Consider the following 72,089-nt stretch of genomic DNA (forward strand, 5'->3'; position numbering starts at 1 on the left):
AAAAATCATTTCATATCGAAAAATTCTTTATTCAATCGAACTAAATGGAATTCGTCATTAGTTCAAGTCCCTCGAATTCCGATATGGAATCCCACTCAAGCTCCGAAAGCAGTGTGACCGGAATGGATCAACCAATTAGCCATCATCTATTCTGGATGAATTGGGGATAGGTTCGTAGCCTCCTCAATAATTGGAGACAAGAAGAAGGTGATCCCTTCCATCCACCACATTGCCCTCTTGGCAATGAACCTGAAGCACTTACCGGCGAACCGGTCCGAAACACCATTTTCTCTCTCATTTTCAGAGTATCTCGTCACAATTATATACTACATCAAATTCTAGATTTTATTTATCCGCTCGTCCGAACCGACAATCACCCCGGTGTAATAGAAGAAGTCAACGAGCTTCGCGCTCGAGTAGTGGCTTTAGAGAATATGGTGCAAGGGTTACAAACACCAACAAATAACGAAGTATTAATTCATAATTTCAATTTTATTAAATAAATACTCCGTAAAAGTTATGTAATTTCTAAAGTCTTTAGGGATTATTCAGTTCTAGTTTCAACCGTAAATCAAATGAGTTTAATTTAATATTAACTCATTAAATCTATGTTACATCTGAAGAAAATATGCACATATATATTTTCATAAAGACTGTAATAAAATTCTGTTGTACAAAATATTAATTGTGAAAATTTTTTTTTAACGGGTAGGTAATACCCGAGAGATATATAAATTCATAATTAATATATTACATTTTTCGAATCTGATTAAGCAAATCATCAACTATACTCCCAAAATCTCACAACAATATACATTCTTGTATAGAAATCAAAACAACCATTCTCACCCAAATTTGATTACGCATTCTGATTTTGACAAATCAAAATCCAAGTCATGATTTAACAGAAGACATCACTCTTAGATTCCTACATCTTTCAAAGCTATACTTTGACTTCAAAACCGTGTTAGAACATCATATGTATATTAACGATTACAAACTGTATTCAAACTCTCCGAAGTTTTCGAAGACACTTCAAACAATGAACAATCGAGATGATGATCCAACCACATATTACCCACATTTATGTACCTAAAAAGCTCTCGAAGCCAAAGTCATAGTTCGACGCGTATCCATGTCAGACCCTTTGGCATTTATTAGTTAAAATGACTTTTCAATTCCTTTTCAAAGTAGATAGTTTTGTCACAGCTCCAGCAAGTCAACTTCGACTTTTCAGTCGAACTAGTCTTACTATAACCTCGATAGATACGTTGCCCTTTCGTCATCGTTACTGGGGACCTTTCATATCTCGCCACCTTAGCAATAAACTTACCAACAACTTCAATTATCTTTGACTTTTCGAAAAATCATTATATTTATTGAAATCACATCATTTACTCATTCGCATCTTGTAACGAGAATTGTCATACGAATCATCGAAAAACAGTAACCAGTATTTTGAAATCTCACAGCATGTCTACACCAACAGTTATATGTGTACGTAAAACGTCTATCTCCTGGACTTACATACTTTGAATGTGAAGTTCTGAAAAATATTTTGAACTGTAAACTAGTTCTTGAAATGCTGATGAAGCATCAAAAACTGTAAACGATCTTAACAGTAAAAAGTTTGATGACAAAGAATAGTAAGGTAGTAAAGCTGAGAAAAAGAGAAGGTTTGGAACTGGAAAACGGATTGAACAGACTATGAAGGAGGCTGTGGACAAATCACAAAGACTAAATCTGCCTTCAAAGAATCCAAATGATTCAGTGCCTGCTAAAGTCATTAACGAATACCTTACTCTTTATTCTAAACCTTTACAGACAAATCTTCATCATCATCCATCAATATTAGAAATTCTAAGATATTATCATATCTTTCATTATAAATATCCGCGATATTTCTGAAGATATTTTCACAACTAATCTTATCTGAAGTCATTTATCTCTTTGCGCTATCAGTGTTACATCATATAAGAAACTATTAGTTTCTATATTCTATAAACTTTCGAGTTTAAATTATGAATGTTTTGAAGTAGTGTTGGGAACTGAAGCATGAGTTAGTATAATATAATGACACTTGATCAATGTGATTATATTACAGTAAGTCATGCTGAGTTTCTAATGGGACATGACGATTCACAGACCATGCCGTCATCATGTTCCATGTTACACGACTCTTGTATTCTATTTAATCTCTAAAAATATCAAGAATATATTTTCTTGATGATTCGGTCTTTTCAGGGTATTCTGGTAAATTAACAAATCAAGATTGTGCCATTACCTTTTCCTTCTTAGAATATTAACTATGTTCATTCTGAAATTCATATCTGCGAATACTGGACCATTACAAACGTTGCTTAATCGCAAGGAGAAGAAACAAAAGGACAAAACTCCAAAATAGAAATTGGAGTATAAATCGCAGTAAATAGAAGGGAGCATTAACTGTGGATGTCAATGATTATAAAAGATAAAAGCAGGGGCTTTGAAATATAAGGGAAGATATAAAACCCAACCACCACCCAAAAATTATAAACCGTATATATCGATGCATATAGCAATATAAAGACACGGAAGAACTAAAAATACTATAAAACCGAGAGTATAGTAGAAGTAAATAGATTCTTCCGGAGGCAGATGAAAAAGAAGAACGACAGATATGAAAGTGAGGAGTATATCGAGAATCAGTACTGGATGAAGCATATTGACAAATACTTTAAAATATGAGTTGACGGAGAAAGAATAGAAGGTGTGAGTTGTAAGGAAACGAAGGAGGTGGATTTATAGTGAAATACCCGACGGAGAAATCAAGATGGATTATTGTATTAATTCAAAGAGAATCATAATCTCCTTAATCACCGAAGCATCAAATCCAACATAGATTACAAAGATTTTCTTTAAATTCGGAGATCAATTGTGATGACGTCAAAAGATATGACGAATCACTATAATCTTATTTCCTTCATTTACGATAACTTCCCTCATGCGCTTTGAGTAATCGAATTATTTTATCCATACTTCTTAGACATGATAAAACTTCATAATCGTCATAATAACATTCTCATTGTTAGCCATAACGACCTCTATCAAATTTCGGGGACGAAATTTCTTTAACGGGTAGGTACTGTGACGACCCGGAAATTTCCGACTAAATTTAAACTTTATCTTTATATTATTCTGACACGATAAGCAATGTTTGTTAAGTTAAATCTCAAGGATTTTAAACTATGTTTATACATTCATTTAAACCTCGACCAAATTCCAATGATTCACGAACCATTAAATGAACATATATGAATATGTATGTATATGTGTATATGTTATAAATTGAAAATGTCAACAAAGTATTTAAAAGTATAATGCTTTATATGAATGTATTTGTTTCAATATGATTATCGACGAAATTAAAAAAAAATATATATATTAAATGATTGAATTATCAGAAACATTGAATTATGATTACAAGTCTCTGTTGAGAGGTCCACTATGATTTGAAAAATCTATTCCTCTTAACGATATTCGAAATAATTTGTAAAGCTATTTATAAATAAAAATAAAAAGTGTCATTTACGAAAGTTAGACAAAAGCTAGTGGAGAATTGGTTTCCATAATATTCTATTAATCTATTTTCAAACGTACAAAAACGTTTTCAGTTTAAAAAGAACTTTATTATTAAAACGTATATAACTTTTATAAATATCTAGAATCACTTTTGACAACTCATTACTTAACCAGTATAATAAATATAACGATATTTATATTTTATTTCATTAAATATATATAACGATTTAAATTAATATTATATATATTTATACGCGTATTATACATACATAGTTTTTATACTTTTACTATACTTTAACTTTACCTTTACTTTACTTTTACTTTACTTTAACTTTAATAATTCACTTTAATAATTCATACTTTAATAATTCACTTTAATAATTCATACTTTAATAATTCACTTTAATAATTCATACTTTAATAATTCACTTTAATAATCCATACTTTAATAATTCACTTTAATAATTCAAAAATCTATTATAAATAGAATTCAATAGGTTTCATTATTTCATAGAAACTTAAAAATATATTTCTCTAAACTCTCTCAATCGATTTACATATATATATATATATTTGCTCTGTATTATTTCAAGATATTATTAGTATACATAAAATATTACGATGGAGTGATGTTCGAGTGATTTCAAAATAGTTTTTTGAATGAGTCGAAGCTAAGGAAATTATGGGTTATAGCTATGGAGGTGATGGGTATGGTTCATGGGTATGCTCGTGAGGTCAATATAGTGTTTATCATTTCCGTTGCGTCTACGTACTTTCCTGCAATATTGAATCTCAATATTGATACGTGAGCACTCATAACTTAACTTTTATATATCAATAGTGTATCCCTGACTAGTGCTTGAGTATATAGGATTATGCATGCTTGTACATTCGATATTGTCCTTAGATAGGTTTGTTGAATCCTGAATTAGATACATATGCTATTGAGATAGGGTATATGATATGCATGTCATTGGAAAGCTAGCGAAAAAAATTAAGAACTTTTCATTTAGATATCGAATGGTTTCGATGAACGGATTTGAAGTTATAGTCAACTGAATTTTAGTATTATTGTTAAAATGATTATTATTACTATCGTCGTTATTATTTTAATAGAAATATCATTGTTATTATAAAATATCATTATTACTATTATGTTAGTATTATCATTTTATCATAATAACATTTTTAGTAAATATAAATATTGTTATAGAATAATAATAATTATTATTACAAAATAATACAACTTTTACTTATTATTATTATGATCAATATTATTTTATCAAATAAATAGGGGATACAAAGATATTTTTCACCACGCATAATATAATTACATTAATAATACTTACCACTATAGTTTTAAGATATTAAGTGAACTTTATAAATTTTACTACTTAAGATATATAAAAGTATATTTTATCATATATAAACGTTAATATAAATTTTTATTAATAAATGACTTTTATTATTATAAAATCTAATAAATATATTTAAATATATAAAACGACTATAGTTAAGTTATATAATAAACACGTATAAATTTTAGAAGTCATTTTGGGTCAAGTTGACTTTTGCATATTAGTCTCGAGCATTAGGATTGTGGTACACTATGACTTGACCAAAAATTGTTAGACAAATATTGACCAACATATAAATATATATAATTAATATAGGTTCGTGAATCCGAGGTCAACCTTACACTTGTTAAATGACGTTATATGTATTTTTACTACGAAATACAGTATGGTGAGTTTCATTTGCTCCCTTTTATATATATTTTTGGGACTGAGAATACATGCGCTGTTTTTATAAATGTTTTACGAAATAGGCACAAGTACTAAAACTAATTCTACGTGAGTTTAAACCAGAAATATCCCCTTAGCTTGGTAACTATAACTACTGGTGTATGACTGGTAGGCGCGAATCCTAAAGATAGATCTATTGGGCCTGACAAACCCCATCCTGACTATGGGATGCTTTAGTACTTCGAGGTTATTTTAAACACACCTGATTTAGTGTACTTCAGAGGGTAAAACATGAACGTTAAGGCTTGTTACCGGGTGCCTACAACTTATAGAATACTTTTATACACTTGCGAGTGTACATATATTTATAAACGGAAATCTTGTGATCTATTAATATATTGAAATGATTGTTATGATAAACCTATGAACTCACCAACCTTTTGGTTGACACTTTAAAGCATGTTTATTCTCAGGTATTAAAGAAATCTTCCGCTGTGCATTAGCTCATTTTAAGGATATTACTTGGAGTCATTCATGGCATATTTTGAAAGACGTTGCATTCGAGTCATTGAGTTCATCAAGATTATTATTATGTCAATTATAGTTGGATGTATTATGAAATGGTGTGCATGCCGTCAACTTTCGTTGTAAAGAAAGTTTGTCTTTTAAAAACGAATGCAATATTTGTAAAATGTATCATATAGAGGTCAAAATACCTCGCGATGTAATCAACTAATGTGAATTGTTTATAATGTATATGAACGGGTCCTTTCAGTTGGTATCAGAGCGATGGTCTTAGCGAACCAGGTCTGTATTAGTGTGTCTAACTGATAGTCGTTAGGATGCATTAATGAGCCTGGACTTCGACCGTGTCTGCATGTCAAAAGTTTTGCTTATCATTTTTGTCGGAAATTGCCTGCTTATCATTCTTAGTCTAGACACGTCTTACTGCATTGATTGCATGAATAGTGTATAGACAAAATTCATATCTTAGCGTATCTGTTACTGTAAACTTTGCCTGACATATCCTGTAATTTCCTCCGTAATCTACGAAATCTTTTGCGCTATATATATATAGATATTCTATGTAATTAGAATACCACCCGATAGCCGAAAAATCATTTCATATCGAAAAATTCTTTATTCAATCGAACTAAATGGAATTCGTCATTAGTTCAAGTCCCTCGAATTCCGATATGGAATCCCACTCAAGCTCCGAAAGCAGTGTGACCGGAATGGATCAACCAATTAGCCATCATCTATTCTGGATGAATTGGGGATAGGTTCGTAGCCTCCTCAATAATTGGAGACAAGAAGAAGGTGATCCCTTCCATCCACCACATTGCCCTCTTGGCAATGAACCTGAAGCACTTACCGGCGAACCGGTCCGAAACACCATTTTCTCTCTCATTTTCAGAGTATCTCGTCACAATTATATACTACATCAAATTCTAGATTTTATTTATCCGCTCGTCCGAACCGACAATCACCCCGGTGTAATAGAAGAAGTCAACGAGCTTCGCGCTCGAGTAGTGGCTTTAGAGAATATGGTGCAAGGGTTACAAACACCAACAAATAACGAAGTATTAATTCATAATTTCAATTTTATTAAATAAATACTCCGTAAAAGTTATGTAATTTCTAAAGTCTTTAGGGATTATTCAGTTCTAGTTTCAACCGTAAATCAAATGAGTTTAATTTAATATTAACTCATTAAATCTATGTTACATCTGAAGAAAATATGCACATATATATTTTCATAAAGACTGTAATAAAATTCTGTTGTACAAAATATTAATTGTGAAAAATTTTTTTTAACGGGTAGGTAATACCCGAGAGATATATAAATTCATAATTAATATATTACATTTTTCGAATCTGATTAAGCAAATCATCAACTATACTCCCAAAATCTCACAACAATATACATTCTTGTATAGAAATCAAAACAACCATTCTCACCCAAATTTGATTACGCATTCTGATTTTGACAAATCAAAATCCAAGTCATGATTTAACAGAAGACATCACTCTTAGATTCCTACATCTTTCAAAGCTATACTTTGACTTCAAAACCGTGTTAGAACATCATATGTATATTAACGATTACAAACTGTGTTCAAACTCTCCGAAGTTTTCGAAGACACTTCAAACAATGAACAATCGAGATGATGATCCAACCACATATTACCCACATTTATGTACCTAAAAAGCTCTCGAAGCCAAAGTCATAGTTCGACGCGTATCCATGTCAGACCCTTTGGCATTTATTAGTTAAAATGACTTTTCAATTCCTTTTCAAAGTAGATAGTTTTGTCACAGCTCCAGCAAGTCAACTTCGACTTTTCAGTCGAACTAGTCTTACTATAACCTCGATAGATACGTTGCCCTTTCGTCATCGTTACTGGGGACCTTTCATATCTCGCCACCTTAGCAATAAACTTACCAACAACTTCAATTATCTTTGACTTTTCGAAAAATCATTATATTTATTGAAATCACATCATTTACTCATTCGCATCTTGTAACGAGAATTGTCATACGAATCATCGAAAAACAGTAACCAGTATTTTGAAATCTCACAGCATGTCTACACCAACAGTTATATGTGTACGTAAAACGTCTATCTCCTGGACTTACATACTTTGAATGTGAAGTTCTGAAAAATATTTTGAACTGTAAACTAGTTCTTGAAATGCTGATGAAGCATCAAAAACTGTAAACGATCTTAACAGTAAAAAGTTTGATGACAAAGAATAGTAAGGTAGTAAAGCTGAGAAAAAGAGAAGGTTTGGAACTGGAAAACGGATTGAACAGACTATGAAGGAGGCTGTGGACAAATCACAAAGACTAAATCTGCCTTCAAAGAATCCAAATGATTCAGTGCCTGCTAAAGTCATTAACGAATACCTTACTCTTTATTCTAAACCTTTACAGACAAATCTTCATCATCATCCATCAATATTAGAAATTCTAAGATATTATCATATCTTTCATTATAAATATCCGCGATATTTCTGAAGATATTTTCACAACTAATCTTATCTGAAGTCATTTATCTCTTTGCGCTATCAGTGTTACATCATATAAGAAACTATTAGTTTCTATATTCTATAAACTTTCGAGTTTAAATTATGAATGTTTTGAAGTAGTGTTGGGAACTGAAGCATGAGTTAGTATAATATAATGACACTTGATCAATGTGATTATATTACAGTAAGTCATGCTGAGTTTCTAATGGGACATGACGATTCACAGACCATGCCGTCATCATGTTCCATGTTACACGACTCTTGTATTCTATTTAATCTCTAAAAATATCAAGAATATATTTTCTTGATGATTCGGTCTTTTCAGGGTATTCTGGTAAATTAACAAATCAAGATTGTGCCATTACCTTTTCCTTCTTAGAATATTAACTATGTTCATTCTGAAATTCATATCTGCGAATACTGGACCATTACAAACGTTGCTTAATCGCAAGAAGAAGAAACAAAAGGACAAAACTCCAAAATAGAAATTGGAGTATAAATCGCAGTAAATAGAAGGGAGCATTAACTGTGGATGTCAATGATTATAAAAGATAAAAGCAGGGGCTTTGAAATATAAGGGAAGATATAAAACCCAACCACCACCCAAAAATTATAAACCGTATATATCGATGCATATAGCAATATAAAGACACGGAAGAACTAAAAATACTATAAAACCGAGAGTATAGTAGAAGTAAATAGATTCTTCCGGAGGCAGATGAAAAAGAAGAACGACAGATATGAAAGTGAGGAGTATATCGAGAATCAGTACTGGATGAAGCATATTGACAAATACTTTAAAATATGAGTTGACGGAGAAAGAATAGAAGGTGTGAGTTGTAAGGAAACGAAGGAGGTGGATTTATAGTGAAATACCCGACGGAGAAATCAAGATGGATTATTGTATTAATTCAAAGAGAATCATAATCTCCTTAATCACCGAAGCATCAAATCCAACATAGATTACAAAGATTTTCTTTAAATTCGGAGATCAATTGTGATGACGTCAAAAGATATGACGAATCACTATAATCTTATTTCCTTCATTTACGATAACTTCCCTCATGCGCTTTGAGTAATCGAATTATTTTATCCATACTTCTTAGACATGATAAAACTTCATAATCGTCATAATAACATTCTCATTGTTAGCCATAACGACCTCTATCAAATTTCGGGGACGAAATTTCTTTAACGGGTAGGTACTGTGACGACCCGGAAATTTCCGACTAAATTTAAACTTTATCTTTATATTATTCTGACACGATAAGCAATGTTTGTTAAGTTAAATCTCAAGGATTTTAAACTATGTTTATACATTCATTTAAACCTCGACCAAATTCCAATGATTCACGAACCATTAAATGAACATATATGAATATGTATGTATATGTGTATATGTTATAAATTGAAAATGTCAACAAAGTATTTAAAAGTATAATGCTTTATATGAATGTATTTGTTTCAATATGATTATCGACGAAATTAAAAAAAAAATATATATATTAAATGATTGAATTATCAGAAACATTGAATTATGATTACAAGTCTCTGTTGAGAGGTCCACTATGATTTGAAAAATCTATTCCTCTTAACGATATTCGAAATAATTTGTAAAGCTATTTATAAATAAAAATAAAAAGTGTCATTTACGAAAGTTAGACAAAAGCTAGTGGAGAATTGGTTTCCATAATATTCTATTAATCTATTTTCAAACGTACAAAAACGTTTTCAGTTTAAAAAGAACTTTATTATTAAAACGTATATAACTTTTATAAATATCTAGAATCACTTTTGACAACTCATTACTTAACCAGTATAATAAATATAACGATATTTATATTTTATTTCATTAAATATATATAACGATTTAAATTAATATTATATATATTTATACGCGTATTATACATACATAGTTTTTATACTTTTACTATACTTTAACTTTACCTTTACTTTACTTTTACTTTACTTTAACTTTAATAATTCACTTTAATAATTCATACTTTAATAATTCACTTTAATAATTCATACTTTAATAATTCACTTTAATAATCCATACTTTAATAATTCACTTTAATAATTCAAAAATCTATTATAAATAGAATTCAATAGGTTTCATTATTTCATAGAAACTTAAAAATATATTTCTCTAAACTCTCTCAATCGATTTACATATATATATATATATATTTGCTCTGTATTATTTCAAGATATTATTAGTATACATAAAATATTACGATGGAGTGATGTTCGAGTGATTTCAAAATAGTTTTTTGAATGAGTCGAAGCTAAGGAAATTATGGGTTATAGCTATGGAGGTGATGGGTATGGTTCATGGGTATGCTCGTGAGGTCAATATAGTGTTTATCATTTCCGTTGCGTCTACGTACTTTCCTGCAATATTGAATCTCAATATTGATACGTGAGCACTCATAACTTAACTTTTATATATCAATAGTGTATCCCTGACTAGTGCTTGAGTATATAGGATTATGCATGCTTGTACATTCGATATTGTCCTTAGATAGGTTTGTTGAATCCTGAATTAGATACATATGCTATTGAGATAGGGTATATGATATGCATGTCATTGGAAAGCTAGCGAAAAAAATTAAGAACTTTTCATTTAGATATCGAATGGTTTCGATGAACGGATTTGAAGTTATAGTCAACTGAATTTTAGTATTATTGTTAAAATGATTATTATTACTATCGTCGTTATTATTTTAATAGAAATATCATTGTTATTATAAAATATCATTATTACTATTATGTTAGTATTATCATTTTATCATAATAACATTTTTAGTAAATATAAATATTGTTATAGAATAATAATAATTATTATTACAAAATAATACAACTTTTACTTATTATTATTATGATCAATATTATTTTATCAAATAAATAGGGGATACAAAGATATTTTTCACCACGCATAATATAATTACATTAATAATACTTACCACTATAGTTTTAAGATATTAAGTGAACTTTATAAATTTTACTACTTAAGATATATAAAAGTATATTTTATCATATATAAACGTTAATATAAATTTTTATTAATAAATGACTTTTATTATTATAAAATCTAATAAATATATTTAAATATATAAAACGACTATAGTTAAGTTATATAATAAACACGTATAAATTTTAGAAGTCATTTTGGGTCAAGTTGACTTTTGCATATTAGTCTCGAGCATTAGGATTGTGGTACACTATGACTTGACCAAAAATTGTTAGACAAATATTGACCAACATATAAATATATATAATTAATATAGGTTCGTGAATCCGAGGTCAACCTTACACTTGTTAAATGACGTTATATGTATTTTTACTACGAAATACAGTATGGTGAGTTTCATTTGCTCCCTTTTATATATATTTTTGGGACTGAGAATACATGCGCTGTTTTTATAAATGTTTTACGAAATAGGCACAAGTACTAAAACTAATTCTACGTGGGTTTAAACCAGAAATATCCCCTTAGCTTGGTAACTATAACTACTGGTGTATGACTGGTAGGCGCGAATCCTAAAGATAGATCTATTGGGCCTGACAAACCCCATCCTGACTATGGGATGCTTTAGTACTTCGAGGTTATTTTAAACACACCTGATTTAGTGTACTTCAGAGGGTAAAACATGAACGTTAAGGCTTGTTACCGGGTGCCTACAACTTATAGAATACTTTTATACACTTGCGAGTGTACATATATTTATAAACGGAAATCTTGTGATCTATTAATATATTGAAATGATTGTTATGATAAACCTATGAACTCACCAACCTTTTGGTTGACACTTTAAAGCATGTTTATTCTCAGGTATTAAAGAAATCTTCCGCTGTGCATTAGCTCATTTTAAGGATATTACTTGGAGTCATTCATGGCATATTTTGAAAGACGTTGCATTCGAGTCATTGAGTTCATCAAGATTATTATTATGTCAATTATAGTTGGATGTATTATGAAATGGTGTGCATGCCGTCAACTTTCGTTGTAAAGAAAGTTTGTCTTTTAAAAACGAATGCAATATTTGTAAAATGTATCATATAGAGGTCAAAATACCTCGCGATGTAATCAACTAATGTGAATTGTTTATAATGTATATGAACGGGTCCTTTCAATAGATCATATAGAAACTGTTAGTTATATTCTGTAAACTTTCGAGCTTAAAATATGAATGTTATTGAAGTAATGTTGAGAACTGATGCATGAGTTAGTATAATATAATGACACTTGATCAACGTGATTATATTATAGTAAGTCATGCTGAGTTTCTAAATGGGACATGATGATTTACATATTATAACGTCATCACGTGCCATGTTACACGACTTTTACATTTTATCTGATATATAAACATATCAAGAACATATTTTCTTGATAGTTCTATCTTTCCCAGATATTCTAGTAATTTGACGAATCAAGATCGTGGTATTACCATTTCTTTCTTAGAACATTAACTATGTTCATTTCGAAATTCATATCTATGAATTCTGGATCATTATTCGATTGATTTAAAGTCGAGAAGAGAAAACAAAAGCATGGAGCTCCGAAATATAAAGGAGGATATAAAGTCCGATAACAACACGTAAATTACAAACCGTGTATGTCAATGTTTATTGCAACATAAAGACACGGGAGAATTAAAAACACTATAACCCCAAGTGCGAAATAGAAGAAAATAGATTCCCCCGGTGGAAGTTGGAAAGGGAGAATGATTGTTGTGATAGTCAGGATGAGAACAAGGATTAGAACTGGATTAAGCATTTACACAATCTTTTGGATGTTTGAATTAAGAGAGAAAGTATAGAAAATGGGAGTGATGGAAAATAATGAAAAGGAAAAAGTTTAATTTATAATGAAAATATCAAACAGAGTAATCGAGGCAGATCACCGTATTTAATTATAGAGATCTTAATTTCCTTACTCCCCGAAGAATCAAATCTTTTAAGATTTCAAAGATTTTCTTTAAATCCCTTGAATTCCGGAATTCAACGAAGACAACGTCAAGAGTCAAGATGCACCTTATTTTCTAAATTCAACCGTTACCACGTCAAAGCTAAGACGAATCTTTGATTCCTAATTTCACTCTTTGGTGATAACTTCATTCGTACTCTTCGAATACTCGAATTATTTTATCCTTATTACTCTATGGTAATAACACACTAGTTACCAACTCATAAGCGTCATGAAAGCATTCTTATTGTTAGCCATGACGACCACACTCAAATTTCGAGACGAAATTTCTTTAACGGGTAGGTACTGTGACGACCCGAAAATTTCTGACCAAATTTAAACTTAATCTTATTATAATTCTGACACGATAAGCAGAGTCTGTAATGTTGCGTCTCAAAATGTTTGAACTGTTTCATATATTCAATTGACCTTCGACTGCTCTCGACGATTCACGAATAATTAATTGTAAATAGATATGTGTGTATGTATGTATATATATATATATATATATATATATATATATATATATATATATATATTAATTCGAAATATAATTTGGAATATTATATTATTTAGTTCTTAGAATTAATTTTGTAAAATAAAATGATTTATGATATAATGAAATTTATTAGTAAAATGAATCTATATATAGATATAAAAGTTTATTGAATATATTGATTATCATATGAGATATTATAATATATCTAGTATTACATATATATATATATATATATATATATATATATATATATATATATATATATATGTATATATATATATATATATTAAGATCCACTACATATCATTATGTCAATCATTTTTACACTATATATTATTCCTCTTGTTGACAATCTCAACACACCAAACATACCACATGCATATACCTCTTTCTGTTTTAATATCACTATCACTTTATTATATATATATATATATATATATATATATATATATATATATATATATATATATATATATATATATATATATATATAATTTGAACCCGTGAATTTGAATAAGAGTGTACTATCTGCTATATGACAATGATATATGATAAATGGTATATGATAATATATATCTAAGTAAATATCTATGTGCATATATTATATATATAACCATATACATACTACCATCTCAAAAACCTTGAAGACACCAAAAACAAACTAATATAACTCAACCTTGTTTCCATCGTGAGCCATTTTCTTCGGCCATCACTTCCGATCACCATAAGCCACCATACACCACCATCACCCTATTTCCTCTCTTCCTATCTCTCCCTAGTGATCCTATTTAAAAACACATAACCAATCCATCCACACAACCGTCACCATTAAACCACCTTATATCGTTGAATGTTATATCGGTTCAGACCCATAAATCCATCCTACAAACATGCTCGAACTATTACGTAATTCTTGTGTTTCGATTTTGAAGACCATCAAGAACAACCACAAAAGAACTAAAGACTACTGCTTTCCTGTTTCGATTAATCCAAAGATCAAGAACACCACCTTCAACCTCTTTCACGTTCTGTTTAATTTGAATCGTAAAAGAACCACCAATTTCCCAACTCTCTCTCTCCTCCCCCACTCCTCATTTTGTCTTCCTTTTAATCGAAACCTACAACCTATTTGTTTTTCTGTTTACGGTTAGCTTCAAAACCGACACACCACCATCAAGCCTTCATGATCATCAAAACCACAACTACAGCCTGCTAACCCTACGTTGTTGCTGTACATTTTTTTTTTCTGTTCCTCGCTACTTCACATATCGAGTATCATCATCATTGTTATTTATATTTTTTTTCTTTTCATTCGAACGAGATCACCTATTAAACCACAAACCCAGATCGAAAACTTTGTTTAATGGTTACTTCTACTGTTGTCGAGTATCAAATATTTTTTTTGTGTTACGAAAAGAATTAAAAAAAAAAGATGACGGGGATAATGATAGAGATTGATGGTGAAAACGAGAATGAAGGGATGAAACAATGAAGATTTGCTGTTATGATTTTGTGGAAATTTTCCAGTCGATTAAATGGTGAATGAAGATTAGATGACGATAAAGAGGATGATGTATAGTGTGTGATAATGAAGATGTTGATACATATGTCTTTTGTTTTTGTCCAGTGAATAAAGTAATACTGCAACGGGTAGTAGATGGAATCCAAGGCCAGCGATTTAATTTTTTTTTCGATCGAATTAGTTAACGGGTCATAGTTGGGCCGAAAAGCTGATGGATTTAGATAATTTCATAATTGGGCCTAGATACAATAATATTTGTTGGGCCGTAATTGTGCTTGGGCCGTGACCCAACTCAGGTTCCTTGTTGGGCTGTAACAGTTCAGTTTAATTATTTAAAATTGCAAATTAGTATAAGTTATAGCAAAGTGGTTCAGTGGTTTAGGGGTGTTTGTGTTATACAAGAGGTCTTGGGTTCGAGCCCGGTGTAACACCCGCGTTTTGGGCCTAGATGAAATGACCATTGTACCCTTGGGTATGTGTAATTAGTGATTTTAATAATTATATATTTATAATTATTTGGTTGTTTAGTTGAGACCAGTTTGTGACAAGGGTCACATAACAAGTTCGTTTGTTGAATTTGGACTCCGTTAGGGCCTCATAACGAAGTACGAAAGATATCAGATAACTGATAAATATCCGTGTGTTATGGGGTATGGGTTTTAACCCATTTATAAGCCTGCTTCCAGACTTTTCTTGCATTTTCCCCAAATTAGAAATTATACTCCGTACCTAAACTCTTACTCCCTTGAAACCCTATTTGATTTATGCTTGAAATTGGATTGTGTGGCCTTAGAGATTGAATTCTAACATCATATTAATCACTATTCTCAGGTTTGTGCTTTGATTTCATGCTTTAATCTTGTCAAATTTGAGTTTTGGGTTTATGAGTTTAAAAGTGTGATTTTGGGCTTGAATCTTCATGAAATGTGTTTGTTATGCTTAATTGATGTTAGATTTATGTTATATAGTTGTTATATGATGTTTTTGAAGTGGTTTCATGATCAGATTGAGCAAAAATCATATTTTGGGGTCTAAAAACGCGAAAACAGCGAGCTGTAGGTGTTCATCAGCACCCACACTTTTAACAGGTCACTCGTACGAGTGACCACACTTTTGATGGGTCAACCGCGCGTGTGAGGGATCACTCGCACGAGTGAGGCCTCAGTCACACGTGTGACAGCTGGTCAGATTTTGTGGAAACTTGTTTTGGTCATAACTTTCAAACCGTAGATCCATTTTTGATGAATCAAGTATCGTTGGAATCGTAATGAAAAATCCTTTCCAATGGTAAACTTTTAAGAAACTGGATCAAACTTTATTTTGGTCAGAAAAATGGGTTTTAGGGTTTATGCCTTGTTTTGCACGCATTTGAGTGTCGTTATGGGCTGAAATTATAATGTGGACTTATCATATAGTGATTACATGTTGTAGGTGTTGATTTAGTGTATGTATTATTGTCTAATCTTTTGTTTTGGGTTGAAACCCATATAAATAGATGTTGCTACTGTTCTTCATCACTCGCACGAGTGAGCCTTCACTCGTACGGTTGAGGTAGTCAACCGTGTGGTGAACCGTATGGTGAACCGTGCCAGTGAGTGGTGATGGGAACTTATGTTTTGATTGTGATGATATGTACGGTTGAGATGTGACTCGTACGAGTCACTGGTCACTCGTGTAGTGAACCGTATAGATCAGGAGAGTCATTGTAGGATGTTTGGTCATAGATCAAACGTACGAGTGAGTTGTCACCGGCACGGTTGAGTGTTCTCAAATGTGCGTGTGATGGTGTTACTCGTACAGTTGACAGACCAGTTGTAAAGTGATTAAGTGTTGGTTTTAGTATTGTTGTGTTATTGTCTTGTTGTCGGGTTGTTATCAAGACATGATTACTGACTGTGTTATGTCTATTCTCAAGTGATAAGGACGAAGAGAAGGCTCAGTAAGATTAGAATTCTGAGTGCCTTCTGTTGCTGGTAATCGGTGAGTGAGATTATCTCCGGATGTAGTATAGAGTAGCAAGTTGTGCTACTATGTTATACTGTTTTAGTTTCTATGCTTAGTAGATATGTTGTAATAATGATCATTGTAGAGTTGCCATGCTAGTCGTAGGACAGTTGTTCGTAGTGGTAGTTGCTTAACGGTTGTGTGCACAAGTTGTAGTTGCCAGTTGGAACCTATTGTTGTTAGGTTCAGCTCAGAGAGGTCAACCTTGTTGTGGTTGGGTCCAGTTGGCTACTGTTTGTTGAGTATAGTGCTGAATGACGCATCACCTGCGTGTGGATTTACTATACTAGGGATTCGGTAGTAAGGACTTTCGGTAGACGCTAGACTGATCAGCTAGTGGTCGTGTGCTCGTACAAGCCGCCGAGTCTCTAGTTGGAGCATAGTTGCGAGTTGATAGTTGCCAGTTGATAGTTGCAAGTTGTTAGTTGTCGGTTGCCTGTTATTGATTGTTGTAGTTGCTGTAGTTGTACAAGTTGGTACTGTATGCTAGATCTGTTAGATGATTTCATTCACTTAGCCTCGTGCTAACCCCCTCACCTCCTCCCTTGCAGGTTTTGGATCTTAGTGCTGGTAGGGACGGGAGTCGGGTTGACGATATGTTTGACAAGACGAACTCTGATGTCTTAACTTTTATAAATATGTAACTAGTTGTTTAACGTAACACCGGTGGTTTATAATAAGTAACTAGCTAATGATTTATGATAATCATGTTTGTAATGAAGTAATTAACTAAGGGTATTTATGAGAATTAAGTCTTCCGCTGTGATTTAAAAAAAATAAAAAATAAATAAATATAGGGTGTTACAACTTGGTATCAGAGCATAGGTTTGGCCGCATGTACATTGTGTTGAATGTCATGTTCCCAAACCTTGTGTTGTGTCAAACATATCTGAGGGGACAGGTTAAGTGAATGTAGGGATTACATGCGTTAGTTGATAGGTACTAACCTGTTTTCCACTAAGAGTTTGTGTGAGTTGTTGTGGTAGTGCAGATATGGCAGATAATACAGGAAACGCAACTGGTCCGTCAGCCCTCGAAACATTCAGAGCCCCAGATGAAGACGGATATGTGTCAGAAGAGGATCCGCAGGAACAGATTCTAGATTTGGAAAGTCGGTTAAAGGAAGCACATGATCGAATAAGGGAATTAGAACAAAGTCAGGTAATAGTGAATCCAAGTGGTAGTGTACCGAATCAGATGATTAGTGGGTATCCGGTGCAGTCAAACATTTATCTGTAAACTGGAAGTGCTTTCCAACAACAGCAATGGTTACCACCTCAGTATCAGTTTCCTCAACAGTATCAGATGCCACCTCAGTTTAATCAACAGTTTCCAAATTAGATGTGGGGCCCTTATCAGATGCCGACGTTTCAACAACTGAAGAAATGTACCTTCAAATAGTTTCTGAATTGTAATCCACCAGAGTACTCAGGAAGTTCTAACCCAACGGTAACCCTTAACTGGTTAAGAGAGATAGAAAAGGTTTTTGAGGCATGTCAGTGCGAACCAGAATTGCAGGTTATTTATGCTAGTCGTATGCTGAAGAATAGGGCAATGGTTTGGTGGGATACAGTTATTTCTAGTATACCGAAAGAGCAAGTGAACATGATTACTTGGGAATAATTTTATAGTAAAGTTTGTGAGCAGTATTGTTCATCTTATGACCTCAATCGAATTAAGACGGAATTTCTGGCAATGAAAATGACACCTCAGATGACGATAGATGAGGTGATTGAGCAGTATATGGATAAATTAAGGTTTGTGCAACAGTGGGTTCCAGATGAGCAGTCCATAATTCAGCACTTTGTTAACATAATTTTACCAGAGTACAGAACAATGGTTAGGATGGCGACGACGTTATCGCAAGCATTTGTTATGGCCAAGATGGTAGAGGATGACGTCAGAGCAGCAAGGAATAGAATAGTAGGTTATGAAATGCCACAGCAAGATCAGGTGATGAGTCATTCGGACTCTAGGTCAAAGAAGTCGTTTAAGTTGAAACAGAAGAGTGGGTTATAACAGAGTGGGTCAGCATCAAGTCAGAATTCTTGGTGTTATAGTTGCAGATCATCTCATAGTGGTCCTTGTTCAGATTCCACTAAAAGATGTTTAAGATGTAGAATAGTGGGGCACGAGATTCGGATGTGTTCGTTTCAAGAGGATGTATGTTGGAGATGTCATCAAGTGGGGCATAGGTCAGCTCACTGTCCGTATGTAAGAGGATCAGGTTCTGGGGTGGGGCCAGGAGCGTAGTCGGGATCAATAGATGGATCTTCTGGTTCTCCAGTTGGGCAGAAAAGAAAGAATCCACCTACGGCAACAGCAAAAGCTTATCAGATAGTTGCAGATGCAGATGGTGAATATGATGTGAATACAAGTATGTTTCAAAATCCTCGTATTGTTTAGTTGTATATATGTATATGATTGTGTGTGTGTGTGTATATATATATATATATATATATATATATATATATATGTGTGTGTGTGTATGTTAGATTGGTAGATCTTGATAGTAGTGCGAGATTTATTTGTTGCATTATGTTGCTTATGTTTTGGTTGCGACCCTTGTGTGTTATGTGGGGTAAAGGGTGATCCTTAGGTTGACTTTTCGAGATTGAGAATCGTGACTTGGATAGAGATGCGTTGAGTATGTTTGTATAGTGGACTTTTGGATGACAGAAAGTTGTTGGATAGTGGCATGAGTATGATTGTTATGACGGTAGTGAACTACATTGACCATATATTTCCTATGCTTGTTGGATATGTAGTGATGTTGGTAGACTATATTTGAACATTCGATGGATAATGTTTTGAGTGACTGTGATTGGACAGATGGTGTAATCGATTAATCATAAAGTAGTTAAATTAATTACCGTTGCTTATTGAGGAAATTGATTGGACATAAGTTAGTGAATGAGACGGTAGAATTTTTCCATTTCGAGCAACTCAGATTGAAGGTATGATTTAGGATATTATGCTTGTGTCCGGCCAACAGAAGTATATTGTGATAAATCATACGGAATTTCTGGGAAGCTGAAGGAAAATTAGGTGGCCTGTGCTATATTGGATTGTGATGTGACTGAATATGAGACGAATAACCTGTGTAGTTCTGTTGACTTACGGGACAATTTCGTGGACATAGGTATAGATTTTAGCATGATGACTAATTCTATTGCCTAAGCTTTGGATAATTGGGAAAAGTGGACTGTATAAATAGTTGAATTGGATGACAGATCTTGAAATTTATGATACAGAATGGGGTAGAAACATGAATTTGACTCTGATTATTTGACTTGATCGTGTAATTTGTGGGCTTAAGTGGATTAACGGACGTTGATCGATGAAGATTGTGACAAGTTATTCTGTATCGGAAGTGTATTGAAGTCAAGAATCTCGTTTCCCTATGCAGTTGTGGTGGATATTGTCGGTATCGGGGATAAGATCGATAAAGTTAACCGTGTGTTTTGGCGGTTCGAGTAACAATTTTTGGGTTTGTTGACCATAGTTGACCCAATTCCGAGGACGAAATCTCTTTTAAGGAGGGTAGATTTGTAACACCCGCGTTTTGGGCCTAGATGAAATGACCATTGTACCCTTAGATATGTGTAATTAGTGATTTTAATAATTATATGTTTATAATTATTTGGTTGTTTAGTTGAGACCAGTTTGTGACAAGGGTCACATAACATGTTCGTTTGTTTAATTTGGACTCCGTTAGGGCCTCCTAACGAAGTACGAAAGATATCAGATAACTGATAAATACCCGTGTGTTATGGGGTATGGGTTTTAACCCATTTATAAGCCTGCTTCCAGACTTTTCTTGCATTTTCCCCAAATTAGAAATTACTCCGTACCTAAACTCTTACTCCCTAGAAACCCTATTTGATTTATGCTTGAAATTGGATTGTGTGGCCTTAGATATTGAATTCTAACATCATAGTAATCACTATTCTCATGTTTGTGCTTTGATTTCATGCTTTAATCTTGTCAAATTTGAGTTTTGGGTTTATGAGTTTAAAAGTGTGATTTTGGGCTTGAATCTTCATGAAATGTGTTTGTTATGCTTAATTGATGTTAGATATATGTTATATAGTTGTTATATGATGTTTTTGAAGTGGTTTCATGATCAGATTGAGCAAAAATCATGTTTTGGGGTCAAAAAACGCAAAAACAGCGAGCTGTAGGTGTTCATCAGCACCCACACTTTTGACAGGTCACTCGTATGAGTGACCACACTTTTGATGGGTCAACCGCGCGTGTGAGGGCTCACTCACACGAGCGAGGCCTCAGTCACACGTGTGACAGCTGGTCAGATTTTGTGGAAACTTGTTTTAGTCATAACTTTTAAACCGTATCTCCGTTTTTGATGAATCAAGTATCGTTGGAATTGTAATGAAAAATCCTTTCCAATGGTAAACTTTTAAGAAACTTGATCAAAATTTATTTTTGTCAGAAAAAGGGGTTTTAGGGTTTATGCCTTGTTTTGCACGCATTTGAGTGTCGTTATGGGCTGAAATTATAATGTGGACTTATCATATAGTGATTACATGTTGTAGGTGTTGATTTAGTGTATGTATTATTGTCTGATGTTGTGATTTTGGGTTGAAACCCATATAAATAGATGTTGCTACTGTTCTTCATCACTCGCACGAGTGAGCCTTCACTCGTACGGTTGAGGTAGTCAACCGTGTGGTGAACTGTGCGAGTGAGTGGTGATGGGAACTTATGTTTTGATTGTGATGATACGTACGGTGGAGATGTGACTCGTACGAGTCACTGGTCACTCGTGTAGTGAACCGTATGGATCAAGAGAGTCATTGTAGGATGTTTGGTCATAGATCAAACGTACGAGTGAGTTGTCACCCGCACGGTTGAGTGTTCTCAAACGTGCGTGTGATGGTGTTACTCATACAGTTGACAGACCAGTTGTAAAGTGATTAAGTATTGGTTTTAGTATTGTTGTGTTATTGTCTTGTTGTCGGGTTGTTATCAAGACATGATTACTGACTGTGTTATGTCTATTCTCAGGTGATAAGGATGAAGAGAAGGCTCAGTAAGATTAGAATTCTGAGTGCCTTCTATTGCTGGTAATCGGTTAGTGAGATTATCTCCGGATGTAGTATAGAGTAGCAAGTTGTGCTACTATGTTATACTGTTTTAGTTTCTATGCTTAGTAGATATGTTGTAATAATGATCATTGTAGAGTTGCCATGCTAGTCGTAGGACAGTTGTTCGTAGTGGTAGTTGCTTAACGGTTGTGTGCACAAGTTGTAGTTTCCAGTTGGAACCTATTGTTGTAAGGTTCAGCTCAGAGAGGTCAACCTTGTTGTGGTTGGGTCCAGTTGGCTACTGTTTGTTGAGTATAGTGCTGAATGACGCATCACCTGCGTGTGGATTTAGTATACTGGGGATTCGGTAGTAAGGACTTTCGGTAGACGCTAGACTGATCAGCTATTGGTCGTGTGCTCGTACAAGCCGCCGAGTCTCTAGTTGGAGCATAGTTGCGAGTTGATAGTTGCCAGTTGATAGTTGCAAGTTGTTAGTTGTCGGTTGCCTGTTATTGATTGTTGTAGTTGCTGTAGTTGTACAAGTTGGTACTGTATGCTAGATCTGTTAGATGATTTCATTCACTTAGCCTCGTGCTAACCCCCTCACCTCCTCCCTTGCAGGTTTTGGATCTTAGTGCTGGTAGGGACGGGAGTCGGGTTGACGATATGTTTGACAAGACGAACTCTGATGTCTTAACTTTTATAAATATGTAACTAGTTGTTTAACGTAACACCGGTGATTTGTAATAAGTAACTAGCTAATGATTTGTGATAATCATGTTTGTAATGAAGTAATTAACTAAGGGTATTTATGCCAATTAAGTCTTCCGCTGTGATTTAAAAAAAAAAAATCTAGGGTGTTACACCCGGCAAATGGCATATTTTTTTTTAGAAAAGCTTGTTGAAGGTAGTTTTCATTTCTAATATTAATATTATTATTATGATTATTATTATTATTATGAGTATTATTATTATTATCATTATGATTAGAATTATTATTATTATTATTATTATTATTATTATTATTATTATTATTATTATTATTATTATTATTATTATTATTATTATTATTATTACTATCATTAATATTAGCATTAGTATCATTTTATAAATTTTAGTATTATTACAATTATTATTTTGTAAACAGAAGATATTTATAGAAAACTATATTTATGTATACTAATATTACATAATATTATGTTTTAACTAATGTAAAATTATTTATATTGATATAACTTTAAGTAAATCATACATCAAATAAGTATTTTAATATATTATAAGTATTAATAAAATTATATATAAATATTAATCTTAATACATAACTAAATATATATAAAGTTGTTCGATTATCATTATGTGTATTAATAAATATCCAAATGATATAGGTTCGTGAATCCGAGGTCAACCCTGTCTTGTTCAATATCGTCATATATATTTTTACTACAAAATACATGATTGTGAGTTCATTTGCTCCCTTTTACTCTTTACATTTTTGGGACTGAGAATACATGTGCTGTTTTTACAACTGCTTTATTAAATGCTTTTGAAATATATTTTTGAACTGCGAATACATGACATGCTTTTATAAATGTTTGACGAGATAGACACAAGCAAAACATTCCTCGAATGAATTATTATGCAGACAGAAGTTCTGTGGATTATTATTGAATTATGTGGACTTGATAATTGCCACTAATTGTTGTGAATATTTTTTCCCTGATTATTATTGCTTGGTAACCTAAGAATTAGAATCGGGTATGGCCCTAGACGGAAGGGCTAGTGGGCGTGGTGTTTAGTACTTCGAAGTTTATATGATTATTATACAGACGAGATGTTCTGTTTTGGGGATATTATTATGCGCATTATATGTTAAGGTCGGTTACCAAGCCAAACTATGAAAGAAATGAAAAGTGAATGTTATGTATCGAAAGAATGATTTTATACACAGGTTATGTGTATGTTATTTTTGTGCACGAGATATGTGTACGGTTACTAAGATTTATGAAAGATGATTTCGTATACGAGAAAGGTGTACTGTATTTAAAAGATATTGCATGTACATTACAGGTGGGTATAGGATTCGGGCTCATTTGTACCATGTATCATCTAAATCTTGTGGTCTATCAAAATTACAGAATTTTATTGTTTTATGATAAATTTATGAACTCACCAACTTTTTGGTTGACACTTTAAAGCATGTTTATTCTCATGTTTGAAAGAAATCTTCCGCTGTGCATTTGCTCATATTACATGGAGTCGTTCATGGCATATAGAAGTCAGAACCTCGCAATGGGACCAACTACTGAAGACTTCGTCCAGATGGATTAGGACGGGTCCTTTCAGTTTCGAACACAATTGTAGCACAAAGTCTGATAGACATTTGATGTGACAGTTATTTCTAACGTGAGATTAATCACCACAGTTAATTGTCACTTCTTTTGAAGCATCGCGTGTACATAGCTCGGGTCATTGTCTGGAGACTGGACATCTAACCCTGGCCTAAAAATCGTTCCTTCAAATATAGTCTGTTTTGTTTGAGCCAATTGAAATGCTATGCTTCTGATTCTAGCCAAACTATTCTTTATGGTAAGTGTAGCAGGTAAATATTCTTGAAAACAAACCATAAATCAAATAGTCAACCAACATAACAGAAAAAAACTTAGCAGCACGCACCATGCACCAAAGCCACCATGCGTGGTGCGTTGTGAGTAACGAGCAAATAACGATTTCTCTTTTTTTGTATTCAGTGAAACGTCAAATATAAGGCTAAACAACATGAACAACAGATAACCACTACTTACCATACATATATATTACATACAACCAACGCATAATAACCTAGAACAGTTATACGCACACCAGGTGTTCGACGAAAAATCTATAACAAATAATGAAATAAAAACTTAGAATAGTGGTTTGACTAGAATGGTAGCCATTATAAAATGTTCTTCAATTGTCAAACTTGTTGATTACAAACTTTTATAACTCCGCTTCGAAGGATTTTGCTCAAAAATACGAGAACGTGGGTTTTATGGTGCGTGTTTTTTTGCTAACAGGGGTAACATGGTAGTATGTTGAATGTTAACTAAGATCGATAGTGCAACAACGAAAATAAATGAGGAACCGAACAAATTATGGAAAATCGCCCTTAGGTGCGTGGTTTAACTGTTTGTGTGCGTATGAATTTAAAATTGAAGTAGGCGCCTATATAACCGGCATACGCGCACCATGGGTGTATATGGTTGGTTAGTGCGTGGGCACGATGCGTGATGCACTTTAGGCAGTATAACTGGATAACAAGTAAGTATGCTCGTTAGGCTAGGTGTCCACGCATCACGCACGAGCATCCCCGCATGATGCATGCCGCGTGATGCATGGATAGGGGGCATAGGTTGCAATTTCTATTTTTTTGGCCATATTGTTAAACACCTCGAGGAATGAGGACATTTTCACCAATTTCTCAAATTTTATGTTAATTGCTCTGTAGTAGGGATGACAATGGATCGGGTGTCAATGGACCGGGTGCGTCTATATCCATATTCATATTCATTTAATTCATATCCATATCCGCAGTGGCGGATCTAGGATTGATAGTCACTGGTGTCACCGGTTAAAACCCCCAAAAAATTTCTACTAGATGTCTTATTTCAATGGTGTCACTCAAAAAAATGTACACTATCCAGTGGTGTCAATAGTTAAAAAAAAAAAAAAAAAATTCCACTACATCGCGTATTTTAGTGGTGTCCCGCACCACTGGGTACTATATAGATCCGCCCCTGCATATCCGTTGGATTAAGAGGGTAATCGGGTATCAATTTGATGTAACTTTTTCTTAAAATATTCATATTATGAAATGAAATCATCAAAATGTTTTTAAAATAGATGTGTAATATATGTAATATAAATGAGTTTAATATTAATCACATAGTTGTATCTTTACAATCTATATTTTTGATAACATTTTGATAGTTTATAATGTATATTTATAAGGATATTTAAATAATATGCATATATTTAAGTAAATATATATATTTATATGTATATAAGTATTTTAGGTGGTAAATTGATATATTAATGGATAATAAATTGTCATTCATATCTGATTCACTAATTTTTTACATCATCCATATCCATATTCATTTATCATCCCTTAGATTATATATATCTATTTAAATGAATTGAATCGAATGGATGATTGTCATCCATACTTTGTGGTCTGTATATGTCTTTCAAGCCCACGGCTTTATTTAAGCCGTTATGTTTATTCAAGCCCAAAACTACACATTTTTAGGGTTTCTTTCACTATAAATAAAGGTAAATAACTTCTCATTTTAAACTCATTTTGTATTTGTATTTATTTTCTTTATTTCCATTAGCTCTTGATCTTCTTTTAACATTTTTGGAGTAAAGTTGTTTGATTGACGAATGTCTAGTTTGTTTATTGTTTAGATCTACAGATCTGAAGTCTAATTGCAAAAGAATTCCGATCTCTTAATTTATAAAATTTTTAACCTTAAAATCCGTAAAATAATTTATTTTTCTAACATATATGCAAATAATTTCCAGATCTTTAATTTTCGTATACGAATTTAGTAAAAGGGTTATACTTGATGTCTCATTTTATTAAATTTCCTAATATTCAACGAAGCTTCAGATCTAATGTTTTATAAAGCGTCTCGTTCCCATTTTTATAAATATAGAAACCACTACAAATGCTCAAATTTTCATCCATTTTGTGTTTTTCTGAAGATAAAAATGCGATTTCGGCGGTTCTTAATGTTCACGAGCACGTTGTAACTAAACGGATCTGTTATGTTTATGATCTGTTAGACATAATGTGCTCTTGACTTTAAGTATTGCCCTCACTCGCAAACGATCTGTGTATCTTAACTCGTTTGAGTTACAATCGTGCTTTGGTTTTTCAGATTAGTGTTTTTGTGGTGTTTTTCTGTTTGGTTTTTTTGCATATTTTGATCTTATACTCTGTTTATATTTTCATCTTCAACGAGTAAAGAACTAATTACACATATTTTTACAGGATGCTCTAAATAAACAATTATTGCAACCTTTAATTCGAACTTGAACAATAATATTATGATGATTTGCTTGAAGTTTTGACATATTTACAAGTTTAATCTGGTGACAGTAACTTGTGATCTCTATATAAATTTTGCTAGAGTTTTAACTTTATTTCTCTCATTACAACCTAGATCATTTAGTATTAGAGTACTTGCAAATAATGAATGTAAATCTAAAAATGAATTTTAGTGTTTTATCACCGTAGTTGAGAATTTGATCAAAGGGAGATGAAGATTAAATTAAATTGTGTTTAGAGCTAGTTTTTAAAATTAAATTGTTTGTGCTCTGTAGAGGGTCACAAATTTGATACTCTGAGAAAAATTCTTTGGAGTTGGGAGAAAAAAGACTAGTCAAAATTCATTGTGTTTTACTAACTCGCTAGGCATCAAGTATTTGCTACTTTGTCTTAGAGTTAGTAAGAAAAATATTTATCACGAATTTTGAGATTTAGCGTTAAAAGATTATTTTTGTAATCATTATATTATATTATATTATACTTAACCTATATACTAAAAGTTGCCGGGATTTTTGTCGGTTGTTTTGAATTGTCATTTAAGTTTGCGTTCACACTACAAACAAACGGTCCCCAACTTTGTTATATTTACGCAACGGTCCTTCAAGTTTACACTTTTTCAAGGATAAAAGTGTAAATATATAATTTTATTAAAATAAAAAAACTAATTTATCCGAATTTATAACGGACTCTATCTTCTCGCTTGGTTCGAGTTAAATTTTTCGGAGATCACTATTCAACTCGAAAAAAATCTTACGAACTCAACGAGATTAACTATACGCGAAACGAACACTCCTCAAAAAACGATAAACACCTCGGGCTATCTTCAATACATATGCCTACACTTATGATAAACAACTCAAATCGATGATTATGTTTCTATTTTTATACAATCTTCGTGACGTTAAAAATGCATATGCCATTAGGTATATTAAAAACGCTTTGCTACGGGTGTTTTTGAATACACGTAGTTAGTACCTAATATACCTAATGGCATATGCATTCAAAAACACCCGTAGCAAAGCGTTTTTATTACCGTAAATACATAATGCTACGTTAACTATGATTATGTAATCCGAAAGGAACTGCGGCATCGCGCGGACCACTTTTGTAGTTTATACTATATGTGTAAAAAGGATAATTTTTGTTTATTGAAAAGATTATTATCTTAATCACTTTAAATATTATGAGAGTTATTGATTATTGATGGAGCCAATCAAACAAGTCTGCTGCACGTATTACTGCACAGTTTGTCAGCGCGTTGCGCAGTATGAGGTGGACTGGGACCAATAATTGATGGTTTTGCTTATGTTTGTTTTTAATTGTACTATACGCCGCACAAAATTTTAGAAAATTTTAGGGCGCCGCACAAATCAAACAAGTTTGCTGCACGTATTACTGCGCAGTTTGTCAGCGCGCCGCGCAGTATGAGGTGGACTGGGACCAATAATTGATGGTTTTGCTTATGTTTGTTTTTAATTGTACTATACGCCGCACAAAATTTTAGGGCGCCGCACAGTTCAACGGTGTTTGATGATGTCAGTCAGCATTACAACTAAAAACAAACTCACAGTGAATCTGACAAACGGTCGATGATATCTTTCTTTAGTGTTAAAACTTGCTTTAGGTCATTATTACTTCTTTTGATGTGTAATGAGTCGTGATGACCTAAGGAGCTTTACATTTGGTTAACTTTGTTTTAGACTACTTTAAAATTGAATGTATGTCGGTGATATCTTTGTTTATTGTTAAAACTTGTTTTGGGTCATTATTACTTCTTTTAATGTGTAACGGGTCGTGGAAGACCTAAGAAGCTTTACACTTGACAACTTTGTTTTAGACTACTTTAAAATTGAATGTATACCGGATGTAAACATGTCTACACTGATTTGGAAGTTGTTGGTTACAAAATACTAGTTTGGAAATGGGTTGAATTCGTCAAGTATTGTGGAGGAATGCTGCACGTGATAGATACTGCACGTCATGCAGTTTGTCAGCGTGCCATGCAGTATAAGGTGAGTTGGGACAATAGTTGAAGTTTTTGCCGATGTCTATTTTCAGTTGTACTGCGTCCCAATTTCGGGGCGCCGCACAGCTCAATAGGGTCTGATGTGATTTGAAAATATATTCTTTCATAACTACTGAGTGTTTATATATACATAGATGATCATTCATGAAAAACATATAATACGAAACCCAAAATACTCTTCTTGAAACGGGTTCTCGTTTTCTGTAAAAAAAAAAAAAAAAAAAAAAGACCATAAACTTTGTCTTATTCCAAAGTGATATTTGTGTAACCCGGACAGTAAGGGTCGAATAATTACTTTCGTATCTTATCATTGATTATTTTGGCAAACACGAAAAATTTAAAACCTCCAACAATTGAAAATAGTTATTTGTTATAATTGGTGGCGGCTACAATGAAGCACATGATGACGAATTTCTTCAAACTAGATAAGTTTGAAGGATTTAAAACCCATGAAAATTTCATTCTGCCATTTTCATAACGTCTCTTTTTTATTTTTTAAAATTTTTCCTACTTATAAGCCGGAGATCCTTTTGAAAGCAATCTCTCTATTCATAGAACATTGAGAGGAATGACTTTCTTTACTCTTGGGAGTGTTTCACTTCGAGTGGAGAAATGACTTGTCTTTATTTTAGGATAGGGGAATGATTGTCTACATCTTACCTCCCCCATACCTCGCATATGCGGGATTGAGTTTTGTTGTTGTTGTAGATAAGTTTGAAGGAATTGATTTTCGGAGATGGCAGAAGAAGATGCATTTTCTTTTGAGCAGCATGAGTGTGGTGTATGTTTTCAGCACACCAATTCCCAAAAATCATGGTGATGATGCTACTGTTGAACAGATTCAGCAAAAGAGCAAGTGGGATAACGATGACTACATCGCTCGAGGTTTAATCCTCATTAGTATGGCTTATTCCCTTTTCGAGATGTATCAGAATGTTGAATATGCTAAAGAACTATGAGACTGTTTGGAAACCAAGAATATGTCTGCGGATGCTTCTAGTTAACTTCTGAATGAAAAATACAGTATTTACTGAATAGGTTCTGAAAAAAATTTGTATATTGAGTTTTAATTTTAAATGTATTACATCTATCTGATTGAATCAATAGATTTTTGTAACAATTTTAAAATTTGATTGTTTTTTTTTTTTAATGATGAAAGGGGATCGAATTAATAGATGTATTGAATGTATATATGAATATGAATTATGTATATAATTCATGATAAGGACGATTGCTTAGTTAGGAAGTCGAATACGGTTGCTGCTGTTGTTTGTGGAGATTGTAACAATGGTCCTTCTGATCACGGGCTAAATGAGGTGGAGGATGTGGTTATGAATAATCACAATGGGTTGGATGTGTTCCAGTTAGGGAAGGTTTTTTTTTTTTTTAGGGTTTTGAAGTAGCCACCACTGTTAACCATCGTCCGTATCGTGCTCAATTTTCGGAGATAGACGTCGCTCTTAAGGGTCAAGGGTTTGGCAACAAAAAGAGAAAGATTAATGAGGTCGGAGAGGATTGTTTTGGTTCTGTTTCTGAACAGTTTAATGGTGAGAAGGCTGTTGATCATCAAGGTTCGTCTTCTTCTACCTTTGTTGTTGGTAAGAATGTGGGGCATGGAGTTTGTGTGTTCGAATGGTACCTGTCAGGGTGCTTGTCGTCATCGGGTCAATATCAACAAGAAGGGTCTGGCTCCGTTAAAGAAGTTTTTTCTTTAAATCGAGGTACAAATCTTGCCTTTAAAGAAAAAGTTAATAAGGACTTGCTTGATACGGAACCGGCTGTCGAATATGCTCAAGTGGACTGGTCTTCCAAGTGGTCGTGCGTGGGTTGGGGGTCGGGACGTTCGTTAGAAAAAGGGGTTTTTTCGATGAGTTTAGAAAAGGCGGTTTCAGTCCTCCTCCATCGGGTAATTTCACCGAGGTCGGGACAGGTAGCGGATTGACCTTTTCGTTCAAGGCTAGTGCAGGCAATGGCTTCGACATCAACAACACCGGCGACAAGGTCCCCTTGTCGTGTACCACTATTAGAGATGAGGATGACGATGCCGGTTAGTGGGGGTTGGCTTCGCTTGTTTGTTAGATGTTGGCTTCTTTTTAGACTGTTTGTTAGATTCGTTTAGACCCGTGTTATTTTTTGTTTGTTAGTTGTGTTGATCGTCGACTTACGGAGGGGCTTGAGTTTAGTTAGCGTTTCTTAGAACTCTGTTGTTTGTTTTCGAGCCCTGTCCGAGATTGTATCTTGTATTTCTTTTTCTCTTTTCGAGAAAAATATTTTGTTATTCAAAGTTTTTTCGTCAAATATATATATATATATATATATATATATATATATATATATATATATATATATATATATATAGGGGCAGGATCAATGGGGAAGTAACCAATCGGGGGGAAGCGGGGGGAAGCAAAATATTTTTTTTTTCGTTTTTTTTTGAATTTTTTTTTTCCGGCATCAAAATCACACAAAAATATGAACATTTAGAAGAGACACTTCGTGACGGATGTTATTATTTAGGCGGGAAAACGATCGACAAAACTAACATTCAAGATAATATTGTTCGTGAAGAATATGAACGTTTTTTTTTCATGTTTTGTGAAGTAAAATTTAGCCCGATTTAGAGTTTAGGGTTTAGGGTTTAGTGTTTTGGGTTTATTCCATAAACCCAAAACACCAAACCCTAAACCCTAAACTCTAAACCGTTCGTGTTAAAAACTCAATCTAAATCCTAAATCTAAACCCTAAACCCTAAATTTCTAAACCCTAATATCTAAACCCTATAAACCCTAATATCTAAACCCCAATAGCTAAAACCTCAAAATACGCTCGAAAAACACGATAATTGTTATATATTACTTCTTCGAGCGTTTTCCCGCCAAAATAAAAACATTTATCACAAAGTGTCTCTACTAAATGTTCATATTTTCATCTCATCTATAATGTTCGTGAACAAAGTTTTTTCAAAAAACGAAAAAAAAAATTTTTGCTTCCCCCCGCTTCCCCCTAATGGTTACTTCCCTCTTGATCCTACCACTATATATATATATAATTCTTGATATGTACGGACTATTACATATCATGAATTATGAATTCACCTTATTTATAGTAGTATAAACTTAAAAAAGAAATTATAATTTAATAATATTTATGTTATAAAATATCTAGATTGTGTTATAAAATATCTAGATTGGATGTTAATTTTATTATTATTATATTTCTTGCATAGTAATATTTTATACTATAAATAGACATGTATGGTAACCATTTAAGGTGCACCATTTCTCTTGAAATATCAATATCAATATTTCTTCTCTCCTTCTTCTCTCTTTTTCTCTCTTTGTTCTTATAACCATTAAAGGTAGTTATAAGCCTACTGAATTATAACACGTTATCAGCACGAAAAGCTTAGTGTAATTAAAAGATATCTCAAACGATCACGAATCACTAATCAAGGTATGAAATTATTAATAATTTTCAGACTCGAATATATCAAATTTTGGACTACTAACATTTATATTTATGTTATTTAAGTTATATATGGTCGGTTATACCACCTGAATTATATTTCTGTAATCTAACTTTTACTAACTTCACTAACATTTATATTTATGTTATTTAAGTTATATATGGTCGGTTATACCACCTGAATTATATTTCTGTAATCTAACTTTTACTAACTTCACTAACATTTATATTTATGTTATTTAAGTTGTATATGGTCGGTTATACCACCTGAATTATATTTTCTGTAATCTAACTCTTATTAACTTCACTAACATTTATATTTATGTTAATAAGACCTCATGATTGTACGCAACACGTCATTTGACAACACGGTACTTTATGTACGCAACACGTCATTTGACAACACGGTACCATGGGTCGAGATTAATTCCGATCAATACGAATACGACGGGGTCTTTATATGTTATCTAACATTTATGATTACTTATGCAATTAATCATTATTTATTTCATGCATACTAATGTTTATTCTTAAATTTATAATTTTAAAAGTTAAAATAAAAAAAATAGTTTGTATTTTTATTAAAAGTAAATCTTAAAAGTTAAAATAAGAAAAAGTAGTTTGTATTTTTATTAAAAGTAAATCTTAAAAGTTAAAATACAAAAAGTAGTTTGTATTTTTATTAAAAGTAAATCTTAAAAGTTAAAATAAGAAAAAGTAGTTTGTATTTTTATTAAAAGTATATCTTAAAAGTTAAAGTAAGAAAAAAAAGGGGATGGTAAAATGGAATAGTTTTTTTTGTCAAAAATGAAGTATTGAAAATGAAGTGGTCTTCTTCTATAACTAAAAAAAATATATACTTTTATCAAATGAATTTTTTTGTGGCCGACAATTTCAAACACGAGTCCGTGTTTAGTTTATCAAGAATATCTCTTGCTTTGGTGAAAGGTCACGATCACGATATCAGGTGTTGTGAAAGAATTAAAAAATTGGTCAAGTGGCCTTTTAAAAACTAGAAAAAAAAATTTAAACAAAAAGTTTTTTTTTTATATATTTATAATTTACGGGTAACGTAAAAAAAAAGAAGTTTTTTTTAATAAAAAAAAACAAAGAAAGTGTTTAAATGAGTTTTACAGAAAGGGGGAAAGCAAAGTAAAAAAAAAATCTTTTTTTCAAACAAAGATAAATGAAAGTAGGACTTAATACAAGAAAAAAAGTAAACATCTCCTAGACGTGATAAAATCTATCAATGATAAGTATTAGACTTGATGAGCTAAATGTGACAAAAATGTTTCAACATGTCTTATGTTAATTTTCTAAAATAAGTTATTATTATTCCGAGTTTAACACATATACATATGTTAATTAAAAACAACCTTTTTGTTCTTATGTAGTGTTGGGTTACAATTTTGGTTGTATGCCATAATTCCATCCAGTAGAGTGACAATAGAAAACTTTTGATGATAATCAATAAAAAACTTTTTTCCAAACTTGTCAAATGTTTTGTTAAAAACGTGACCGTTGAAAAAAGGAGGTTGAATAATAAAACTTAAAAAATAAATTATTTTTTTAAGAGTGTGCATCAAAATGGCCCGTTTAATAATGGGGAGTAAAAATATAGTCAAATTGTTTCAACGAACAAGGGTTCAATTGGATGTCTCTTAAAAAAAATCCGCGGGTACGGGTGATGGATCCAATGGATCCGCATCCACGACCCGCGGGTGCTATCCCTAATTGTGACAAGTACAAATCAACTAAAAGTCTAAAAAATAAATGCTCTTATAGTGACCAAATGTTCACAATAATTGCCTAAGCTAGATATGAAACAAATAGTTCATAAAAAAAAAAAAAGGTCGTTGTGCGTTTTCGGGATGATAGCCGAAATACACTTACAAAAGTAGGTCAGCCGTCAATTCTTTATGGCCATATCAACGTAGATCAATAAAATCATTTATGGTTTTGATAAAAGATTAATTAAAAATTAATTGTTTTTTTGGTCTTGGATTCTCGGTAACAAAAGCAAAGGTTGTTTTTGGTTGCCACAACAAACAAGACAGAGGTTGTTGACTTTTGTTGTTAAACATGGCACAAGTGAACAATAACAATAGATTATTGTTTTTGAAAAGAATAATGATGCGTTAATTTTATTGTATAAAATAAAATTAAAGAAAATGGTTTTCATTGATGACTATGAACAAACGCAAACAAAGTGTTTGTGGTATTTGGTGATTAAAAAAAAAAGTGCATCTAAAGCTTCTACTGAAAATAATATGCATCTAAAGCTTCTACTGAAAATTAATGTGCAAGGTACAACGTATAACTATATGGTCAAATTCATTTGAGCCTTCGGAGTCACAAGTATATGATGTATATATATATTACTCAATTAACAAAATAGTAAATCTAAATTAATTCATATGAATAGTAAAACGAAATTAATTAATTTACTATTCACATAAAAAACGCATATGATAAAAAGCGCATCGCATATGATAAGCGCATATGATAAAAAGCGAATATGATGAAAAGCACAACGCATATGATGAAAATCGCATATGATTAAAAGCGCATATGGTGAAAAACACAGCGCATATGATTAAAAGCGTATATGGTGAAAAGGATATATGATAAAATAAAAAAACATATGGTGATTAATGAAAAGTATATTGTGAAAAAGAATCACAAATGTTTCTTGAAAGAATACAAGGTAAGATATATGAACCAATTCATCCATCATGTGAACCATTTTGATATTTCATGGTTCTAATAGACGCATCTAGCGGATGGTCTCATATTTGTATGTTATCAAGCTGTAATATGGCATTTGCAAAGTTTCTTGCACAAATTATTAAATTGAGAACACATTATTCTGATTACACCATTAAAAGGATGAGACTTGATAATGCTGGTGAGTTAACATCTCAAGCATTTAATGATCATTATATATCTACAGGGATTGTTGTTGAACATCCAGTTGCTCATGTGCATACACAAAATTGGTTTAGCTGAATCAATAGATAAACGCTTACAGCTAATAACTAGACAATTGATAATGAGTACCAATCTCTCAATATTTATATGTGGACATGTAAATTTACATGCTGCGACATTAATTCGCATTATACCATGTGGAAGTCGTAAATATTTTCACTTAATACTTGATTTTGGCCAAGAGCCAAATATTTTCTACCTTAAAACATTGGTTGTGCAGTGTATGTTCCAATTGTATCACCACAACACAATAAAATGGTTCTTCAAAGAAAGATGATAATATATTTTGGAAATAAAACATCTTCAATCATAAGATATATTGAACCCATGATGGGTGATGTTTTTACAGCACGTTTTGCTGATTGTCATTTTAATAAAACATTGTTCCCTAGATTAGGGGGAGAAATAAAAATAAAAAATAAAATGATGCTTCATGATGTGAACATCAATTAAGGTATATTGAACTCGCACAAAAGAATGTGAAACGAAAGTTCAAAAATAATGCATATGCAAGAACTTGCAAATTAATTACTTTATGCATTTACAGATATAAAAAAGTGACTAAATCATATATACCAGCGATAAATGCTCCAGCTCGAACTGAAATTCCAAAAGCTGGCAATAATGTCACTGTTGAGTCTTTGCCACGCATCAAACGTGGAAGATCAATTGGTTCCGAAGATAAAAATCCTCGAAAAAGAAAATCAGCTGATAATGAGGTAAGAGAAAGTGTTCAAGAAGAACCACAAATCAATATTCCTTCTGCAGAGGATATTGATAAATGTAAATACTAAAATTGCGATAAATTATGCAATATTATGGAACCGAAATGAAACTAAAATCTCTATGAGATATTTTCATATAATGTTACAATGACATCATGAATAAAGATGATGATCTGGAACTAAAATCTGTCATTGAATATACAAAATGGACATGATTGAGCTCAATGGAAAGGAGCAATAAGAGCTGAATTAGAATCGCTCGATAAAAGAAAAGTTTTCGGATCAATCGTTATCACTTTTAAAGATGTGAAACGTATGGGATACAAATGAATTTTTATCCGAAAAAAAATGTGCAAATGAAGTTACAAGGCAAAACTAGACTTATAACTCAATATTTCCCACAAAGACCAGAAATGAATTAGGAGGAAAAATTATCCTCCTGTAATGGATACAATTACTTATTAGATACTTAATCAACCTGGTAGTTATTTAAATGCATCTCATGAACGTTGTTACTACTTATCTGTATGGATCACTTAATAGTGATATATATGAATATACCTAAAGGGTTAAGGTATCATAAGCATCTAATGTAAAACCCAAGGGAATATATTCCATTAAATCACAAAGATTTCTAAGTGAGTTTATACAAACGGGACGTATGTGGTATAACCGATTAAATGACTACTTGATAAAAAAAAGGGTATAAATATAAACTTATTTTGCACGTATGTTTTATAAAAACAATGTTCGGATATGAGATCGTAGTTGTTTATGTCAATGTTCTTAACATCATATGAACAAATAAAGAGATCTATGAAATCATTCAACTTCTAAAGAATTATTTTGAAATGAAAGATCTTGAAAAAACCAAGTATTACCTTGGATTGCAAATTGAGCATATGCCTAATGGTTTACTTGTACATCAAACAACTTATACCGAAAAGATTTTAAAACATTTTTTTTAAAAGACAAACTCATTGTTGTTAGATCACTCAATATTGACACTGATCTATTTCATCCCTGCGAAGATCATGAAAATTTTAACAGATCGGAAGTTCTATATTTTAGTGCAATTGAGGTTCTTATGTATCTTATAGATTATACAAAATCTGACATTTCTTTTGCAGTTAATTTGTTGACAAGGTTCAGCTCAGCCCCTACCAAAAGACATTGGAATGGGATCAAACAAATAGTTTGATACCTTCGGGGAACTACTGATTTATAATTATTTTATTCTAACAACTCGAAACAAGATTTGTTTGGTTATACAGATGCAGATTATTTATCCGATCTACATAAAGCTAAATCTCAAACTGGATATGTATTCCTAAATGGAGGCACCGCAATATCATGACGTTCTCAAAACAAACACTTGTTGCAACATCATCAAATCATGCCGAAGTGATTGCATTACATGAAGCTACTCGGGAATGATTTTAGTTAAGATCAATGATACAAATCATTATTGATTCTTGTGGACTAGAACGCTATAAAAGCGTAACAACTATCTATGAAGATAATACAGCTTACATAATACAAATGAAAGAAGAGTATCAAAAATGACAGAACAAAACATAAATGCTGACGAGGCGCTAAAGCTATAAAAGGTCTTAACGGTCATAAGTTTGATGGAAAAGAATGGTATATTGGTAAGGCTCAGAAAAAGACTGAAGGGGAATATGAACTGAAACAACGGTTTGAACAAACCATGAAGGAGACTGTAGACAAATCACGAGGGCCAAACTTGTACATAAAAGATTTAGATGATACAGTTTCAGATGAAAACCTCAGATTTTTCTCATATACTCAAGATATCGTAAAAGACAACCAGATTAAAATGAGATACGTTCAATCAACAACTCTGCTGATCTTTATACCAAAGCACTGCTAACTGCTATTTTCAGAACACACGTTCATAATATTGGCATGAGACATGTTCAGAAGATGTAACAACTCAGGCGTTGCCTACTTGAGGGGGAGTCAACTTTATGCTGCACTCTTTTTCCCTTAGCTAAAGTTTTATCCCAATGAGTTTTCTTTAGCAAGGTTTTTAACGAGGCAGTACTAGTTATTCTCTAATAAAATTGTCATCCAAGGGGGAGTGTTATAAAATATCTAGATTGTGTTATAAAATATCTAGATTGGATGTTAATTTTATTATTATTATATTTCTTGCATAGTAATATTTTATACTATAAATAGACATGTATGGTAACCATTTAAGGTGCACCATTTCTCTTGAAATATCAATATCAATATTTCTTCTCTCCTTCTTCTCTCTTTCTCTCTCTTTGTTCTTATAACCATTAAAGGTAGTTATAAGCCTACTGAATTATAACAATTTAATGTATATAGAATAATTGATGCAGGTATTCACGGGCCAGAAAATGCAGATACAAGTGGACCAGGCCAATAACTGTTTCTGACTTTGTGGGCTGTTTGTTTGGGCCAACTTGAAGATTGCAAGAGGACTGAATTGCAAGAGTACTGAATTGGAGTTGCAGTCAAAGAAAAGAGCAAGTCAACAAGAAGATTAAATTATCTTGGAGTCTAGTTTAAATTTTGAATTTATTAGTTTGTTCTTATCTGATTATTTTGTGGGTGTTTAAGTAAACTCACGGGTCATTTGGAGTTTCAGTTTTTTTGAGTTTTATCAAATTAGCAATAAAGAAAATACGTGCCTTACGCATTATTCTCATTCGTTTCTGTCTCAACTTTTGTTACTAATCTCGGCCACGATCCGTAGCTATTAATAATATTTTAATTTACTCATATAAAATTTCACAAGAAAAATGAAATAAATTTTCTATTCTAGAAAAATGACGCACACCTGAAAATGATTTTTTTTTTTTTTAATTTAAAGTAACAATATGAATGCAAAGAGTCATGAATGCAAAGAGTCATGAATTAAGTAGCCTTAAAAAAATACAATTATACATTTATATAATATTTAATGCAAATTATATGATTAAAAATACTTTAAAAAATTATGCATTGATAGTTAAGATAAAATTGAGAGAATAATATTTAATCCTTAAAATAAGAAAAAAAAATGTTATTAAGTGCAAATTTTTTTGGAGGGATCAAGGCCTCCTTGACCCTAAGACCTCTCCTAGTGCAGCGTTATCGGATCAAAATCACTACCATCACGCCTCCATAACGCCCCTGTGCGGCGTGATGGAGCAAAAAAACGATGGCGCGATGAGTTGATCACGGGGTATGTTTCTGCCAATGGTTGGTGCTGACTGGCTCAACTGTTGTATACCATTCAACCGTTGCCATATTACTGACCACGTTCGACCGTTGCCCATATTAATTTAATAAATAAAATGATCTTAATTTTATAAAACATAAATTTTATACACCTCTGTAAATACAACATTATCTCATTCATATATTTTCAAACAACACTTTCATTTATATCACTTTTATTTACAAAACACTCTTTATAATATTTCAAATTTCTTAACCATGTCTCAAAGTCCCAATCATAATGACCTCAGTTTCGATAATCTCTACAAATTCGGGTCTCAAAATATGCCTGGGTCGAGCTCAAATTCGCCTCATAACCTTCGGGGTAATCGGCCATTTGCCAATATCCCGCAACAAAATCTTCTTAATGATTTTAATAATAATGCGTCTTTTTTTCTCATTTTCTAACAATTTCCATCACAATTCAACAACAATATCCATCACAATTTCTTTAACCATTCCCATCACTATCTCAACAACCATTTCAACAACAATATCCATCACAATTTTCTCATTACTCAAAACCCGGTATTATACCATTTCATGTTCCAAATACGCAACCATGGTCACAATCACAACCAACTTTTACACCTCTAAATAATGAAGAAGTAGAAGAAATCCGTGGTGGAAGTAAATAACTACAAGTTCGGGTTCGTACAAGTCATAAACGAAAAGGAAAAGAAGATGCGAAAGAACCACAAAATAAAAAATTGTAGACTACACCCGAAGAAATTTGGTTGGCGTCATGTTGGATTAATTGTTGGGAAGATGGTGTTTATGGTAACTCACAAAAAGGTTCGGCATTTTGGGCTATAGTTCGTAATAAGTTTAACAATAACGATTCCGGTTATTTAAGAAATGACGATCAATTAAGTGAGAAATGACGTCATATGGATAAGGCGCGCAAAGATTTCACGGGCTTATATAAAGAAGAATAACATAACCCAAGGCGTAGTGGTCGAAACGAAGAAGACGTGTATATCTTAACGGTGCAAAGATGGAAACAAAGGGCAGCGAAGCCGTGGGCTTACAAGGATGTTTGGGAATTCTTGAAGAAGAAACCGAAGTGGTATACACCACCTGCAGTTGCTGGAAGTGGTGTGCGTAGAAGAAGAGGCCCGCAACTTGAACTCGAAGATGAAGACGATGATGTGGTTGGCGAAAATCAAACAATCAATCTCGGGGAAGATCGGTTAAGGAACCTCCATGAGCTATTTGGAGATGATGCGATTCAACGTTTAATGGGTAGAGAACGATCGAAGAAGGTTGCTAGAAAATCCGGTTCGTCTGATGCGGGTACTTCATCACGTGGTACGAACTCTTCGAACTCTTCAAGATTCGAAGAGTTGGCTTCGCAATGGCCTGACAAAAAGGACAAAGAAGTGGAGAGGCGAAACAGTGTTATGGATGCAATTGTAGAGGAAGAACGAACACGATCGGCAATGGAAGTCTTAAAATTATTTAAACTTAATTTAGACGATATAGCCAATCCGAAAGAAAGGAAATCTGCTTTAAGGTTCAAGAAAAAGATGGCCGAGAAATACAAATATTATATCGAGCTTTCAATTGATGACGAGTAATTTATCTTTTATTATAAACGTACGTTTTAATTTCTAGGAATTTTATAAAGTAATTGTATTAAGATTTTTTAATTATCGTCATAAATTGTAATAGTTTGATTTTATTAATGTAAGTGTGTTTTTATAAATTTTTATTATTATATATGTATGTAATATTTTTATAAAAAAACTAAACAAGTTAAAAAAAATAAATCAAACTAAAATGAAAAATAAATTAAAAAGTGAGACCAGTTTAACTCATCACACAACCATCACGCCTACCACCACAAACTCCATCACGCCATCACTTTTGTCAAATCAGCACTATACCCCATAAAAACATCTATCACAACTCATCACGCCTATCACCACTAATAATGGTCTAAGAAAGATTCGTCCCTTTATTGATAAAATGATAAGTAAATAGTAAACTCATATAAACCAAAGGTGTCACACTTTTAGTGAGATATAAAGCTATTAGTGTATAAAATGTTGCAACGAACCATTTCACCCTCACATGTATCACACTTTTTTCCTGAAATAAGAGAAGATATAACAAATTTATAAGTTAAAAAAATCGTACAAAGAAAACTCCAAATAAAGCCACAAACAGCGGAAACGTACATCAAATTTTCATATAATATGGTGGAATGAAAATGACAAACAAGAAAATACAAACCTAGGTATCCTATGTAACATCTAGCACTAAAGTAAGAAAAAAATAGAACATATAAGAGTAATATACTTCCTCTCTTTCATATCTATCGTCTCTAGACAAATAATACACAGTTTAAGAAAAAGTGACTGGCATATATATATATATATTTTTGAGTACTTTTCAACTTTATCCCTTACGTTTTACCTATATTTTTGTCTTATATGTATAAAAAAAGAGGCACAAAAGAATTTTACAATATTAGTTTTTTCCAATTATAGAAGTGATAATTAATTCGGGATATCCCAAAAAGAAATACTGTACAATAGAATTGGGACGGAGGGAGTATACAATAACCAACAACAATGGTCGCGAAAATGCAGAACCACAATCATCCTGAGTCGTCTCAAGATGGGCCCAAAACCACAAAAAACTGAATCGAACCACAAGCATCCCTAAACGTCTCAAGATAAGCTCAAACCACAAAAATCTAAATCTTCCTCCGAACATGGGGTAAGATCTCCAATTACCGACCTGAATGCGCTCCCGGAAAAAAAATCACAAAACGAACCCACGACAATAGAAAATCCAAAACCGCCAGTAGGCCCATAAGCACCACCACCACCACACGGTCCTCCTCTTTCACCTAACCCCTTCAGTCGCTGTAATAAGCCCTTGGCCACCACCCATTCATCATTGACCGACCACCAATAATGGCCACCACCAACAACGAGCTAAACATCCGCATCTACTGCCGATTACATACAGCTCCGGCCGCCACACCAACCGAAGGTAACACCAGTAGCCACCACTAACAGGGTAGAAGGGTAATGTACACCATCGTAACAAGCAAACCACACATCTACCATAATTCGACTACCAACCATGGCCACTACCAACGGTGACCACAACAACTGAGCGATGGACCACTGCATCCACCATACGACTTCATACAGGATCTAACCATCTCCGGTGAGCACCGCCGAACTCTGGATGCAAAGGAGAGAAGTATGGAGATACGCAGTTGCAAAGAAAACTCCCCAAACTACAAACAGTCGGTGGCTACCACCAACATGGTGGAACGTCGCCAACCATTGCTTGAGAGGAAGAAGACATGGTAACCGATGTTGGAAAAGGGAATAAAGCATGCGACAAAAGAAAGAACAAACAACCATAACCAAACCACACGATAACGACGGGGAAGTGACTATGGCCATCGTTACATGCTCCGGCCACTAAAAAAAATAGGAGCCACCAAAAACAAAACGGGAGCTAATGATAAAAAAAAAAGTGGTCTGACTACCGACGAGGCGTCGGTGGCCATAAAGGAACTCACTCAGGAGGCTACAAAACGAAGAAGAATGACCAAGATGAAGAGGCAAGGTTGACAACGATGCCAACCAAAAGAAGATGTGGGTTTTAAAAGATAAGTTAGAGAGAAGGGGAGGAGAAAGTTTTTATTGAGAGGCGTTTACTAGATGTATCGCACATGATGTACTATGTGTCATTGGATAGGGAGAGGTTATGGGTTCGATCTTTGGGGATGACATGATTTTCTTTAAAACAATTGAACATCAATAATGGTGGTATAATATTGACCCTACATGGAGGTTTTACCGGACTCGTCCACGGACCTCTACCCGAATGGATGTGTTCCCGAGTACCGTCGATCGAGTTCAGATTTCCGCCCGAACGTATGTGATACGTGCAAATGATGAGGGTCGTTAAAATAAATGATCTACTGATGCCAAAAAAATCGCCGTTCAAAAAACAAAATCGCACATGATGAGGTTTAACGGAGAATAGTTATAATAAACTACTAGTTAAAAGGGATATTCGCCAAAATACACTTTTTAAAAAAAAATTCAATGAAAATACACTTTTTTAAAAAATTTTGTCAATATACACCATTGGGTAGACCAAAGTGTTGGTCGACCAATATATATCTTGGTCGACCACCTCATTTTTCAATGTGGTCGACCAAGCTTCATTGAGTCCTCGATCGACTACCATGTAAACATGGTCGACTACCTCTCATTTTTTCATGGTCGACTACCCCCACAAGAAACAAGGCGGGCGACCCAATCAATGGTCGACTACCAAAATTGGTATATATAAAAATGAAAATAATAAATAATAATATACATACCTCAATAAACATGCTTCTTGGTTAGTCGACCTGCATCTTCACATCATAATAAATAATAGATAATAAATAATAATATACGTACCTGCATTCTCTTGGTTAGTCGACCTAAATAATAATATACTGTAACATCCTGCATTTTTCCGTTAAATTATTTTAACTCCCGTCTTTTTATTTTAATAATATCCTTCGTATCTAGATTCGTATCCTCCATTAGCTAACGTTCTTAATATTTTCATTATTGGATTATATCGTCTCCCGTACTTTCGTGTAATTTAAAATAATCCATTTGGTTAATTCACGCACCCGCTTGAAACTTGAGGGACTAATCGTGACTAGTGGTAAAAGTGGTGACTAGGTCAACTAGTCAACCACTTCACCACCACTCATTCATTCTATCTTTCTCTTCTCTCTTCCTCCTACTTCCATATTTTCTCTCAACTCACCAAATCATTCATTCATCATCTATTTCGGATCTAGGAAGCTCACAACAAATCCGACTACATATTTGTGATCCTCTCTTCATCCTCTACGTTTTGATACTAACTTCATCAAGTTTGGGTAACTTTCTAAAATCACTAGATTCTTTGTTCTTGATGTTTTTAACTTATAAAAGTGTTAATTAGTGTCTATGGCTCAAGTCTAACATGAATATATGATTTGTATGTTCGATTTCGTTTTTTCGAGTAACTAGCATAAACTTATCAAATGGGTGTGTTTAATCTTGGATTTTGGATGATTAAATATTGTTAGATGTTAAAAGTGCATGTATTAAATGTGTTCCTAACAGCACTAGCTTCAAATTGGTATGTAGGTTGACATGGATTAGCTTCATAAGCATAATTGTTAAATTTGTGAATTTGGGTTATGGTTTGATAGAAGTAAATTGAACCTTTGATGCATTAAATGCTTTGCAATATTGTTAGTAAGTGCTTAGTTGTATTGTATGTTTAATTACCTTCGAAACGGCATATCATACATGTAAATTGGTTGCCCGAATCATGAAATGCATTTTTAGAACGTGATACTTTGATTATGAACATTTAACGATCATTAGACGAGGTTTTTGTTGTGGTAAATGATGAAATTGTTTGATGAAATGTGTTTTATTGTGTTCCTTGTTGAAATACCTTTTCAACGATATAAGATACTTGTTTTGAATGTTTACGGTTCATGAGTTATGCTTGTTTGAAGTTTGGTTCGTGCACTTGATAAAACTCAGAAACAGCATTTCCCAGGTACAGGAGCGACACTCCTGAACTAAGAGCGCCACTCCCGGTAGGCCTTTGTAGTGACCCAAACTTTTCCATGTTTATATATATTAATTGAGATTGATATTTACATGATTAAATGTTTCCAACGTGTTAAGCAATCAAACTTGTTAAGACTTGATTAATTGAAATATGTTTCATATAGACAATTGACCACCCAAGTTGACCGGCGATTCACGAACGTTAAAACTTGTAAAAACGACATGACAATATATATATGGATATACATATGGTTAACATGATATTATGATAAGTAAGTATCTCCATAAGTATATTAACAATGAGTTATATACATATAAACAAGACTACTAACTTAAGGATTTCGAAACGAGACATATATGTAATGATTATCGTTGTAACGACATTTAAATGTATATATATCATATTAAGATATATTAATATATCATAATATCATGATAATATAATAATTTAACATCTCATTAGATATAATAAACAATGGGTTAACAACATTAATTGAGATCGTTAACTTAAAGGTTTCAAAACAACACTTACATGTAACGACTAATGATGACTTAACGACTCAGTTAAAATGTATATACATGTAGTGTATTTAGATGTATTAAAATACTTTTGGAAGACTTCAAGACATATATCAAAACACTCATACTTAACGAAAATGGTTACAGTTACTTTCCCATTCTTTTCTTTCATCAAGAATTCTAGTCGTATTCTTACCCGTATTATACACAGCTTCAAAACGTACTTACTATGGGTATATACCAATAGGAACTAGCATGGGATTCCACTCTTGATTATGTCATATATGACTAATCAATTTTAACTTCTACCATGAGCTAGTCAACTAACTAGAACTCCTTTTAACCCCACTCACCACTCACCAATTACCATTCATCATTCACTCCATTTCACTTCCAATTCTCTTTCTAATTCTCTCTCAACACACACACACACACTATTATGAACATATTTTTCCAGTATTTAATCATCATCTTCATCAAAAATCACTTCAAGAATCAAGCTATAATCATCATAGGAAGAACACTTCAAGAACACTTCAAAAATCCCTTCAAGTTTACTAATTTACTTCCAAGCTTTCTAATCCATTCCAAGTAATCATCTAAGATCAAGAAACCTTTGTTATATACAGTAGGTTATCTTTCTTATTCAAGGTAATATTCATATTCAAACTTTGATTCAATTTCTATAACTATAAACTATCTTAATTCGAGTAAAAATCTTACTTGAACTTGTTTTTGTGTCATGATCCTACTTCAAGAACTTTCAAGCCATCCAAGATCCTTTGAAGCTAGATCATTTCTTGTCACTTTCAGTAGGTTTACCTACTAAACTTGAGGTAGTAATGATGTTCATAACATCATTCGATTCATATATATAAAACTATCTTATTCGAAGGTTTAAACTCGTAATCACTAGAACATAGTTTAGTTAATTCTAAACTTGTTCGCAAACAAAAGTTAATCCTTCTAACTTGACTTTTAAAATTAACTACACACATGTTCTATATCTATATGATATGCTAACTTAATGATTTAAAACCTGGAAACACGAAAAACATCGCAAAACCGGATTTACGCCGTCGTAGTAACACCGCGGGCTGTTTTGGGTTAGTTAATTAAAAACTATGATAAACTTTGATTTAAAAGTTGTTATTCTGAGAAAATGATTTTTATTATGAACATGAAACTATATCCAAAAATTATGGTTAAACTCAAAGTGGAAGTATGTTTTCTAAAATGGTCATCTAGACGTCGTTCATTCTATTGAAATGACTACCTTTACAAAAACGACTTGTAACTTATTTTTCCGACTATAAACCTATACTTTTTCTGTTTAGATTCATAAAATAGAGTTCAATATGAAACCATAGCAATTTGATTCACTCAAAACGGATTTAAAATGAAGAAGTTATGGGTAAAACAAGATTGGATAATTTTTCTCATTTTAGCTACGTGAAAATTGATAACAAATCTATTCCAACCATAACTTAATCAACTTATATTGTATATTATGTAATCTTGAGATACCATAGACACGTATACAATGTTTCAACCTATCATGTCGACACATCTATATATATTTCGGAACAACCATAGACACTCTATATGTGAATGTTGGAGTTAGCTATACAGGGTTGAGGTTGATTCCAAAATATATATAGTTTGAGTTGTGATCAATACTGAGATACGTATACACTGGGTCGTGGATTGATTCAAGATAATATTTATCGATTTATTTCTGTACATCTAACTGTGGACAACTAGTTGTAGGTTACTAACGAGGACAGCTGACTTAATAAACTTAAAACATCAAAATATATTAAAAGTGTTGTAAATATATTTTGGACATACTTTGATATATATGTATATATTGTTATAGGTTCGTGAATCAACCAGTGGCCAAGTCTTACTTCCCGACGAAGTAAAAATCTGTGAAAGTGAGTTATAGTCCCACTTTTAAAATCTAATATTTTTGGGATGAGAATACATGCAGGTTTTATAAATGATTTACAAAATAGACACAAGTACGTGAAACTACATTCTATGGTTGAATTATCGAAATCGAATATGCCCCTTTTTATTAAGTCTGGTAATCTAAGAATTAGGGAACAGACACCCTAATTGACGCGAATCCTAAAGATAGATCTATTGGGCCTAACAAACCCCATCCAAAGTACCGGATGCTTTAGTACTTCGAAATTTATATCATATCCGAAGGGTGTCCCGGAATGATGGGGATATTCTTATATATATGCATCTTGTTAATGTCGGTTACCAGGTGTTCACCATATGAATGATTTTTATCTCTATGTATGGGATGTGTATTGAAATATGAAATCTTGTGGTCTATTATTATGATTTGATATATATAGGTTAAACCTATAACTCACCAACATTTTTGTTGACGTTTTAAGCATGTTTATTCTCAGGTGATTATTAAGAGCTTCCGCTGTCGCATACTTAAATAAGGACGAGATTTGGAGTCCATGCTTGTATGATATTGTGTAAAAACTGCATTCAAGAAACTTATTTTGTTGTAACATATTTGTATTGTAAACCATTATGTAACGGTCGTGTGTAAACAGGATATTTTAGATTATCATTATTTGATAATCTACGTAAAGCTTTTTAAACCTTTATTGATGAAATAAAGGTTATGGTTTGTTTTAAAAATGAATGCAGTCTTTGAAAAACGTCTCATATAGAGGTCAAAACCTCGCAACGAAATCAATTAATATGGAACGTTTTTAATCAATAAGAACGGGACATTTCAGTTGGTATCAGAGCGTTGGTCTTAGAGAACCAGAATTTTGCATTAGTGTGTCTTATCGAGTTTGTTAGGATGCATTAGTGAGTCTGGACTTCGACCGTGTTTACTTGAAAAATGATTGCTTAACAAATTTTGTTGGAAACTATATATTTTTAACATGTGAATATTATGTGATATATTAATCTCTTAACGCGTTTGATATTATGTGATAGATGTCTACCTCTAGAACAAGTCCCATTGACTCACCTAATAATAATGAAGAGTCAAATGTAAATTGGAATGATTCGTGGACTGATTCACAAGTTCCCGAAGAGGAACCGGAAGAAGAGTCGGAACCGGAAGAAGAATCGGAACCGGAAGAAGAATCGGAACCGGATGAAGAAGTAGAACCGGTGGGGGAAATAATAAAACGGTTAAGTAAAAGAAAATCCTCAACCAACCGACCAAGGTTAATTATGGTCAATGGTGTTTCCGCCAAGGAAGCAAAATATTGGGAGGATTACCAATTCTCCGATGAATCGGATTCCGACGAGAATTTCGATGATGTTATAGAAATTACCCCAACTGAATTTAAAAAGGCAAAAGAAAATAATAAGGGAAAGGGCATAAAAATAGAGAAATCTAATTCCAACCCCGATGAACTTTATATGTATCGTCAACCCCCGAAGTCCTTAAGTTGTAACAATGACCCGGGAACCTCTAAACCACCAGGTTTTTCTAAACCAATGTGGAAAATAACGGCTCGTATTAGGGGAACATCATATATCCCTAGAAACTTGGCAAAACGAACCAAAACCGAAGAAGAAGAAACAAGCGAGTCGGAATAAGATAGTTTTATTCGTGTGGTGTAATATATGTAATATAGTGTGCTTATGCTTTATGATATATATAAAAATTGCTTGTATTAATAAGTATATTTTTTTTATGAATCTAACTCTTGTCTATTTTACAGTATAAAAACACAAAATGAATAGACAACCCAATATTTTAAGAGACCTACCCGGAGACATGATTGATGAAATCTTGTCTAGAGTCGGTCAGAATTCTTCGGCACAACTATTTAAGGCGAGATCAGTTTGTAAGACATTCGAAGAACGTTCCAAGAATGCCTTGGTTTATAAAAGGCTTTCGTTTGAAAGATGGGGGATATCACATTGGGAAATTCATAAGTTACGATGTGTTTACTTTGACGCATATATTGCGGGGAACCCAAATGCTATTTTACGCAATGGGTTAAGAAATTATTTTGACTCAATATATCCGAATATTGGACTTCGTGATTTAGAAAAAGCGGCTAACATGCAACATAAAGAAGCATGTTATGCTTACGGATTAGTAATGTTCGCTTCTCACCAAAGTGAGAACAAGAACATCGGGCTACAACTATTAAACAAAATGTTTCCACAAGTGACGGAGTCGGTAATTGGGGTAAGAAATGAGGTTTTTAGATTGTTACGGGACTGTTGGACATTACGTAACCCTCGTCCATTTGACGACATTACAACACGCTGTCTTATCAACGGCCATAACGGTTATGTTCCACAAGACCAAGGATGGGAAGTAGTCCTAGTAAAACCAGAATGCATGACTTGTTTCTGGACGTATGAATTACGTGTCTTTATTGCCTTTGCTGAACGACTTGTGTACTAGCTAGAATTATCTTCACAACCATCTTGTATCAAATTTATTGTGTGCTATATTTCAAGCTATATGTAAAATAAGCGGTATTGTAAGTTTGTAAAATATTGTGTAAAAGTTTGAACGCGAAATATTATTATAATCAGTTTTTCATATAGAATTGTAGTAGTTGAATTGTATATTAGCTACTAAGTATGAACTTAACGGGTAGGTACTACCCGAATTTAAACTTATAAAACGCTAATATGAAGAAAAAGCTTTTATAAATGAGTTCATATTATGCTACGAAATACTATCAACTACTCTTAATATTATGTATGATTAACTTGTTCCATTTGACTATTTTGAAGGAAATGGCACCGACTACTCGACACACCGTGAATATGAATGAAGAGGAATTCCGTACTTTTCTAGCTTCAAACATAGCCGCAGTACAGGCTGCGCTACATACCAACAATAACCTTGGATCTAGCAGTACAGGAAATCGTGTAGGATGCACCTACAAAGAATTCACTGCCTGCAAACCTTTGGAATTTGATGGAACCGAAGGACCGATCGGATTGAAACGGTGGACCGAGAAGGTCGAATCTGTGTTTGCCATAAGTAAGTGTACTGAAGAGGACAAAGTAAAGTACGCTACGCATACCTTCACAGGTTCTGCGTTAACATGGTGGAATACCTATCTAGAGCAAGTGGGACAAGACGATGCGTACGCACTACCGTGGTCAGCATTCAAGCACTTGATGAACGAGAAGTACCGTCCCAGAACCGAGGTCAATAAGCTCAAGACAAAACTTAGAGGGTTACGAACCCAAGGATTTGATATTACCACGTACGAAAGACGATTCACAGAATTGTGCCTATTGTGTCCGGGAGCATTCGAAGATGAGGAAGAGAAGATCGACGCGTTTGTGAAAGGATTACCGGAAAGAATCCAAGAAGATATAAGTTCACACGAGCCCGCCTCCATACAACAGGCATGTAGAATGGCTCACAAACTCGTGAACCAGATTGAAGAAAGAATTAAAGAACAGACTGCTGAAGAGGCCAATGTGAAGCAAGTCAAAAGAAAGTGGGAGGAAAACGGTGATAAGAATCACCAATACAACAACAACAGCAATTACAACAATAATCGCAACAATTATCCCAACAATCGTAACATCAATCGCAACTACAACAAACGGTCCAACAACAATAACAACAACAACAACAACAGCAACTACAACAATCATCCCAACAACAATAATAACCGCAACAACAACAACAATCAGAAGCAGCTATGCCAAAGGTGTGAAAAGAATCACTCGGGGTTCTGCACCAAATTTTGCAACAAGTGTAAAAGAAATGGTCATAGCGCGGCGAAGTGTGAGGTCTACGGACCAGGGGTTAATAGAACGAAAGGAACAAATGGTGTCGGAACGAGTAATGGCGGAGCAAGTAGTGTCGGAGCAAGTTATGCCAATGTAGTTTGTTATAAATGTGGAAAACCGGGCCACATTATTAGAAATTGCCCGAACCAGGAGAACACGAATGGACAAGGCCGTGGAAGAGTTTTCAATATTAATGCGGCAGAGGCACAGGAAGACCCGGAGCTTGTTACGGGTACGTTTCTTATTGACAATAAATCTGCTTACGTTTTATTTGATTCGGGTGCGGATAGAAGCTATATGAGTAGAGATTTTTGTGCTAAATTAAGTTGTCCATTGACGCCTTTGGATAGTAAATTTTTACTCGAATTAGCAAATGGTAAATTAATTTCAGCAGATAATATATGTCGGAATCGAGAAATTAAACTGGTTAGCGAAACATTTAAGATTGATTTGATACCAGTAGAGTTACGGAGTTTTGATGTGATAATCGGTATGGACTGGTTGAAAGAAGTGAAAGCGGAGATCGTTTGTTACAAAAATGCAATTCGCATTATACGAGAAAAAGGAAAACCCTTAATGGTGTACGGAGAAAAGGGCAACACGAAGCTACATCTTATTAGTAATTTGAAGGCACAAAAACTAATAAGAAAAGGTTGCTATGCTGTTCTAGCACACGTCGAGAAAGTACAAACTGAAGAAAAGAGCATCAATGATGTTCCCGTCGCAAAAGAATTTCCTGATGTATTTCCGAAAGAATTACCGGGATTACCCCCACATCGATCCGTTGAATTTCAAATAGATCTTGTACCAGGAGCTGCACCAATAGCTCGTGCTCCTTATAGACTCGCACCCAGCGAGATGAAAGAACTACAAAGCCAATTACAAGAACTTTTAGAGCGTGGTTTCATTCGACCAAGCACATCACCGTGGGGAGCTCCTGTTTTGTTTGTCAAGAAGAAAGATGGTACATTCAGGTTGTGTATCGACTACCGAGAGTTGAACAAACTTACCATCAAGAACCGCTACCCACTACCGAGAATCGATGACTTATTTGATCAACTACAAGGCTCGTCTGTTTATTCAAAGATTGACTTACGTTCCGAGTATCATCAAATGCGGGTGAAAGAAGATGATATTCCAAAGACTGCTTTCAGAACACGTTACGGTCATTACGAGTTTATGGTCATGCCGTTTGGTTTAACTAATGCACCAGCTGTGTTCATGGACCTTATGAACCGAGTGTATGGACCATACCTTGACAAGTTTGTCATTGTTTTCATTGATGACATACTTATTTACTCAAAGAATGACCAAGAACACGGTGAACATTTGAGAAAGGTGTTAGAAGTATTGAGGAAGGAAGAATTGTACGCTAAGTTTTCAAAGTGTGCATTTTGGTTGGAAGAAGTTCAATTCCTCGGTCACATAGTGAACAAAGAAGGTATTAAGGTGGATCCGGCAAAGATAGAAACTGTTGAAAAGTGGGAAACTCCGAAAACTCCGAAACACATACGCCAGTTTTTAGGACTAGCTGGGTACTACAGAAGGTTCATCCAAGACTTTTCCAGAATAGCAAAACCCTTGACTGCATTAACGCATAAAGGGAAGAAATTTGAATGGAATGATGAACAAGAGAAAGCGTTTCAGTTATTGAAGAAAAAGCTAACTACGGCACCTATATTGTCATTGCCTGAAGGGAATGATGATTTTGTGATTTATTGTGATGCATCAAAGCAAGGTCTCGGTTGTGTATTAATGCAACGAACGAAGGTGATTGCTTATGCGTCTAGACAATTGAAGATTCACGAACAAAATTATACGACGCATGATTTGGAATTAGACGCGGTTGTTTTTGCATTAAAGACTTGGAGGCACTACTTATATGGGGTCAAAAGTATTATATATACCGACCACAAAAGTCTTCAACACATATTTAATCAGAAACAACTGAATATGAGGCAGCGTAGGTGGATTGAATTATTGAATGATTACGACTTTGAGATTCGTTACCACCCGGGGAAGGCAAATGTGGTAGCCGATGCCTTGAGCAGGAAGGACAGAGAACCCATTCGAGTAAAATCTATGAATATAATGATTCATAATAACATTACTACTCAAATAAAGGAGGCGCAACAAGGAGTTTTAAAAGAGGGAAATTTAAAGGATGAAATACCCAAAGGATCGGAGAAGCATCTTAATATTCGAGAAGACGGAACCCGGTATAGGGCTGAAAGGATTTGGGTACCAAAATTTGGAGATATGAGAGAAATGGTACTTAGGGAAGCTCATAAAACCAGATACTCAATACATCCTGGAACGGGGAAGATGTACAAGGATCTCAAGAAACATTTTTGGTGGCCGGGTATGAAAGCCGATGTTGCTAAATACGTAGGAGAATGTTTGACGTGTTCTAAGGTCAAAGCTGAGCATCAGAAACCATCAGGTCTACTTCAACAACCCGAAATCCCGGAATGAAAATGGGAAAACATTACCATGGATTTCATCACTAAATTGCCAAGGACTGCAAGTGGTTTTGATACTATTTGGGTAATAGTTGATCGTCTCACCAAATCAGCACACTTCCTGCCAATAAGAGAAAATGACAAGATGGAGAAGTTAGCACGACTGTATTTGAAGGAAGTCGTCTCCAGACATGGAATACCAATCTCTATTATCTCTGATAGGGATGGCAGATTTATTTCAAGATTCTGGCAGACATTACAGCAAGCATTAGGAACTCGTCTAGACATGAGTACTGCCTATCATCCACAAACTGATGGGCAGAGTGAAAGGACGATACAAATGCTTGAAGACATGCTACGAGCATGTGTTATTGATTTCGGAAACAGTTGGGATCGACATCTACCGTTAGCAGAATTTTCCTACAACAACAGATACCATTCAAGCATTGAGATGGCGCCGTTTGAAGCACTTTATGGTAGAAAGTGCATGTCTCCGATTTGTTGGAGTGAAGTGGGGGATAGACAGATTACGGGTCCGGAGATTATACAAGAAACTACCGAGAAGATCATCCAAATTCAACAACGGTTGAAAACCGCCCAAAGTCGACAAAAGAGCTACGCTGACATTAAAAGAAAAGATATAGAATTTGAAATTGGAGAGATGGTCATGCTTAAAGTTGCACCTTGGAAAGGCATTGTTCGATTTGGTAAACGAGGGAAATTAAATCCAAGGTATATTGGACCATTCAAGATTATTGATCGTGTCGGACCAGTAGCTTACCGACTAGAGTTACCTCAACAACTCGCGGCTGTACATAACACTTTCCAGGTCTCGAATTTGAAGAAATGTTTTGCTAAAGAAGATCTCACTATTCTGTTAGATGAAATCCAAATCAACGAAAAACTTCAATTCATCGAAGAACCCGTCGAAATAATGGATCGTGAGGTTAAAAGACTTAAGCAAAACAAGATACCAATTGTTAAGATTCGATGGAATGCTCGTAGAGGACCCGAGTTCACCTGGGAGCGTGAAGATCAGATGAAGAAGAAATACCCGCATCTATTTCCAGAAGATTCATCAACACCTTCAACAGCTTAAAATTTCGGGACGAAATTTATTTAACGGGTAGGTACTGTAGTGACCCGAACTTTTCCATGTTTATATATATTAATTGAGATTGATATTTACATGATTAAATGTTTCCAACGTGTTAAGCAATCAAACTTGTTAAGACTTGATTAATTGAAATATGTTTCATATAGACAATTGACCACCCAAGTTGACCGGCGATTCACGAACGTTAAAACTTGTAAAAACGACATGACAATATATATATGGATATACATATGGTTAACATGAGATTATGATAAGTAAGTATCTCCATAAGTATATTAACAATGAGTTATATACATATAAACAAGACTACTAACTTAAGGATTTCGAAACGAGACATATATGTAACGATTATCGTTGTAACGACATTTAAATGTATATATATATCATATTAAGATATATTAATATATCATAATATCATGATAATATAATAATTTAACATCTCATTAGATATAATAAACAATGGGTTAACAACATTAATTGAGATCGTTAACTTAAAGGTTTCAAAACAACACTTACATGTAACGACTAACGATGACTTAACGACTCAGTTAAAATGTATATACATGTAGTGTATTTAGATGTATTAAAATACTTTTGGAAGACTTCAAGACATATATCAAAACACTCATACTTAACGAAAATGGTTACAGTTACTTTCCCATTCTTTTCTTTCATCAAGAATTCTAGTCGTATTCTTACCCGTATTATACACAGCTTCAAAACGTACTTACTATGGGTATATACCAATAGGAACTAGCATGGGATTCCACTCTTGATTATGTCATGTATGACTAATCAATTTTAACTTCTACCATGAGCTAGTCAACTAACTAGAACTCCTTTTAACCCCACTCACCACTCACCAATTACCATTCATCATTCACTCCATTTCACTTCCAATTCTCTTTCTAATTCTCTCTCAACACACACACACTATTATGAACGTATTTTTCCAGTAGTTAATCATCATCTTCATCAAAAATCACTTCAAGAATCAAGCTATAATCATCATAGGAAGAACACTTCAAGAACACTTCAAAAATCCCTTCAAGTTTACTAATTTACTTCCAAGCTTTCTAATCCATTCCAAGTAATCATCTAAGATCAAGAAACCTTTGTTATATACAGTAGGTTATCTTTCTTATTCAAGGTAATATTCATATTCAAACTTTGATTCAATTTCTATAACTATAAACTATCTTAATTCGAGTAAAAATCTTACTTGAACTTGTTTTTGTGTCATGATCCTACTTCAAGAACTTTCAAGCCATCCAAGATCCTTTGAAGCTAGATCATTTCTTGTCACTTTTAGTAGGTTTACCTACTAAACTTGAGGTAGTAATGATGTTCATAACATCATTCGATTCATATATATAAAACTATCTTATTCAAAGGTTTAAACTCGTAATCACTAGAACATAGTTTAGTTAATTCTAAACTTGTTCGCAAACAAAAGTTAATCCTTCTAACTTGACTTTTAAAATTAACTACACACATGTTCTATATCTATATGATATGCTAACTTAATGATTTAAAACCTGGAAGCACGAAAAACACCGTAAAACCGGATTTACGCCGTCGTAGTAACACCGCGGGCTGTTTTGGGTTAGTTAATTAAAAACTATGATAAACTTTGATTTAAAAGTTGTTATTCTGAGAAAATGATTTTTATTATGAACATGAAACTATATCCAAAAATTATGGTTAAACTCAAAGTGGAAGTATGTTTTCTAAAATGGTCATCTAGACGTCGTTCTTTCGACTGAAATGACTACCTTTACAAAAACGACTTGTAACTTATTTTTCCGACTATAAACCTATACTTTTTCTGTTTAGATTCATAAAATAGAGTTCAATATGAAACCATAGCAATTTGATTCACTCAAAACGGATTTAAAATGAAGAAGTTATGGGTAAAACAAGATTGGATAATTTTTCTCATTTTAGCTACGTGAAAATTGGTAACAAATCTATTCCAACCATAACTTAATCAACTTGTATTGTATATTATGTAATCTTGAGATACCATAGACACGTATACAATGTTTCGACCTATCATGTCGACACATCTATATATATTTTGGAACAACCATAGACACTCTATATGTGAATGTTGGAGTTAGCTATACAGGGTTGAGGTTGATTCCAAAATATATATAGTTTGAGTTGTGATCAATACTGAGATACGTATACACTGGGTCGTGGATTGATTCAAGATAATATTTATCGATTTATTTCTGTACATCTAACTGTGGACAACTAGTTGTAGGTTACTAACGAGGACAGCTGACTTAATAAACTTAAAACATCAAAATATATTAAAAGTGTTGTAAATATATTTTGAATATACTTTGATATATATGTATATATTGTTATAGGTTCGTGAATCAACCAGTGGCCAAGTCTTACTTCCCGACGAAGTAAAAATCTGTGAAAGTGAGTTATAGTCCCACTTTTAAAATCTAATATTTTTGGGATGAAAATACATGCAGGTTTTATAAATGATTTACAAAATAGACACAAGTACGTGAAACTACATTCTATGGTTGAATTATCGAAATCGAATATGCCCCTTTTTATTAAGTCTGGTAATCTAAGAATTAGGGAACAGACACCCTAATTGACGCGAATCCTAAAGATAGATCTATTGGGCCTAACAAACCCCATCCAAAGTACCGGATGCTTTAGTACTTCGAAATTTATATCATATCCGAAGGGTGTCCCGGAATGATGGGGATATTCTTATATATATGCATCTTGTTAATGTCGGTTACCAGGTGTTCACCATATGAATGATTTTTATCTCTATGTATGGGATGTGTATTGAAATATGAAATCTTGTGGTCTATTATTATGATTTGATATATATAGGTTAAACCTATAACTCACCAACATTTTTGTTGACGTTTTAAGCATGTTTATTCTCAGGTGATTATTAAGAGCTTCCGCTATCGCATACTTAAATAAGGACGAGATTTGGAGTCCATGCTTGTATGCTATTGTGTAAAAACTGCATTCAAGAAACTTATTTTGTTGTAACATATTTGTATTGTAAACCATTATGTAATGGTCGTGTGTAAACAAGATATTTTAGATTATCATTATTTGATAATCTACGTAAAGCTTTTTAAACCTTTATTGATGAAATAAAGGTTATGGTTTGTTTTAAAAATGAATGCAGTCTTTGAAAAACGTCTCATATAGAGGTCAAAACCTCGCAACGAAATCAATTAATATGGAACGTTTTTAATCAATAAGAACGGGACATTTCAGCCTTTTTGTGGAGTTTTTCATCAGATGTCAGGAGCGCCACTCCTGAAAACAAGAGCGCCGCTTCTGGTCCTCAAGAGCGCCGCTCCTGGTTTTGGTGCGCCGCTCATGTGCTGAAAAAGTAGATCAACTTATTTTGTGTTTTCACAAATTCATCCCCGCTTACTCGCAACTCCGATTAACATGAAACTTGGCCAACATGTTTATATATGATTACTAATTGAAGAAAAATTGTCGGATACCCGACCCGACCCCGTCGACGTTGACTTTGACCAAGTTTGACTTTTATTCAAACTTTACCAAATACTTGTTTAAACCGTTCTAATCTTCTTGTATACTTGATTTTTGCATGGAACTTGCCAATTTGATTCACATGCTATATAATCGAGTCGTAAGGAGCCATAAGACTAATTGAACATCTTTGACCGACCGTGTTTACCGTTATTGATACAACCTATTTGTTTAGGTCAAGACTAGCATTGTTCGTTGCACACGTTTACTTGTTGAAGTATCTTTTTACTCTTGCACTCAAGGTGAGATCATAGTCCCACTTTTACTCTTTCGAACTTACATTTGGGATGAGAAAACATAAGCGTTTCATTTTACTAAGTGAACACAAGTACAAGAAAACAAACATTCTATATACGAGTTAGAACAAAATCCTTAATTCGATTATCATTAGTTACACTTGCCGGGTGTAAGCGAGAACTTATGTTATATGGCCATATGGGTTTGACAAACTCTCATCCGAACGGTTCACTACCGTTACATCGGATGAAATGTACTTTCGAGAAACAGTGTATGTTCTAACACTATTGTGATGGGGTTCTATGGATGAAAAGTTAAGCCTTGATAATTGGGTGCTCGTGAATATTAACTTTTAGAATGTATTACTATTATTTCAATGTTGCAAATCTTGTGGTTCAACTTACTTTACTTACTCAATTACTTACTCAATTACTTACTTAAACCTATGATTTCACCAACGTTTTCGTTGACAGATTTCTATGTTTTTCTCAGGTCCTTTAACGATATGTGATACATGCTTCCGCTCATTATTTTGATACTTGCATTGGATGTCGAGTATATATGCATACATGTAGCGTCTTTTGACTTTATTTAAAACTGTGTCGCATAGGTTTCAATTGCACTAATAACTTGTAACGTAACTTTTGGTTGAACAATTCTTGTAAACTTGGAAACAATCTTTACTTTTGAAATGAATGCGACATATTTTGGTCAAACGTTAATTTAAAGACTTATGACCACGTAATGGGACCTAAGTAGACGCGCCGTCAATGACGATTTTGTCGGGTCGCTACATATACGTACCTGCATTCTTCTTCTTCTTCTTCTTTCCCGAAACCCAAAGAAATGTTCACAGAAAAAGCTACGTGAACGAGTAATATTTTATTACTTTATTACTTAATAATTTTATTATTTAATGTTTGATGCAGTATTTAATTTAATTGGATGTGTGTGAAAGTGGTTTACCAGATAGTCATGTATGTGGAACCCACTCTACATTTGTAATGTATGATTATATCAGATAATCATGTATGTGGAACGTACCCATCAATTTTTTGTGGTGGTCGACCAAGAAAGTGGTCGCCCCTTCATTTTTTGGTCGACTACCTTGAAAAATGAGGTAGTCGACCACACTATAGGGTATACGACCAAATTGTAGGTCGATTCAATGGTGTAATTTGTCAATTTTTTTTTTAAAAAAGTGTATTTTGTTAGAAATTTTTTAAAAAGGGTGTAATTTTTGACAATTCCCCTAGTTAAAATTATATCTTCTATTAAATTTTTTTACCCGTTGGTAGTTTTGAACATTTCAACCCGCGTAAATTTTGTCTTAAAATTATAAAAGAACTTTGGTTGTTCATATTTATAAAGTTTTTTTTAGTAATGGAGATTACCCTGGTAAATTTAAATTTTATATATACGAGAAAGACATTACAATGATCAAGGGTGTCTTCGGTATATGTTCGGAATGTGCAACCGAACAAGTCAAAAATTTTATAGGGGCTCCAAATTTTGAAAAATAATAATACATATTTTTATATACACTAGTAGAATATTATTAAAACGAAAAATTTAAATTGCAATTAGCTAGTTTACAGATTACGAGTTTAAAAAGGATAATTTATGGGTATTATTGTGTAGACCATTAGTCATCTCATACTATGATAAAAGTGATATTGGCCTCGATCATTTTAATTGGCACAATTCAACTACTCCGAAATCAGGCATTTAGTAATATGTGATACGTAGTTACATTTATATATATAATGAGGCCCATTTTTATGTGTCAAAATCATTAAGACGGCCCTAACAATGATGATGCATAAAATCAATCATATGCGAGAAAGTTTTTTTTGGTTTTACGAAGTGTATTGCTTCGTATAAAATTAATCAAAAATATATTTTAAAAGTGATGAAGTATATCATTTTTATGAAGTGTCCTGACGTCTTGTAAAGAAACTCTACAGATCCAATGATAGACAACGTAATTACAGATGATGAATATGTTAAGCTGTAGATATATGTTTTAGCATATACTCCGTAAGAGAGAAGTTGATACCAACTTTTAGGGCTCTTATTTTTATTGGGAAGAATACAAGAAATTAAATAAATAATTAAGTTTTTTCGCCGATTACTTTTTTTTTTGGGACGAAAAATAAATACTTTTATAAAACCTGGGTCATTCGTAAATAATAAACAAACCCGGCCCGAAAGAGCCTGAAATTGAAGATATACAACCCGCATAACAGAACAAAACCTAACAACCTAAACCCAAATAAATAACACACAAATAAACACAACAACCAACAAAAGAGTAAAGTTTTACATCGACAAAACAACGCCTACAAACCAAATAAACACAAGTTAATTTTTCTGCTTGGAAGCTTTCGGACCTCTCTCCTCGGGTCTGGACAGTTTACCCGCAAGTTGTTGATACGTCACGTTTTTCTCCGTTCTAATAAACCCAATAGACAGCAAGATTTAATAGTTGAAATCTACAATATCCATCTTTGAACACCTCTCTTTGTAACACAACTTTCATCTACATGTCAACATATACGAAACTTGGCAAAATGTTCATACTTGAGGGATTGTTTGTGTAAATTACACAAAATGAAAAAAGGCTTTGTATCTAGATTTACCAAATCAGTCAAAAAGTCAATACTATAGGGATTATTTGTGTATATTAAACAAAATTAAAAGAAGGCCATGGACTTATAATTACGAAATAGTGAAAAGGTCAATACTGAAGGGTTATTTTTGTCGATCTCAGAAAATGCAAAGAATGTTCTAGACCTAGGGTTTATAAATCTTCTTCACTATATAAACCACCACATACGTTCCTCTTATTCGTGATATTTTTGTGTATGCGAATTATAATGCGATGTTGGCGGCTTTTAAAGCTCAGGAACACGTCGTAAATAAACTGATTCGATACATATATGTTCTTGTAAGACACGACGTGTTGTTGTGTTTTAAAGCCGCCCTCACTCGCAAACGATATGTGTATCTTAGAGCGTTAGAGGTACAATCTATGAATATATATAATTTTTTATTTTGATCGTGTTATATTTTGAGAAAAACGTTTTTTTGTTTTTTTTTGTTTTTCATATCCGTGTGTTAATAATGTTTGCCTGTTTGTATATTCTTTTTGCAATCAAAGATTTGATATTCTGTTTATTTTCATTTATCAAATTACAGAACCACATAATTGAAGTTCCAATCACACACCTTTTTTTATAAAATTACCATAACTCATTCTTATAAATCGTAACTTTACACCTTTGTAAAAAACTTACACCTTTGATTTAAAATCTAGATACCGTCTGTTTTGATTCATCGCTGAAATAAAATTAGTTACTGATAATTCAATTGAAAAATCATACGAAAATTGTTTTTAGTTTTGTCGTTTAGCTCTGCTACTTCTGGACAGAATCTATAGGTTTGTAGATGCGTTCCTTTTTGATCGGTTTACTTATTCTTGTTTTTTGTGGTCGGTTCTAAATTTAGAAAGATACTAACACCATTGCACACATTAAGACACCTACGTTTTAGAGAATGACCAGTTCTTACACACCTAAATAAGAAAGACATAAAAGAAATGCCTAACATGATACTTCCGTGGCAGCTTTGAGAAAGATAGGAATGAGAGTGTCTCTTGAGTGGAGTAGACTTCCCCTCGGTCTCTAAACTCATGCACAAAAGAGAGTAGATTGCCCTTAAAGTAAGAGTTTTTCTCACGAAGGTTAGATCTCTTTAGAACCGGTTAGATGTGGTGGTTGGTGTGCTTTAGTTTTCAACTAGTTGTGGAGCCCTCGCTTCACGCCGGGGACTCCGTTTTAAATGCGAGTTAAAAAAAAGTCTTCATCTATTTTGTAAAAAAGAATTTTTTTTTTTGACATCTAACATTGAAGGGTTGTTCTTTTTGTGAAAGTTGCTTCTTTTAACGTTAAAGTTAGTTGATCTATTTTGTAAAAAAGAATATTTTTCCACATCTTTTAGTAGCATTGGAGGGTTGTTCCTTTTAAAAATGTTGTTTTTTTTTATCGTTGAGACAAAAAAAAAAAGAAATGTAGCGCAGTGTGGCCTATGTGGGTCCTACTGAGTGGTATTATTTAGTATTTTTGGTGTTAGTGATGGGATAAATAATAATTTAAAATATAGGTATAAAGTGAGAGGTTCGATTTGTCGCCGGGGACTCCGTTTTAAATGCGAGTTAAAAAAAAGTCTTCATCTATTTTGTAAAAAAAAAATTTTTTTTCGACATCTAACATTGAAGGGTTGTTCTTTTTGTGAAAGTTGCTTCTTTTAGCGTTAAAGTTAGTTGATCTATTTTGTAAAAAAGAATATTTTTCGACATCTTTTAGTAGCATTGGAGGGTTGTTCCTTTTAAAAAGGTTGTTTTTTTTATCGTTGAGACAAAAAAGAAAAAGAAATGTAGCACAGTGTGGCCTATGTGGGTCCTACTGAGTGTTATTATTTAGTATTTTTGGTGTTAGTGATGGGATAAATAATAATTTAAAATATAGGTATAAAGTGGGAGGTTCGATTTGTATTATAATGGAAGTTAGGGGGATAGGTTTGTGAAAAGTGAAAAATCAAATAGTACTATTCATAATAAATAAGACAAATTTTGTGTATTAGTTATATTGGTAATATGCACCATTATTTTTTATTCTTCTAGTTTGGTTTTGGCTTTAAACTTGATAACTTCTGAAAATTAATTGTTTGGCTGTTTACTGAATAGCTTGTAAAAAAAATTGTGTGTAGAGCTTTAAAAATGTATTAGATTTATTTGGTTGAATCAATAGATTTATTTAACGAGTTTTAAATTTGATTGTTTTATTAAGATGAAAAGGGAAAAGGGATTGTAATGGTGATGGTAAGTAGATGGTAGTTATTTTGATTAGTGATTATATCTATATATCTAAAAAATATAGTTAGAGTGAATAGTAAATTTCATAAGTTTCACAAATTCCCTCCATTTTTTACTTTTTTACATTTTAGCCTAAAAAATATAATAGTTAACTTTATAGTTTTTATAAACTTACCACAAACTTTTCACATTTTATACTTTAACCATTAAATTTCTCTTTCATTATAAATCGACCACAAAATTTATATACTACCTAACAGTCAAAAGCCAAAGTGAGTAGTAAACTTCACAAGTTTCACAAATTTCTCTCAATCTTTCACTTTTTTACATTTTAGTCCCAAAAAATATAATAGTTAACTTTATAGCTTTTATAAACTTATCACATTTTATACTTTAACCATTAAACTTCTCATTCATTATAAATCGACCACATAATTTATATACTACTTAATAAACAAAAATGATGAATTGTCGCCAGGGGCATTTTCGTCATTTCCCTTTTCCCACCTTTTTTCAAAAAAAAGCCCCCATAGTTTGTTCAAATATTAAAATCGACCCCTCAAACAGGGGTAAAGTGTCAAATACTCATTTTCATAAAAAAAATCTTAAATAAACTCCACCCAAATATTCAACGGGCAATATCTTCTAGCTCGCAACGAGTTAAATTTTTCCGACACCATCGTTAAACTCGAAATAATTTTAGGAACACAATGTCACTATCTATAAGCAAAACGGACGTTTTTAAAAAACGCTAAATATTTGAGGTACTTTTCATACACGTTGATTTTGCGTTAAATTTTTAAAAGTCGACAATTCCATAGCGAGACGCGGAGATGTACATATATTGTTAATTTAAAATAACATTTAAATATTTCACGGATTATACCTTTTAGTTTAACTCGAGTTGCGCTTCAACGACATCATCGTTAGTCACGAAATAATTTTACAAACTAAACGTAATAAAATACATTGAAAACCGAACCCCGGCGCGAAGCGAGGGTTCGAACACTAGTTATTTTCGTTAGTTAAATTTATGTTTTTTTGTTGTTGATGATATTGGTTTAATTTTTCTGTTTTATTTGTAGTTTGCTTCTCGGCGTTGCTTTTGTCTTGTGTAGATGTTGTTTTCAAGTGGTTTGGTTAGAGTTAAGCTAAGTTTAATATCGGATGTGATTCTTCAAGTTTACTTTTAGTGAGCGGGGTTTTTAGATTGATTATATCCGTTCATATGTTCTTTCATAATGTAGACATGCGACTTATTAAAGAATTGCCTATATAGTAAGTGTATTGCTTTGTATAAAATTAATCAAAAATATATTTAAAAAGTGATTATGTATATCATTTGAGATTTTGTAAAGATAGCCCTAAGGGTTATCTTTAAGATTTTCGGACACACATTATTTACTTATACCATACATTTAACCACTCCACTAGTTGACTAATAACTACCCCACTAACTTAAAAAAACTATCTTTTATTTTATTATAAATTTCTTAAAAATAGCTGTTAGGGCTATTATTAGAGAAACTTATATCATTTTTATGAAAGTATTGCTTATTTAAGAAGTGTATTGCTTAGTATAAAACTAATCAAAAATATATTTAAAAAGTGATTATGTATATAACTTTTAAAGAAACTCGATATACAGGCATTACAATATTGAGTCACACGATAGATTGATTGATGGATCAATCCTACAATCTTTTTTGACAATAAATCAAAATACCAGATGCAAATCCAATATTTACGAATACGGGTGTTAATTCACGAAATTTAATTATCAATATAAAAATTCTGTATACATATAAATACATTATACATTATACATATTATATTATAAGTAGTTTAAATAAAAAAATCATATGACTTATAGTAACACTTCGCAAATAAGTTTTTTTATAATAAATAAATAGGTTAGTATTCATAATTAGGAGATGTTGACAATTAATTCACAACTTTTATTACACTATAGTTTGATATGAAAGAGTTGAGGGTGACAAAGCATCAACATGCATCCCTATATCTCCGCCGTTGCTAAATATAACGCTAATATGATGCACATACTAGGGATGGTTTCGGTATGGAACCGGTAGCACCGGAACCGAAAAGTACCGATCCCGAATTTACCCAATATCGAATAACGATATCGTACCGTTTTTTCATTACCGGTACCGGGTTCGGTACCGGTAATTCCGATATTTTACCTGTTAGTACCGAATTTGCACTGCAAATAAAATGGACTGCAAACAACATCATTCATACAAAAAACAGCATCATTTTATACTAAAACAACATCATTTATAAAAAAAACAGCAAGATCTTGTGAACATAAACACCAACATTTTAACAGCAAAACATCAGCGCAAACAACATTTAACAGCAGCAAAACAGCATTCAACAGCAACATCCTTCATCAGCAGTAAAAAAAGCATTAAACATCATTCATCAGCAACAAAACAACATTATCAACAGCAAACATCATCAAAACAGCGGCAAAACAACACCAAAACATCACCAAATCCTTCTAACCTTAAGAGGATACTTTCTCTTTTTCTTTTTTGTTTTGTTCTTTGACCGCCTCTTCCATCTCTACATAATGAAATACACAATTTAAGTTAATTACTCATTATGTAGAACACAAACTTATACATAAACTTTTTAAAAGTAAGATTACCAAATGCAATGTCGTCGTCATTTAATAGATCAATTACTTCATCTTCAAATATAGGCTTAGTTGATTTGTTTACCCAATCTTGGGTGCAAATCAAAGCTTCTACTATTTGGGGCGATAACCTTATTGTATACGGGTCAAGTACATGACCACCCACACTAAATGCCGACTCCGATGCCACGCTAGATATTTGTATCGCCAATATATCTAACAATTTTAAATGATCAAAAAAATCATAATAATGTAACAAATTGTTATTCAAATACAATAAAAAAAGTAACTAATTTACCTCTAGCCATCCGTGCTACAATTGGAAAACGCTCCTCATTTTGCTTCCACCACTTTAGTATGTCAAAAGTTGGAGACCAATTCAACTTTGACTCATTTAGTTACCTTGATAATTCCGTTCCAACCTCAAGTGAACTACTATTTTCTTCAACGCTTCTCCACTTAGAAATGAAGCTATTGATCTCTTTACCCGTAACAACGTTTTCTTGAGTTTGTGATTCTCGAGTACCCAAATTATGACTACTTTTTTTCAAACTTCTCTACATAAGTTCTAAACAACCCTTCCATCCCTGTTTCAACATCAACCATCATTTCACCGGCCTTTTTCTAAATTTTAGCTTTTGACAATGTATTATCTATGTTCATGTTATTCATAATGACGCAATGTTTCATAAATACTTTTTTCATCGTTGGATCCAATAAAACAGCAAAGTACATGAAGTCATTTAGTTTATCTAACTTACCCCAATACTTTTCAAACTTTAATCTCATCGAATTAACCATCAAACAAAAATCAAGATCGGCCGACCACTCACGTAAGTGACCATCAATATCTAATAGTACACTAAAAAGGTATGAGCAAGAGGTTTTATAGATGCTGAAACCGCTACCGTTTATTCCTTGAATTTTTCTAGAAACTTAACGAAATTGTTTGCAACATCAAAGTCAACATGACCGGGAACCTTAGCTAAATCACCCTCAAAACTACTATCCGCACCTTCATACTTTGGAAATATATCTTTTAAATCCACGGTCCTTTTCAAAAGTTCATAAGTGGAATTCCACCTAGTTGGATAATCTCCACATAGAAACTTGTTCAAATCAACTGTTTCGTCTTTCATGCATTCTTTAAACTTTTTCATCCGTTGAGATGAATGACTGATGTACTTAATTGCTTTTTGAATACACTCAATATGTAAATTTGCTTCATCTAACCCATCTTTCACTATTAGGTTAATAATAGGTGCCATACACCTAATGTGAACATGTTTACCATCTTCATATTTATTCTTCAACTTAGACAACACATATGCTATGGCCTTGTCATTACTAGATGCATTATCAAGGGTCATAGTCGTTACATTCTTTATACCCCAACCTCGAATACACTCCATCAATTCACTACCAATGACATCACCCTTATGACTAACAATGGGCATGAAATTAATAATTCTCTTATGCATTACCCAATTTTCGTCCATAAAATGACCGGTTACTACCATGTAGTTCTCACGTTGACAAGATGACGTCCAAGTATCAGTTGTCAAGTGAATGGTATTATTCGGGTTACTCAAGAAAGCATGCAATTTAAGTCTTTCATCTAAGTAATATTGGACAATATCCTTAGAAGGTTTATGGCGTGATGGAATCTTGATATTTTCGTTGCTAACATACATCAACCTACGGAATGCCCAATGTTTAACTAGCTTGAACGATAATTCCACACAAATAAAAAAGTCAAGCAAAGCCTTTTTAATCTCATTATCATCGTGTTTCCAAGCACCAACATTTCCACTAGATTGAAATGATAAATGTTGTTGCTTTTGTTTAGCAATGACTTCGGGATGTTTTTGACATTTAGAAGAATGTTTATTAAGTCCGGATGTACCGTTCATCGAAGGATCCGCTTTGATCATTGCACCACAATGTATGCACTTCTCGTACTTTCGTACAAGACCATTACTTTATGTAACGTACTCTATTGAAAAAGAATTCCAACATTTAGCCCGCTCTTTTCCTTCTTTTGTAGGTTGAGTGACTTGAGTCTGTGTTGGATTATCTCTTTTTGCACATTTTCTTTTTGAGCATGTTAATTGAGTTGGCATAACGTCATCATTCAAATTTGTGATAATGTCCACATGATTGGTGTCATCCACAAACGTATCATCACCCTAAAAAATTAAGCACAATCAGTAAGTGTATATATATATATATATATATATGTATATATATATATATATATGTATATATATATATATATATATATATATATATATATATATATATATAACTTTATTAAAAATTTAATAACTTACTTGATCAGTTGTGTTCATGGAAGGGATTGATGACGAAGGAAGTGATGAAGAAAGAGAGTCCATGTTGATTGACGATTAGGGTCTTTGGATTTTGTGGACAATTTTTTTTAATGTATTATCAAAACCGTGTGAAGTGTGAACTAATACGGGAGCTTCAAGACTACCGCCTTTTCACATTCCAGGCTTTTCATAAAACAAGTAATGAAATCAGTACTAATACGGGATTTTCCCGGTACCGTACCGGTACCGCATCTTAGAGACCGAAACCGAAAAGCCACAAAACCTGGAACCGGAACTGATCCCGTTAACTCTTCGGTTCGGTATAACGGTACCGGTTCGGGATCGGTAAAACGGTGATTCTGCTCATCCCTAGCACATACAAACTAATTGAAAACTAACTTGTGAAAACAACCGAAACGCCCTTAACTACGTGGCCCTACCTAAAACGCCGTTGTAACATCATCAACGACCCGAAAACAATCACTTATTCAACTTTTCTTTATATTCTGCACTTATATTGTTTGTTAAAAATCGAATTCTTACAAGGTATTGATAAGTAAGTTATTTTCACGATTACTTTTTCTAAAAACTAAAACTTAAATAGGACCTGAATCTTTCATAAATAATGAAAAATCATTCGACAATTACAAACCCGGCCCGAAAGAGCCTCAAATTAGAGATATACAACATGCACAACACAACATAACCTAACAACCTAAACTCAAACATAAAAAGAAAACACAACAACAACCAACAAAAATGCAAAGCCTCACATCGACAAAACAACGTGTCAACGCCTATAAATCAAATAAACACCACAAGTTAATATTTCAGCTTGGAAGCTTTCACACCTCTCTTCCCGGGTCTGGACAGTGTACCCGCAAGTTGTTTATATAATTTTTTTCGATCTGGTAAACTCAATAAATAGCAAGATTTAATAGTTGAAATGAGAAAATGTCACGCCACGAGTTGTTGCGGCGAAAATTAATTTTGTGATAACATTAAGTTTTTAATATTTATATTTAGCATTATGGTTGTAGTTATTACCCATTTCAATACTTGTAACTATTTACACTACCAAAATATTCATCATATTGGTACTTTTCGGTGACTATGATTGTAGCGGTCATTATTAGGTGGTTATAAATACATATACGCGTTTAGCTTATGACTCAGTCTATTTTATTTTCTTCTTAGCGTCGCTCTCTTTTATATAGTGAAAGAATATTTTTTTGATAGCATTTGTGTTATTGGTCGCTATTTACATATGTTAAAAACGATAATTCGTAAGCGATAAAAGTATACACGACATTTAGTAAATATAGTAAATAATGTTTGAAGATAAAAGATATTTGTAAAACTTCTGTATATACGATTTCACTTTTGTTAATCACTTTAAAAAAACGAAAAGCAACATAAACATTTTTTAAAGCTTATATGTATGCGATTGTACTTCCCTCATCTCAACTCTACTCTACTCTCCACTATCTTTTTTGAAAAGCAATTGATTTATAAACACGAAAAAGATTAAGCAAAGAGCCCGATCAAGTACACGTGGTATAATCAAGTTACATACTCGATTTTGGGTTATATTAAATCATTTATTCTAAGTCGTTTAAAAGTGGAGATATTCTGTCCAACTTTGAAGACATATCAAGTGCAGAAGGTTTCGAAGACATTCAAATCAGACTATTAGGTGGGCTAAGTATGATGATTATTTTTAACAAGGAAGAAGAGGCTATTGCAGTTGTGGAGAAAGTTGATCATCCGTTGAGGAGATGGATTATTAAGGTGAACCGGTGGGATTTTGAATGGTGGCCGGAAGGTCGTATGTCTTGGTTAAGGATTAGCGGTGTTTCAATTCCATGCTGGTCGGAAAAAAACATTCACAAATATAGCTGAATGGTGGGGAATAGTTTTCCTATTGGAAAACTGCTCTTTATCAGGGAATCAATCGTTAACATATGGTAGGGTCCTGGTTAAACTTAATGACCCCAATTATGTTCATGATGCTATCAGTATCAAACATAAATCGAAATACTACTTTGTCAATGTTGAGGAAGAAAAAATGGATTGTCCAACATTCACTTCCAGGAGGGAAGATCTCAATGAAGAAAAATTAAACAAAGTGTCAAATGATGATTCGAAAAATAGTTCGGAGTTTATTGATTCGGGTGAAATATCCGATAGCGATGATTACAGTCTTTCGTTGATGATGATCTCAACTATTTTGGGGTAAAAAAGGTCCTTTAGATATGGTTGATGATAGCAATTAATCCGGTGAACAAGGAAAAAGTCCAGATAGGCGTAAAGATGTGCAGGTGAAGATGAACAGTCCGTTTAGACAATGAGATCAGGCAATGGAAGATCAAGAATCAGTTTGTATTGGGATAAGGGAACTTTTTGGGGAGAACGGGGAGTTTGTTGCAGAGACCAAGGAAGAAGATAATAATTGTAACCTAAGTCCCAAGATAATAATGACATCGCAGGTTTTGAGGATATCAATTCGCATAGCTCGGAGGAAGATACGATTGTATATTCTTGGACTAATGGAAACGAGTACACGGGCCCAGGTTGTAGAAAGCCTAATGTAGTGGCCGATGAGGTTAATGGGCCATGCGGTATCAATGGCCCTTTTAAGGGTGGGAAGTCTGCTACATCTAATATTCCTAATTTTGATTGCACACCTTCAGATCATGATAGGCCAGCCCAATCCAAAAGACAAGACAATACAGTTGGGCCATCAAATGTCATTATGGATAAAAGTAAATTGACTAAAGATAAGAAGGAGAAGACACGTTGTACGAGAACCAATTTACCTTCTTCCTCTAAATTAAGTGCGAAATCAAAAGAGGTACCCTACTGTCACAAATGTTATTGGCGTGCAATTGGTAGTTGGAAAGCATCCTCCAGGATTAGAAGACTCAAAAACATGGCGAGAGGCGGAATAAACGGTGACAAGTCGGTTAAATTGAGATGTAAAGTTTGTGGT

The sequence above is a fragment of the Rutidosis leptorrhynchoides genome, chromosome 3 (assembly GCF_046630445.1).
Source record: "Rutidosis leptorrhynchoides isolate AG116_Rl617_1_P2 chromosome 3, CSIRO_AGI_Rlap_v1, whole genome shotgun sequence".
Classification (NCBI taxonomy): Eukaryota; Viridiplantae; Streptophyta; class Magnoliopsida; order Asterales; family Asteraceae; genus Rutidosis; species Rutidosis leptorrhynchoides.